The sequence below is a fragment of the Engystomops pustulosus genome, chromosome 1 (genome assembly GCF_040894005.1).
Source record: "Engystomops pustulosus chromosome 1, aEngPut4.maternal, whole genome shotgun sequence".
NCBI lineage: Eukaryota > Metazoa > Chordata > Amphibia > Anura > Leptodactylidae > Engystomops > Engystomops pustulosus.
Genome location: NC_092411.1, coordinates 150,708,173 through 150,778,345, shown reverse-complemented (window position 1 = coordinate 150,778,345; position 70,173 = coordinate 150,708,173). Strand labels below are relative to the sequence as shown.

General features: G+C 40.7%; 1 protein-coding gene across 4 annotated transcripts; it reads left to right on the top strand.

Annotated features, from left to right (window-relative positions):
- Window positions 1-12,176: 12,176 nt before the first annotated feature.
- On the top strand, window positions 12,177-55,937 carry MIER2 (MIER family member 2). Of its 4 annotated transcripts, none has more exons than XM_072110857.1 (12): window positions 12,177-12,387; window positions 13,230-13,315; window positions 13,395-13,520; window positions 13,602-13,686; window positions 14,893-14,933; window positions 23,982-24,036; window positions 36,311-36,459; window positions 36,564-36,645; window positions 45,721-45,815; window positions 45,900-46,024; window positions 46,114-46,190; window positions 54,299-55,937. In XM_072110857.1, the coding sequence occupies exons 1-12, from the start codon at window positions 12,192-12,194 to the stop codon at window positions 54,577-54,579; spliced, it is 1,398 nt and encodes a 465-aa protein (XP_071966958.1). In that variant the 5' UTR covers window positions 12,177-12,191; the 3' UTR covers window positions 54,580-55,937. The 4 variants fall into 4 exon arrangements, with proteins under 4 accessions (XP_071966958.1, XP_071966949.1, XP_071966968.1 ...); XM_072110848.1 differs by having other exon boundaries at window positions 23,982-24,045; window positions 54,299-55,935; XM_072110867.1 differs by lacking the exon at window positions 12,177-12,387 and adding an exon at window positions 12,402-12,682 and having other exon boundaries at window positions 23,982-24,045; window positions 54,299-55,934.
- Window positions 55,938-70,173: the final 14,236 nt, after the last annotated feature.

Here is a 70,173-nt window from a genome sequence, read left to right as displayed (position 1 = left end):
TTGTACGTTTAGCCCATCTCACCCACGAGCCCTGGTCCTGAATGGGACAGTAGCAAAATTGCTGACAACCTTGAGGAAACGGCAGCAGACCATACTGAAACTTGTCTCAGCATAACACCACACACTGCCTAAAGTTGTGAAATATTCCCTCACGAATCCTAATCCTAAACTTTTTTGGAAACAAAATCTTTACAAAAAAATTGATAAACATGTGCTGAACTTGGTGGTGAAAAGGTTCCTGGCAAACTACGACCTGCCAGAGCAGCTAAATAAAGTGTGTGGCATGTGTGTGCATTTTCAGCATTCAGATCCTGCTTCTGCTCACCTAATGCATTGGAGGATCTTTGGCCTTCCTAACTGCTGTCTCATATGTGATGTACTAACTCTGTGGAATTTAACCTTGCATATGCTGGAAAGGCTGTGTGAGCAGAAGCAGGCAATGGTTGACTTCCAGCTCCAGAATGCCCTGTTGAGTCGTAGTAGTGAACAACAGCACTTCACCAGCATTAGTGTCATGCTGCACTTCTTGTCAGTAACGCGATTGTCAGTGGTACCATCTGCAACTTATGTCCACTTGAAAAAGCTCTACAGGCCATGACAGATGATGTATTGGTGGCACTGGAACATGTCTTGCAGGGTGGGTTGCTGGTCCAACAGCAGCCAGGTACTCCACTGTCCAGCCAGGGGACCCTTTTGGAGGGAGAGAAAAACCTAGTGCAGCTCACGGAATGTAACCAGAGCGTGGCTGGGGGGATGTGAAGGATAGATATTGAATCTGGGCAGCTGGAGGAAGGGTCAGTTTTTTCCATTCCATCATTTAAGATGGAGAGAAACAAGTTTTTCCCATAGCCACCAGTGTTGATTACTGGGTTGCCACGGTCACGGGTTTGCAGACGCAGTCGCGTGCCTCCCTGTGCCCCTTCACGCCAGCAGCTTCCCTTATTTAGCCGCACTCCAGCTACGGACTTCTCGCTTCAGCTGCGCTGGCCCTTTAAATTAAAGGGCCAGCACACCACTAATTGACTTTGGCCACCTGACAACCTATAAATGGTCAGCCTCTTCCTGTGACTCCTGCCAGATCTGCGAAAATTGTGATTTCCCTTTGTGACCTCGATTCCTGTTTCTGACTCTGATTCTGCGCCGTCTGTCCTGACCTCCTGCCTGTCCACGACTCCGTCTTGCCTCACGATTCTGTACCACGCCTTGGCCACCACCATAGACAAAGCCTAGCCTGTGGAGCAACATGGTTGTACCACACTGCAGCAAGTCCAACCCACTGTGTGGCGGGTTCTCCGTTCCCAGGTGTTGGCTTACATCTTTGTCCGTGGTGGTTCAGTGGATCCACTATCCCTGATCTGTGACAGTAATACCTGGCCATGGATCCTGGCAAGATTCCGCTACCTGAAGTCGCTGATCTTTCCACCAATGTGGAATACATCGATGCAAGTTTTGCATAGTATGGCAAACTTTTAGTCAGGGCACAAAAGCGAGTCACCTCAAGACCCCGCAAGTTCACAGTCCAAAAAATCAATTAACACCACGGACTCAAGGCTTAGAGGAATACCCAAGGGACAATTTGTGAGGGTTAGGCGCATCTGTAGTAGCAATGAGGAGTATAGCTTACAAATTCCCTAACTGGTTAAGAAGTTCATAGATCGAGGGTACGAGAAAAATTTGGTTGAAGTAGCTATACAAGTACAAGAAACTCCAATAGATGAAATTAGGAATGCTAAAAAGAAAGATATGAAGGATCCCTTTATTTGTTGTTTCACATATGACCATCATGCAAAAATGATTAAGGATTGTATCTTAAACAATTGGGGGATTTTACAACATGACCCTAAATATGGCCATTTATTTAAGGAGAAACCAATGTTTGTCTATAAAAAGGGGAAATCTACTGCCTATAAATTGATTAAGTCTGATATGCGAGAAAAGAAGAAATTGGTACAGCAATTTTTACGTACACAGCGGAGGTCAACTAACAAAATTCCTAAGTATATAAAACACACCAGTATAAAAATTATCTGTCAAGTTATCACAAGAAACCTAGTGATGGACATATCATACCAAAGTAAAACTATGCATTAACCTTTTATATACCTTCAGCCTCGCAGAGGGTATATGTATATAAAAGATTAATGTATAGTTTTACTCATGTATGATATGCCCATCACTAGGTTTTTTGTGATAACTTAACGGATAATTTTTATACTGGTGTGAATTTGATTTTACCAATTTATTAAAAGTTAAGTTTTATATTCTTAGGCATTTTGCTATTTGATATCTGGATCCTGGATGCCATGGTCAGTGGCTACTCTTGCTCTAAGTTGGCTAGTCTTGCTACAGCGGCTTCATCATCTTCGGCAGAACCCAGACTGTGACTATCCATGCCCTCCAAATATGACGGAGACCCCAAGCTGTGCTGAGGGTTCATCACACAGAGCTCTCTGCACATCGAGCTGATGCCTACGCAGTTTGCCACAGAAAGGTCTAAGGTGACATTCATGCTAAGTCTGCTCTCCAAGAAAGCCCTTGCATGGGCCACTCCCCTCTGGGACAGGAACGACCTGGTCACGGCTAATATCTTCACATTCATCGCAGAATTCTGTCTGTATTTGAGGAATCAGCCTGGGCAGAGACCGTCCTGCTGAATTTGCGCCGAGGGGACTTGTCTGTAAATACACGGTTCAATTATGCACTTTAGCATTCGATCTCTCGTAGAATGAAGCTGCTTTGGTCGCAACTTTAAAAAAAAAGACTGTCTGGCAAAATTAAAGACGCCCTGTCTGCACGGGAACTGCTGTCTTCCTTGCGTGGTCTCAGAGATTTGTTATATTTGTTATATACCTGTGTCGTGGTCTACTTGGACGATATTCTGGTGTTCTCTACTGACCTGGAATCCCATCAGGCCCACGTATGACAAGTTATCAGGCGTATAAGGGCCAATCACCTATATGCCAAACTCGAGAAGTGCCAGTTCCACCAGAAGAGTCTTCCGTACCTCAGGTATATTATATCTGACAAGGGTCTACAGATGGATCCCACCAAGTTGTCTGCGGCTCTCCACTGGCCTCGCCCAGTAGGACTGTGAGCTATACAGAGATTCATGGGCTTTGCTAACTACTACCGCTGACCCTAAGCTCTGGCCTCCAGTGGCTGAAGAAGCATTTTCTAAATTGAAGTCTGCCTTTGCCTCAGCTTGCGTTCCAGCTTGAGGTTGACGCTTCCTCTGTAGAATCTGGAGCCATCCTCAACCAGAAAGGGCCCAATGGCCGAACACTCACATGTGGTTTCTACTCAAAGACTTTTTCTGCTGCAGAGAGGAGCTGATCCATAGGTGATCGGGAGCTTCTGGCCATAAAACTTGCCTTGGAAGAGTGGCGTTATCTGCTGGAAGGGGCTCATCATCACAAGAATCTCATATACCTCCAGACCGCCCAGCATCTCAATCCTCGACAGGTTCATTGGTCCCACTTCTCCCTCTTCAATTTTATGATACATTTCTGTTCAGCAGAGAAGAATGTTAAGGCCGATGCTCTGTCTCATGCCTCTGAGGTAATTGGGGAAGAACCGGCTCCTCATCACATTCCTCCTGAATGACTGGTTGAACCCGCTCCTGTTGACCTAGGGTAGCTTCCTCCTGCAAGACTTATGTCCGACCTGCTCTTCGGAAGAGGATACTAACTTGGAAATATTGCTCTCGGTGGCTGGGCACCCTGGGGTGCAAAGGTCTGCCGCTCTCATATCTCGTTTCTACTGGTGGTCGGATCTGGTTAAGGATGTACGAGAATTTTTGAGTTCCTGCGCCCATAACAAGTCGCCTCATCTCAAACCTGTTGATCTCCTGCCGTTGCCGATACCCAGCTGCCCGTGGACTCACGAGGCCAAGGACTTTATTACGGATCTCCCGCCTTCTTCTGGTAGTGCCGTCATCTGGGAGGTAACGGATCAGTTCTCCAAAGTGTCCCATTTTGTTCCCCTGCTAGGTCTGCCATCATCTCGTCTTGCCAGCCTGTTCTTTCTCCATATCTTCCAGCTACATGGACTTCCTCTAAACATTGTCTCAGACCACGGGGTCCAGTTTGTTACCAGGTTCTGGCATTCCCTCTGTAATCAACTGCAGGTCAAGCTGGACTTCTCCTCTGCATACCATCTTCAGTCTAACGGACAGGTGGAGAGAGTCAATCAGACTTTGGGCTGCTATCTATGGCTCTTTGTCTCTGCTCGACAGGACGATTGGTCCTCCCTCTTACTTTGGGCAGAATTTTCTTATAATTCTCTGAATCTGCCGGTGCTGCTTCCTTCTTCATTGTCTATGGACATCATCCACGCCATCCTCTCTCTCTTGCTATTCCTTCTGACGTTCCTGCAGTAGGAGAACTGGTGAAATATTTTAATTCTATCTGGGTGAGAACTTGACATTCGCTATTTGGGGTGTCCGCCGGCAACAAAAGGCAGGACGACTGGAAATATAAGCCCCCTCCAGTCTTTTCTTCAGGAGATAAAGTCTGGCTGTCCTCCAGATATGTCCGGCTGAAGATCCCCAGCTACAAACTCGGTCCTTGTTTTCTGGGCCCATTCAAAGTACTAAGGCACTCCTGTTGCTGATTCCAATAATGTTTATGAAGTCAAAGAGGTCCTGGACATGAAGTCGGTTAGAGGGATACAGAACCTTCTCGTTGACTGGATGGGGTTTGGGCCGGAGGAGAGATTATGGGAGCCCGAGGACAACATCCCAGACTGTGCCCTTCTGCAGAGGTTTCTTCAGGCTGAGAAGAGGGGGAGGCCGAAGGGGGGGGCACTCATCAGGGTGCTTCTGTGACCCATGTTCCAGTTTGCAGGTGCACCCGTGTGCCTCCCTGTGCCCCCTCACGCCAGCAGCTTCCCTTACCTAGCAGTGCTCCAGCAACGGTCTCCTCGCTTCAGCGCATCCCCGCCTCCTAGGCCATCTATAAATGGTCAGCCTCTTTCTGTGACCCTTGCCGGATCTTTGTGCCTCATGCCTTGTAGAAAGCTTGTCTTCTGTGTTTCCTGCGATTATTGTGATATCCAGTTGTGACTTCGATTTCTGTTCCTGACTCCGATTCTGTGCTGCCTGTCCTGACCTCCTGCCTGTCCATGACTCCATCTTACCTCACGATTCTGTACCATGCCTTGGCCACCACCACGGACAAAGTCGTGTCTGTGGAGCAAAATTCCTAGTAACTAACTGACAGCCTTCTTTTATGTAAAAATAGTTTCACTTACAATCCCATAAATCAACTTATGTTATATTACCTGGCATCAGAGGGGGCTTGTCCTGATTGCATAGCCCCTCCTATCTACTCCTCCCCATGACAGATACCTCCTTACTATTCAGCATTTCATGTCATATAACCTTTACATTTGCAATATGTACCGCATGTATGTATCTGATGACATGAAGTCACAGCCGCCTCCATGGACCTCTAGTCCCCCCATGCCTCCATGTAGACATGCTAATTTCATGTGATCAGATACACACATGGGGCATTTTGCAAATGTAAAAGGTATATGACTTTAGATGACATTGCCATGGTCACATGAATGTAACACATTTTACTATGAGAAAATGTTGACACAATGGGGGTCATTTACTAAGGGCCCGAATCACGTTTTTCCGTCGGGTTACCCGAATATTTCAGTTTTTTCGCTGATTTGCCATGAATTGCCCCAGTTTTTTGGCGCACGCGACCGGATTGTGGCGCATCAGCGCCGGCATGCACGCGAATGAAATCTGGGGCGTGGCCGTCAGATAGCCCGACGGATTCGGAAAAACCGCCTTATTACAAAAAAAGTGTCGCTTGACACGCACTTACCTGCACCCAGCAACGGATGGTGAACTCCGACGGATTAAAGCGCAGCAGCAACACCTGGTGGACATCGGGCGCACTACCTTAGTGAATCGCCGGAAGACCCGAATCCTCCACAGAGAACGCGCCGCTGAATCTGCCCCCCTATTTCCTCTAAATAAAAAGAGGTTTATATGTCTGTAGTTAATTATTTGCAGACGGTCCCTAAGTACAAGGAGGCAGGACAGTGATTCAAACAGACACCGAACCATTGTTCATTGGCAGCCTACGAGGAGGAGAAGAGTCAAACCCAGGAGTCAGGAGTCAAAAAGGCTAATTTGCATATCAGATAACTAGCTCTACTAAAGGTACAGTGCCTCAGTGGCAGCTAATTTGAGGTGATATGGGGAGGACTAGTGATCCTTTACCAGCAGGTAATTATGGTAACACTTGATCAAAATTACTTGCAAAGCTTCAAGCAGTATGTTCTCAGACAGAAGTAGTTGAAGAGATAAAAAGAGAATGCAAGGAACACAGAAAGGCATAAAAGTGAATGTCCTTTGGCTACATACCACACTAATGTCCATTGCATTGTGAACAATGTCTTGTTGAATCAGATGATGAATGGTACACAACTTAGGCACATTAGTATTGCAGTATATTGTTTATGTGATCAGACCTCCTATGGCTTAAATTCCATAGCAGGTCTATGAAAACAGTAAAAAAATACATTTTAAGTTAAAAAGTAATTAAAAAACAAATATAAACATGTTAGATATCACCATGTCCCAAAAAGTATGCTCTATCAAAATATAAAAATGGTTATTGTCGGAGGTCAACCCTATAGACAAAAAACAATCACACACATTTATAAGCATTTAGAAAATAAAAGTCAACCGTAACACACCTTCTGTTCGATCAACCATTGATGATAGTGGTTCCTCCTCTAAGTGTATGCTTTAAATACAAAACATGTGAAGTGCCCAATGAATATATGATTCCAACAACAAAATAGTCAATAATAATGAGTCAGTAATAGTAAATCTCTAAATGCACCAATTCGTGAAGATTACAAACAGTCAAGAGAGGATGCCATAATATACTAGATGCCACAAAGTACTCCACAAGGACAAGTACAAGAAAAAAGTAATAATCACCACATAATATGAATGACCAATGCCCGGGTGAATCTCCAGTGTGAGAAAAAAGATGTCCTACATGACTCTTAACAGACCGGCATACAGGTGGAAGGAGAGCCAAGAACAGAGGTAGAAGGCTCCCCACACGTATCGTCGTCCGAGAAGACTTCCTCTCGGTTAAGTAGCCCCAGATACACAAGGCTGACCTTAAATATAGTCCCCATCCCATCATCCAGCAAAAATTGAAACTTTATACAGGTCCGTACACCAAAGTATGAAAAAGTTATTGGTGTCAGAATAGGATTAAACAAGAAAAAAAACATACAAAAGGTTTTAATCTTTTAAAATCTATTAAAAAAGTTTTACATACTCTTATATAAAATTGGTATCCTCATGATTGTACCAAGCCAAAGAAGGTTTCATTTGGAGTGCACAGTGTAATGAGATGTGGGGTTTTTTTTGTCAATTTCAGGGCATTTGCATGGCATGGAATATAAATGGCGTATATATGTCCCCCATACACTTCAATGGCCTCGCAGTGCCGTACAGGAGCGGTACGATGCAGCACACGTGTGGCACTGTACCGTTCCATATGGCGAAATATACGAAATATGGCGTTGGGCCCTATGTTACTCTACAGAGAGGGGCGGGGATGAGCAGCGCTCATCCCCTGCTCCTCTCCCCGGCGCTGATGTATGGCCACTGTACTACGGTAAGGTAGGCATATATCGTGTGAATGTAGCCTCAGTCAGATTCTTTAGTCAGATGTCAAAGGCCATTTGTTCATTAGCATTATAAGATTTCAACTCAGGAAAAAGCAATCATTAAGCAGGTGCAAGATTCTGCCCCTGGACACAATGGGGTCATTCCTGAATGGTCTTAGGATGGAGTTGAGTGGGCAGGGGCAACCTATAGGGATATTTAAAGTATATACTTGAGTATAGGCCGACCCAAGTATAAGCCAAGGTACCTAATTTTACCACCAAAAACTAGGAAAACCTATTGAATTGAGTATAAGCCGAGGATGGGGAATGCATTGGTCACAGCCTGCAGTATATAGCCTGCCAGCCACCTGTACTATATAGCCTGCCAGTCCTATTTAGTATAGAGCCTGTCAGCCCCTTGTAGTAACTTGCCCAGAAAAAAAATTAACTGTGTACTCCTGGCTTTATCTGTCAGCCAAAACCTGGCCTGGATATGTGGGAGTAGTCACCCACCCTGCTTTTGACTACTCCAATGAAAGCCAGCTCGGATCAACTGCATTAAGCAGCTTTGCTACATTAACAAATGTCAGAAACCTAAGGTTCCCAACTAAACATTAACCGGCTCTCTTTACTGAGGCCAGGCACCTCGTGACACATATCTGCCATCAATAATGGCCCCTTGTACCTTCTCACAATATACATATATCTATATTCAAGTATTGGATATGACTCCTGCTATCAGGATATATCCAGTATCTGGGGTACAGTTGGGATATATTGTATATAAATACACATTATGGGGGGGGTGTAGTTGCATTATCTCTGTATTTTTTATTGTATTTTATGTAGTTACTTTACATGTATTTTATTAGTAAAGTCTTTTTTTTATATCTGTGAGGGTTGTAAGACTGGAGTGGGTGCCTATGGGAAATAGCACAGAATAAGTGGGCTGGGCAGAAACTAAGGGACATTCTAGGAGCTGAGGAAAAGGACCCAATTTCCTATATCAGGCAACAAGGGGTTAAGGGAGATGAGAGGCACCCAAGTGACAATTCAAATCCACTTCCATAAGCGTGGTCTACATAACATGTAAGGGAACCTGCCACACCAACATCATCCTGCATGGACCAGGGCGTGCCAAGTGCTGTTCATCGATGAAGACCGATTTATTCTGAGCAGAAATTATGGCCACCAATAATGTTGGAGACGTCAGGTCTGTAGATTCAGTAGTCGGAAACTACAACTCTTCAATTTCCATAACTCCAACATACATGGGGCATATTTAAAAGGGGTATTCCCACGAAGACAAGTTTCTTAAATTATCTCAGGATAACAAAATAACACATTCTCTAATTCACTGTTATTAACAAAAATACAGCATTTCACAGATATAAGTTCAATCTGTCTCTATCATTCCTTGTGTATACCATTTCAGTTGTCTCTGGACACGACCCTGTAACTTTTGACTTAAAGGGGTATTTCCACGAAGACAAGTTTCTTATAAGTACTCAGCATAAGAAAATAACACATTCTCTAATTCACTGTTATTAATAAAAATACAGCATTTCAAAGATATAAGTCCAACCTGTCTCTATCAGTCCTGGTGTACACAATTTCAATTGCCAGAATGTACACAGCATGAGGAGTGTAAAGGTACTGGCTACAGACAGATAAGTTCTTTATCCATGGAGGGGGGCACATCTGATAGTTTGTGTAGTGTGACATGTAGCAAGAGCTGGAAAGTGTCATTGTTGTTCTATGCATTTCACAGATGTCATCTCATCTCTCTCTTTCTATGTATCAGCTACTAGTGAATGTTCAGAAGGTAAATTAAAGTGTATATAAAACTTGTACCGTGATAATCTAATCCCACTGTCAGCTCACAGAACTAGATGTATCATGTGTCTGCTTAGAGAGTCTCCTTCCACACCTTGGAATCTTGCACTGAACATCACTGAGTGATAGGAGCTAAAACAGCAATAAAACTGAGTAAAATTGTTAAGGGTTAAAAATTATCTTTATTGTGTAAACATCACTAGGGGATTAAAATTTGAGAATTTTCTTTCATGAGCAAACCCCTTTAAAGAGGACCTGTCACCAGATTTTGATCACCCTGAGTAAAAATGCCTGCTGATAAAGGGTTACAAGTCCTCCCCATATCACCTAAAATTAGCTGCTAGTAGGGCACTTTACTTAATAACAGTAGTTTTTTTGACTCATGTCTGGTATCTGTGACTCTTCTTTCTGGCAGTGAACCACACCCCATTATTCTGACTGACAGCTCTGTGTCTCTTCAAATCCCTGCTCTGCCACCTTGTACTTAGGGACTGTCTGCTAATATTCAACTTCATTTCTATGTACAGATGGGAAATATTGTGTCAATTTTTACACGTTGCGTTGTGTTACATTCATGGCATGTGACTAGTGACATCATCGCAGCTCCTTTAGCCTTCTAAGAATAGCAAACTGTATACCATGTATGTGAAATCACAGCAGCCACCATGGAGGATGCAGAGGAGTAGAAGTCCATGGAGGCTGCTGTGACTTAGTTGTGGTCACATACATGCATGGGGGACAGTTTGTTATAATTAAGAGGCTAAAGTACCTGAAATGATGTCACTCTGGTCACATGATATGAACTATGACCAGTAAGGAGGCATAAGGCATGGGAAGGAGTAGATGGGATTGGCCGGCCAATGTAAGTGAAACTATTTTTAGCCAAAAGAAGGGTGTCAGTTAGTTAATAGGTCTCTATAGGAACCTGTTACTGGCTGTATATGTGCAAATGTGGTGACAGGTTCCCTTTAAGTAGTAAATGTACAGTAATAAGGCTTTTTTTATCACCATAATGATACAATAACCAAGTTATTTAGGTAGAACATAAAAATATTTATTGGAATAGAACCTTAAAACTATAAACTTGCAATTATGCAAAGCACTAATTGAAAAAACACAACTTTCAACAAAAATGTACTTTATAATATTTGTTATGCGAGTCTATGAATTTGTTCATCAAAACACTATCACCTCCAGCAGATCCTCCTTCAAAGATGACCTCAAGTCTGACCTAATTATTTAAAGGCTAGAGTAACCATACGGACATCTCTAACAGTTTCCAGATATAGAGGAATTGCCTTATCAACAGTCTTCGAACTTTCAATATCAGGCTTTTCTTTGTGAAAAGCTCACTAAGTCTTTCACATCAAAATTCTGCACAGTCTAGCGCAGTGGTTCTCAACCTGTGGGTCGGGACCCCAGCGGGGGTCGAACGACCAAAACCGGGGCTCGCCTAAAGCCATCGGAGACGAAATTTTACTGTGTTTTTACTGCGAGTTGCATGGTTTGGGGTCACCACAGCATGAGGAACTGTATTGCGGGGTCACAGCATTAGAAAGGTTGAGAACCACTGGTCTAGCGGTAACATGAAGTTTTGGCTTCTAACCTATCATATACCTTTCTCATTTTAGCCAACAGCATGGCTTACCTCTAGTTTTTCTACATCAAAGTGGCTCACTTTATCAATTTTCTTTTTTTAATTGACAATTGGCCAAAATCACCAATTTATAATTTATAATAATAGTTTACAGAACGACTTTTGCCACCTCCATCGTTTCCATTCTTTAAAAGGTACAATAATTTAGTGTCACGGAGGGAATAGTGCAGCCGCGATACAGATGTGTTGCACACTTTATAAAGACATGTGCAAGCAGTTTGCACTAAAAAGAAAGTGCAAAAAAATGGTGCAGAGGCTTTAATAAACATGGGCCATAAATTTGTAACATCTTTACCTCTAGCGTTTCTGTCCTGATATTTTTCGACTTCTCCCTGAATTGTTTCTCAACAAATTTTGAGAGGTTAAAAGATTAGCCACAGACTAAATGCTGTAAATTTTGGTGTAAATTAGTCCAATGTGTGGTCTTCTCATAAAAGTGGTCCTTGGTTGGGTCAGAAGGTGGTCTGCTCGTGGAGGGGCAGCTTCCAAAGCATTTTTGAAGGAGGAAACTTTTATGCATGGGGCACAATGTGCTTAGTTGAGTTTTGTGGAGCATACATTTAGGGGCACAGTGTGGTTATCGAGGAGCCATTATACTGTAAGTAACTTAGTCTGGAGAAATGACACAAGAATGTGAAGACATCTGGAGACAAATACAAGTGTGATAAGTCACCGCCAGATGCAATTCTGGACTTGAAGGAGCAAATTGTGTCCTATAACTTGTAGGATGACACTTCTGCCTGTGCCTAACTAATACCCTCTAGTGGCATCCACTGATAGGTATGCCATAACACCGATATGTATGCCATATGGTGCCCATTGATTTCACAGGTGTGCATACCATAGTAACCAATTACATTGCAGCTTCTATTTGACATTTCAGTTTAGAATATAAAAGCTGTAATTTGATTGGTAGCTGAGAGTTCGCTGTCTCGGCACCATAGTAAACCTCCTTCACTTCCATAGCTTGTGAAAAGCCGCTTCATCTCTCACAGACACCATCCCCTCCGCGCAGAAACACACACAGGGCTGACTTCCCGTTATGTGGGCAGGCTTCCTATTGCAGCTCACACATACTCCTTACATACCTACTAATTGCTGCCGAGGGGTCTCAGGCTATGCGCGTCACGTGACGCTCTACCTGGGTCACGCCCCTTCTTCCGCCCAGTTGCCAATCGTATTCGTCGCTCACATCCGGGCCACGCTGCTCCTCCTGCTCCGGTGCTCGGCGGCTGGAGGTAACCGGGACCAGGGTGTGGCACGACCGGGGCTGACTCCGCCTGGGGGGACCCCACAGGGAGGGGACAGCCATTGAATGTCGGATCTCGGCGGAAGTTTTGTCTATGTGAATGTAGTATAGTGTCGTGAGATTCGCCGGTGATTTAAATGACGTGGGAGCTGTGAATGGGGATCTATCGGCATGCCAGCTGTAACCATTCACGTGTCTGTGCCATGCATTTAATAAAACCCAATTGATGCCAAGCAGGCTGGCGCTCCTGTGCCCGCCCCCCGTGTATGAGTTGAATGAGACTGGTAAGCTTCCAGTAGCCTCTACATTGCACTAGTGAGAATGGAGAATGACCTCAGTGGGGAAGAGCACCATTTTCATGCTCACACTGGAAGACTTGGGTAAAGATATACTGCTTCTTGCATGCCAGGGCACGGTATCATTCACTGACCATTGGGGTATGCACATACTGTATATGCCGAAGCTCCATTCCCTGTAAAAGTGGTCTTGTAGGGTGGTGATCCTTCCAGGAAAAGGATACAACTTCTCAAAACTGAGAATCTGTCACTGGGGGAGGTGGTGGTCTATCAGAGAGCTCAGAGCACACCACAGAGATCTTTATATGAAGGCAGGGTCTGCAAGGGATAAGCAAAATATTGAAAGTTCAATGTGAAATTCCTAATGTTTTAGTGGCTGCAGCATTGGTAAGTTTTCTACAAGTGCAGTTCATCCCTAGACATTGAAGGCTTGGATGGGAACATTACATATGACTGATGGATGTTGTTGGAGGGCCACCATATTATACATGTTAAACTTCATGCATTTTAATTTTCTACCTGCTTTATTCTTCAGTGGTCTCATTCCAAAGAAGGTTAAGAATAGCTGAGATCCTGGCGCAGGAGGAGCAGGAACCATCGTGGGCCACTGGGGACACACTGGTAAGAGCTGGTAAGGGCAAGCGATGCTAGATTTATAGTAGTGAAAATTTACAAAACACAATCTTTCTGTTTTTTTCAGGAAGCGGAGGCTGAATTTCATGACCTATTGGCATTTTATGGCTATGACGCTTCAGATTGTTTATCAGACAGTGAAGTAGATAATACTCAGCCTGAGACCACACAGTCCATTGATTTTCTACAAACGGTAAGACTCATGGCAAGGAATAGCTTTTATTACGGTGAATCTGGCATTTGGAAGATATTAATATTTAAAAATTTATTTCAGGCACAAGTGTCCACTGAACCCACACATATGTCTCCCTCCTTGACTTCAGGAGGGTCCACTGATCTCTCCCCATGCTTTGCGGACTGTAAGTGCAATGAATAGATGCTTGTGAATAAGCCATATTTAAAAGATTTTTTAATTGATGACATTTATTCGCAATACACAAGATGGGTGACTGACATGTTTAATCAAGCAAATGGGGTGGCTACTATCAAATAACTGAATCATCATCCTAGTAATATGACACTTAGCATGATTTTAAAAGTTGATTTTTGAGGGAAGGACTCCAGAGATAACAAAATATAAGATTACCACAATCAAAGTATCTGGATAAATGTCCTTTTTTGATGGTATATTTACATAAAGGGACCCTTTCAAAAGGGTTGTTCCCATGGCCTAGAAATAACATAATAAACCTTACCTTATTTCATGTCATTAGATCCAGGGCTGCACTTATGGCAGTGCTGGATCATATAAAGGGACGTAAGATAATGACCATTTTTTCAGACTATGAAAGACGCTTGCGGTTTATAGTCTGAAGGTATGGAGGATCCAGCACTTCTGACCGCTGTTCTGGAGATCGGTGGGAAATGCTAACAAAGCATTCCACCTGATCTCTGAGACTGTGACAAATCAGATGCTTCCTCTATAACTCAAAGTCCTCATGTTGCAAGTGATAGGGCAGAGAATAAGTTGCAGGCTGGGACAGGGTAAGAAGAGGAGGTATGTCTGTGTGTAGCAGTGATGAGTCTGTTCCTGTATGTAGCAGTGATGAGTCTATTCCTGTGTCTGTGACTGTTCACAGGCATCCTTCATCACTAAAGGTCCTCATGCTGCCGGGGATGGGGGCAGAGAAGAAGTTGTGAATTGTAACAGGATAAGAGCAGGTGTGTGTGTATAGCAGCACTGAGTGTGTTTCTTTGTCTGTGTAGCAATGTGGAGTGTGCTGTAATTGTGTGTGACCAACAAAGAATTTTTAATTGGTGTAATACGTATATATTTTTCCCTTTTTTAGATGACTAAATCTAGGGTACATCTTATATTAAGGTTCGTCTAATAGTATGAAAAATATTTTTGATGGATTTTCCGATTTAATTTTTGATATTTTGAAGTGGGTGGAAAACCGATGCACTGCCAAAAGAATTTGTTTTTTATATGTTAGTTGCATTTACATTACACAAATCTTTTAAGCTGATAGAAATGAGATCATGGCCTTGTTGGTCATTTGGTTATGTTTATTCATATTTATGTATTAATATATAAAACTGGCTATACATGTATTTTTTAACAGCACCAGATGACTGGACAGTGGAGTCTGAAATGAGGGCTGAGGTAAATACTGTTTGGGTCACTTTTTCTTTTTTATATGCTGAACTATGATGAATTATCTTTCAAAGTTGTTACACAAATGTAATTTATGGAGGAGATTTATCATTAGTGTCTGAAAAGTCGATCTGTTCTAGTTTCTCATGGCAACAACTCATAGCTCATCTTTTATTTTCTAAAACAGGTTGTAAAATGATAGCTGAGCTCTGATTGGTTGCTATGAGCAACTAGGCCAGCTTTGCTCCGTGACACTTCTGGTAAATATTCGCCGTATAACTTTTCTAAAATATCTGAATGTTTTCATAAACAGTTTAGTTTGAGCTACTCTTTTTTTAAAAGATTACCGGGGCATAACATTGTAAAATTAGTAGGAAACACACATCTAGCAGGCAGATTTGAAATTCTCTTTTGAATATCAGATGTAATTTTTTTTTAATTTAAATCTGAAACAAAATATATAAATTTCGTTATTGTAGTGGCCCAAAGAATAAAGGGGATATGTCATTCATCTGGGACACACAGAAAAAAAAGTAATTAAGGAAATTGTGCAACTGATTTTTTTTTCTGTTTAATTGTACTGCAATTTCTTATTTATTGCATGGAATATTAATGATGCCCCTGTGAAGGAAATTTTGTGCCACAGATAACAAGTTTGCATTCATTCAAAAGCAGAAGTTTACATACAGTATATAAAAAGTCACATTAAAATGTTTTTCTCACTATCTGACATGAAATAAAAATAAATATTTTGTGTTTTAGGTCAGGTTGAAATATGAAAACTGATATTTGCTAAATGAGAGATTTTTTTTTCTAAAGCATTTTTATTACTTTCACGTAAGTCAAAAGTTACACACACTGCAATTACTATGCCTTTAAACAGTATGGTACAGCCCATATGATGATGCCATGTCTTTGGAACCTTCTGATTTATTGGCAACAATAAATTGACACCTGTGTCTGTATTTGAAGGCAAAACTGAAAACTATTTGTATAAAATCATGGGAAAGTCTAAAGAGATCAGCCAAAATGTCAGTTAGAGAATTGTGGGCTTACGCTAGTCTGGTTCATCCTTGGGTGGTATTTACGTTAGGGTTCATATGTACAATCATTTAAACACGAATACAAACAAGAAGGGAGTGTTCAGTCATCATAACATACAGAAACAAGACCGGTTCTGTGTCCAAAAGATGTATGTCTTTTGGTCCAAAATGTAAATCGGCCCAAGAACATAAGCAAAGGACCTTGGTTGAAGCTGGTAAGAGTGTGTCATAATCCACAGTGAAACAAGAATTGTAATAACATCGTCTGAAAGGCAACTCTGCCATGAAGAATCCATTACTCGAAAAGAAATCTTGAAAAGCCTGAATGTTTGCAAATGCAATCAGGAAAAAAGATCTTAATTTTTGGAGACATGCCCTGGGGTATGACAAAACTAAAATTAAACTCTTTGGCCATAATGAACATTGTTGCGTTTGGAGGAAAAAAGGAGAATCTTGCACACCTAAGAATAATACAAGTGTGAAGCACAGGGGTGGCAGCATCATGTTGTGGGTTTTTTTTGCTGTAGGTGGGACTGGTGCACTTCATGAAATAGATGCACCACGAGGAAAGAACATTATGTGGCAATACTTAAGCAATATCTCAAGACATAAGCCAGGAAGTTACAGCCTGAGCACAAATGGGTCTTCTAAATGGACAATGACCTGAAGCATGCTGCCAAACTGGTTACAAAGGGGCTTAAAGGAAACCTACCAGTTAGAATGGCAGGGGTAAGCAGTAAGTACCGAGCAGGGTGAGCTGGTGCCGGTGCTTAGTTTTGTCAGTGTTAATAACCGCTGTATCGCGGTTTTAACACGGTTTAAACTTTAGAGCAGAAGAGGCTTCGGCGCTGCGTGCGCACGATCGTGCGCGCGCCTACATAGGAAATGCCGGAGACGTTGCGCGCAGCGCCAAAGCCTCTTCTGCTCTAAAGTTTAAACAGTGTTAGCTGGTGCTCGGTACTTACTGCTTACCCCTGCCATTCTAACTGGTAGGTTTCCTTTAAAGTGAAACTGTAAAAGTTATAATTATTTTAACAAATTATATGCAATCCTCTTTTAAAAACAAACAGAATGATGCCTATGGTGTCCTGCTCACCCTTTTCTTTCCAAAGTTCTAGCTTTTTCTGTTCTGAAAGTTTTTGACAAAAATCTTTGTTACCAGAGGTGAAGTGGCCAGAGACTAATGCCTGTCTGTCTATGCCCTCAAGCTGAGTCCAGTTAGTTTGCCCACAGATCCATGATGCCTTGTGTTCTCTCTCAAAGTAATTTAGCATTAAATCCATTTAGTTCCCCACAAGTAAATCCACTGCACAGTGCACATACAGGATGTATATAGTTACTAGCCTAGCAGCTTCCATCACATGGCGGAGCAGGGAACGTGTAATGAGTGGAGTAAATCCAGTTAACCAGTTACATAAAGTCTATAGCCTGTGCTTTGTAATCACTAAGGGTTAATAGCTTATCTGAACAGAAATGATAGTGCCGATGACAAAGAGGGGGGGGGGGGAGCAGCATAAGGTGAAGAGAGACAGTTCTGTTGAATAACAGCCTCAGATGGGGGGGACTGATTGGGAACAGGGGAGATCTTGTACCTCAGTATTCTGTGCAGGAGACTTCTGTATCCACGATAGAGATGTGGTGTTCGTGAAAGACGGGAGCCCGCTCCCCTCAGTGAGCCAATGGCTCACTTAACCCCTCCCTTAACCGGCTCACTATGCCCCCTTTAACCTGATACAATCATGTAAAAAGTGGAATGCTGAGGGGTTACAGACTGGCCTGCGGCTCCCTATTATATATTGAAAAGGAGCCGTTAAGGAGCCAGGAGAGCCGGAATCCATAGAATTCTATTGTGGCTGTAATCTGGCTGCAGTTTTTCCGGCCAGATCACGGTCACAATTATGTCCATGTGAATAGGACTTAACTTGAACCACTTGTAACACTCCTACCTGCTCCTTCCACGCTCCTCTCCTGGTCTTTTCCAAAATCTTGCGCTGGAACAGAGCTGATACTCGCTGCCACATGGCAGGTTACAAGCACTTTGGGGAGTATGTAATAGCAAGAGAGCCCAGAGGAGCTCTGGTAACAACCCCCAAAGCACGTGTGCTTCATTTACAGAAAGATAAAACTTTATTTTATGACTAAAGTAGTGTGGCAACACTCCTATCTTCTGTATCTCAGCAGCGGTGTGAATGTTTAATAAAAATCGTGATGGTATATTTCCTTTAACCCCTTCTAGCGCTTGGACGTAACAGTACGTTCTTGCTGAAAGTTACTTCCTGCCCGGGACATGCTCTTCTGTCCAACTTCCTGCATCGGCTCACGAACTGAGATGCAACCAGAAGCAGCAGGTGTTAGCTGCCTATCACTGCTGACACTGCACACTAACACCCACAAATCAATAGCTCTTGGGATGCAAAACAGCTTTGCTTATTATCTTTGTTACCTATATGCAGTAGTTTCTTTGCTATGCCCCTCAGATTACCTCAGAGCTGCAGTGGTTGCTTCATCTGCTGACAATCTGTGAATCAATAGTTTGTTTCTCAGTCGGTTTCATGGGAGAGGAAGAGCTGCTGCTCCCTGCTCAAAGAGGAGGAGGTCATTTGACAGTGCATGTTCCGGAGCTGGATGTGTCCAAGACAGTGAATACAGAGGTCTCTGGTCCAGAATAGTGAGGTCTCCCCTGTTCCCTATCAGTCCCTCCATCCCAGTCTGTGTTTCTACAGAACTTTTACTGTCTCTCTCCTCATGCTGCTCCCTACCCTCATCTTGTCATATCAGCTCTTGGCTGATAAGATATTAACCCTTAGTGCTCACACAGCACAGGCATAGACTTCATGTACTAATGATTTCTACCACTTATTACACGGTACCTGCTCCTCCATGTGATGAAAGCTGCTAGGCTGGTCACCATATACATCCTGTATTTGTACTGTGCAGTGTTCAGTGGATTTACTTGTGAGGAACTAAATGGATTTAATTCTAAATTACTTTGAGAACACAATTCATCATGGGTTCTGTGGGCAAACTAACTGGCCTCAGCTTGAGGGCATAGATGGACAGACATTAGGCTCCAGCCGCTTCACCTCTGGTGACAAAGATTTTTGTCAAACACTTTTAGAACAGAAAATGCCATAACTTTGGAAAGAAAAGGGTGAGCAGGACAAAGTAGGCATCGTTCTGTTTGTTTTCAAAGAGGACATCGCATATAATAATTTTGGTAAAATCACTATAACTTTATAGTGTTATCGCTGCATCCATAACAATCTGTATAATAAACCAGAATCATTATTGGACCCGCATGGTGAACAACCTTAAAAAAAAAAAAAAAAAAAAAACCTGAAAAATGTTCAGAAAAAAAAGTTTTTTTAATCCCCTCAAAAAATGTTCTAAAAAGTGATTTAAAAAAATGTTACTCGATCCAAAATAAGACCACTAAAAAGAACAACTCTTGCAAATAATAAGCCTTTAACCAGATTCGTCGTCTGAAAAATAAGTTATGCCTCTGAAAAGATGCTTTTATTCAGTAAAATTGCAAAAAAAATTTAATCCACTTAAATAAGGTATTTTCGTAACTGTAGTAACCCAGAATGAAAATAGCATACTATTTTTATGGTGTGGTGAACAGCGAGAAAAAAGTCTTGATGTTTTTCATTTCCTCCACCAATAGAGTTCATAAAATTTAATCAATTGAATCTCATGTGGCAAAAAATTAAGCCTGTATATATCCACCTTAAAATGAAGAAAAAAATGATAGCCGGTACAATTTGACAATGCAAATCGGCTCTGTATGGCGCCTCCTTCCATACTATGCCCGGCCATGTGCCCATACAGCAGTTTACCACCACACATGGGGTATCAAACCTTTTAAGCCTTTTGTCATTTAATCCATTGTGAATGTTTAGTTTTCCACCCAACACCTTAAGGCTACATTCACACTGCAGTTGCCCACCGTCGCATGGCGGGCACACGGCAGTGCCGGGGAGAGGAGGAGGAGGACACGTCATGTCCTATCTTTCTACAGGGTACGGAGCGGTACGGTTTCAATGATCATGTATGTATGGACTCGCTGAGTTATTGATTTATAAGCCCTGGCCTATTCCCCACACAGGAACAACATGTACAAAGTTCATGTTGGTCTTGAATTGAACATATAGTTAAGTTCCCTTTGAATGTGTATTTCCATTGAAGACACTATTTTGTTCATGGGGATTAATGGATAATTTAAGGGGGTGGACCTTCAGCTGATCAGTGACTTCCTGCAACGGCTCTTTCTGTGTTGTGATTGATGTTTAAGTTTTCATTATTGGATAAATAGTACACTTCTAAGACAACAAACATAGTAAATACAGGAAGTAAATAAGAAAAAGAAAACTGGAAGAAGACTAGAAAAGGGCAGGCAGAGCATTGTCCTAATTGAAATAAAATTAAGGCAGCCAGTCACTACCTAATTCTTATCCAAGTATAATGATTAGTCTCATCCACCTGACCCATTTGTTTATCATGTGAGCTAGTTTCCCTAGGCATAAATTTCCCATGTTTAGCTGGTGATTGTGAATCTGGTAGGTATACACAGTCAGTGCTGTATAACTAGCCTTTAAATGCTTTGGACTGGCAGTTGAAACGGTTCAGGACTCTTGGTATATGTGGCCACAATCTCCACCAGGTCAGACCTGCTTAGGCCAGGTCTGATCTGGCTGAGATTTCTGCTATAGTCTCCACCATTTTCAAGTGGAGACCATAGTAAATGCAGCAAGCCGGGCCATGCATCCCACCATGTGCGGGGCTGACAAAGCTCCAAACTGGTGAAGAAGGGGAGATATGCATGTCATAGGAAATTTACCCTATTGGCTTTAAATTACTTAAAGGAAATCTACCACTTAAAAAAAAAAAAAAATACTCACCTCTGCTCCTCTTCATCTTGATCCCAGCGATGTCTGTCACTAATCTTGACAGGCTGGGACCGCAACCCGGGACCGGAGTCTAAGTGGCACCTGGTCTTCACCAGAGCCTGCTGCAAAATGGGATGGTCTTGCTGTGGCGGGGTGCCACCAGGTCGTTCCACGGGTGAGACTAGGCCCGCGGTGGCAGCCAGGGAAACAGGGAGTGTAGGACACAGTCCGAACCTGGGATGACAGCAGGTGTGTGGTTGAAGGATGGAGTTGGAACAGACAGCAGACTGGAAGTTCTTTGGAAATGCTGAACATCCAACCAAGAGGATGCTGGCCCTTTAAGACTAGGAGAGCCGCTAGGAGAGGACGGGGACGCACACGGCCTGGAGCGAGGATGGGGTCTATTCGGGAGCACTGGAGTGGAAAGTCCGGGCCGGGGGTGCCACGCCACGTGGAAGGGCACGGGTGTACCCGCGATCCGTACCGAGGATCGCGGGTGTGGCCATGACAGTACCCCCCCTTTAGGGCCCCTCTTCTTCTTTCGTCTCCTCCAATTCTTCAAGGTAATGGGACACCTCTGGAGGAGGACAGGGACCGACAGCTGTGGAACCTGGAATGGCTCTGGGAATCCAGAGACCAGAGAGACTTTTGGAAAAGCGGGAGCCTCTGGAGCGGCTCCTGGGAAAGCGGGAGTTAAGCAAGGCGGACGTGGAAGCCGACCGCTAAGTTGCTAGGGTTCAAGCAGACATTGAAGCATGGAAGCAACTTTGCCTAGTTGTTCTTCCCGAAAAAAGAGCTGCCGGGACTGCTGAGCAACTACTCTGGAAAAATCAGCCAGCAACTGATGAGAATCTTTGGCGGAGTCCATGGCCGGATCTTGCTGTAACGTTCTACAGACACTGGAAGGTACCTGGGAGTACCAGGGAGGAAAATCTGTGGGAAGAGTCCGGAAGGAGTAGGGGACTAGTGGACCCTCTGGACCACCACGGGAGATGGTGATAGTAATAGCCGCAATCTGGGACTGGACTCTAGGTGGCACCTGGTCTTCACTAGAGCCCGCCACAAAGCGGGATGGTCTTGTTGAGGCAGGGTGCCAGCAGGTTGTACCACTGGTGCAACTATGCCCGCGGTGGCAGCCAGGGAAACGGAGTGTAGGACACAGTCCGAACCTGGGATGACAGCAGGAGTGCGGCTTGGATGGATGAGTTGGAACTCACAGCAGGCAGGAGCTGGCACAGGACCCAGGTGGGAAGGAGCGGAGAGGTCCTTGGAGGAGAGCTGGTGACTTGGAGGCGTCTGAGAACGCTGGAGCACGGGAGCCACCAGGAGCGTCTGGGAACGCTCGAGGAACATGGGAGCCAACAGGAGTGTCTGGAAACGCTGGAGGAACACAGGGAACACGGAGGCGTCTGGAAACGCTCGAGGAACACAGGGAACACGGAGGCGTCTGGAAACGCTCGAGGAACACAGGGAACACGGAGGCGTCTGGAAACGCTGACAGGCATCAACAGGAACCGCTGTGGAAAGCGAGGTCCGGAAACCTTGGAAGTTCCTTGTAAATGCTGAAGATCCGGCCAGGAAGAAAGGGAGGTGCCGGATTATAAGGGCGAGGCCGGATTAGCCGGCGCCAATCAGCAGGATGCTGGCCCTTTAAGGCTAGGAGAGCCAACGCTCAGGTCCCCACTCGCCTGGAACGAGGATGCCGGTTGTCCGGGCTGGTTGTGCCACGCCACATGGAAAGGCACGGGTGTACCTGCAAGGATCGCGGGTGCGGCCGTGACTCTGCTAATTATGCACGCCCTTGCAACCTTTCACTACCGTGTTCGGAGAGGGAGGCAACGGCACGCGAGGGGTGTGAATTCACGCCCCTTAATTTAATGTACTCACAACTTACCTTCTTCTAAGAGATCTCTCTATACGGTATATAACTACATTGGCTTTTTTAAATCATAAAATACAATTAAATTTAATAAATAAAAATGTTTAGGACACAATATAAATAGTACTTTTTATTACCGTTACCTTTGCAATACGGTGGAAATAATATTTAGTGCATTTTTCAAATTTACAATTTAATAAACTGTCTTCAAAGGTTTTTGTCTTGATACTGAAGCTCACCTCAAGTCATTGATAGGCACATTGCGTATGTGCCAATTTGTCGCACAGAATTTCTGCACTGCATAATTCTGTAGTATAGAGTGTAGGGTATGGGATTTATGACAATCCTGTAAATACAGGAATTTACACTGGTAGCAATAAGTGACATTTATAATTGTTTCTTATTTTCGCTGATGCCAAAGCGTAAATCGATGTTTATAACACAAAAATCAATGCATATTGTGCACCAGGATTAAAGGAAGCCTACCATCGCCATCATATACCTTGTTAGGTAGATCTGATGGCAGGTTCTTGTATTTATGGGCAGCCTGATGCTTTTTACACACATAGGCAAATTTTCTTTGGAGGTTACTGGACTGTGGAGTAGTCGCGCCATGGAGCGGGAGTAGCCTCTTTGAATACACCCTAATGGCAATCGATGTAGCTGTGCAAACTAGTCTGTGAAGCTGGCGTTCTGTGCATGCGCAGCATGCAGAACTCCAGCTTTGGAGGCGATAAGTGCAGCTACATCGAGCTGCACGGTGAAGACTTCTTGTAGGAGGTATTGAAAGAGACTACTGGAGCATGAAGTAGCCATAGCTCCTGCTCCACTCCCCAGTAGCCTCCAAAGAAAATTTGTAAATATATATATCTCTATCTCTCTATCTCTATCCATAAAAACTGGAACCTGCCACCGGATCTACCTTATGAGTTATGAGTCCTCGATGGTAGACTTCACCATCCTGCAACCATTCCGCTACCGTGTGCACATACCAAAATATATTTATTTTGTTTCCTGGCAAAGTTTTTTTGCTATTGAGTATCAAAATACACAAAGTATTGATATCATTCCAAATTCTGGTATCGGTGCAACTCTTGTATAAAAGTCACTTTTAAGGGCATTGGACTTTTTGTTTATAGTATTGATTATTGTATTGTTAATTATATAATTTCACTGTAAACTGTCAGATATATAAAATTGTATTATAATTGTATATAATTGTATTTATTTTTTATATTTGTTCCAGGAGGCTATGTTTGGATCTGAACCTCAGCTACCATATCTAAGATATACCCCAACAGGTGGGAGAGGTGAGGAATGTAGTTTTTGTTTGTACATTACACATGCCTTGCACTTATGCGCTGTATATGAGGTGATACATACCAAGATGCCCACAAACCCTACTGATCTAAATGTAAAATTTCCTGTTTTTCAATTCTATAAATCGAACATTACCTGATTTCTGTGTGTCTGACTTGTAGGACATCTGGCAAATGGCAGAATTGGAAACCACCCATCCACTTTACCTGCCCCATAAGGATTGGGACTTCCAGTATGTCTTAATGCTGTCACAGAAGTCAGCGGAGCACAGTGGATAGTACCCAGCTATTAACCCTTTCACGACCTGTGACGTAATGGCACATCACGGGTCGGCCGCGGGTGCATGGAGAGGGCTCACGCGCTGAGCCCTCTCCATAGCCGGTAAGTCTTTGCTGCATATTGCAGCAAAGGCTTACCGGTAACACCCGTGATCGGTGCTAGCACCGATCGCGGGTGTTTTCACCTCGATCGCCGCCGGCAGCATTGCGTGGGCGTGGGCGCCGCCATCTTTTCGAGGATCGCCGCTCCCCGTGACGTCATCGGGGAGCGGCGATCCGTCGCCATGGTAACCTCAGGTCTCGCGAAGACCCGAGGCTACTTCGGGTTAACCCATGCATTACAATGTGCTATAAGCACATTGTAATGTATGAGTAGTAAAATCCCCATATACTGCCATACTGTAGTATGGCAGTATATGATAGGATCGTGCAGACCCCCTAGGGTTAAAGTACCCTAGGGAGTCTGAAAAGTACTAAAAATAAAAATAAAAAAAAGTTTAAAAAAAAAAAATTATAATAAAAAACCCTAAAAACTCAAATCACCCCCCTTTCCCTAGAACTGATATAAATATCAATAAACAGTAAAAATCATAAACACATTAGGTATCGCCGCGTCCGAAAATGCCCGATCTATCAAAATATGGTAACGGTTTTTCACTGCGTTTAATCCCGTAACGGAAAATCGCGCCCAAAGTCGAAAATGGCACTTTTTTTGTCATTTAAAAAAAAATAAAAAATTCTATAAAAAGTGATCACAAGGTCGAACAGTCCTAAAATTGATAACATTGTAAACGTCATCAAAATCCTCAAAAATCGACACCACCCACAGCTCAGTACACCAAAGTATAAAAAAGTTATTAGCGCCAGAAGATGGCAAAATCCCCAAAAAAATGTTTGTACAGGAGGTTTTAATTTTTTTAAATGTATGAAAACATTATAAAACCTATACAAATTTGGTATCCCCGTAATCGTACCGACCCAAAGAATAAAGTAGACATGAAATCCGTAAGATCCAAGCCCACAAGAAGGCGGCACAAATGCGTTTTTTTACCAATTTCACTGCATTTGGAATTTTTTTCCCGCTTCCTAGTACACGGCATGGAATATTCAATACCATCTCTATGAAGTGCAATTTGTTACGCAGAAAATAAGCCGTCACACAGCTCTGTACATGGAAAAATAAAAAAGTTATGGATTTTTGATCATGGGGAGTAAAAAATGAAAATGAAAAAACAAAAAAGGGCCAGGTCCTGAAAGGGTTAAAACCATTTAAAATAAATTTCTGGTGACATATTCCATTTAAACATAGATTTTATTCTAAACTTATTTACATTAATTTTATGTCACAATATGATATTGATGGCCCATTCTGAAGCTAGACTATTGAAATCCCCTTTAATCTTTTTATAGGACTACCAAAATAAGTTTTGCATGCCTTTTTCCTCCCTTATACAGATGTGCATTAACACTTCTTTAGAAAGATTTTCTTTGTCAGTTTTCACCCCCACTTATATATTATATTTTTTTTTTGCATTGTGAACCACAAAGTATTAAAATATGTATATATGTTAATACTATAGGCCAGTGGTGGCGAACCTATGGCACGGGTGCCAGAGGTGGCACTCAGAGCCCTCTGTGTGGGCACCCAGGCCATCACCAGAGAGGACTCCAGGTATCTTCCTGCAGTCCCAAACAGCCCAGGACTTGCTGTGCACATGGCTATTTTAAGGTGACAGGACTACCTGGGACTACTGGAGGAGTGGGAAGGTGTGGACAGATCTGGATTATCATTGAAGCTCCTCCTCCAGCCCTGACAATTATTACTGTTTATGGGACCCTGGAGGGAAGCTACAATGATCATCCAAATTTCCTGCTTTATTGGTGTCCTTAGGGTGCCGCTATGAATGAAAACTGTGACAGAGCAGGGCATATAAATCACTAATTAAATTTCTGTGTTGGCACTTTGTGATAAATAAGTTGCTCTTGGTTGTAGTTTGGGCACTCGGGTCTCTAAGAGGTTCGCCATCACTGCAGGCAGTGTTTTTTGTGTATCTTTTAACCCCTAGGCGCACCACGACATTATACTACGTCCCTGGGGCTACATGCTTAGCGCACCGGGACGTAGTATAACGTCCAGATTCTGGGAGTGGCTCACAAACTGCCGGACACCGCGCTGTAACATCCGCGATCGGAGCCGACTCCGATCGCGGGTGTTAACCCCTTACACGCCGCGGTCAAGCATGACCGCGGCGTGTAAGGGTGTTCCTGCTGTGGATCGGATCCCCCGTGCCGCTTACCGGGGGATCCGATCTTCTTCTGGGCAGCCCCAAAGTCTGCCTAGTGCTCCGGGGCTGCCCGATGTCCCTGCCAGTCAGTTCCCTTCTGGGTCGGACTGTAAACTTTCTGAGCATGCGCCTGCCTGCTCAGACAGTTTGCACTGCTCTACAATGAAATAGTATTGTAGAGCAGTGTATTGAACTTGAACCAGCAATGAGAGCATTGCTGGTTCAAATTCAAGTAAGTATAAGTAAAACAATGTAAAAACACATTAGAATAAATAAAAAATTAATACATAAAGATATAAGCCCCTAAAATGAAATTTTTCCATAAAAACACTTAATAAACTATTAAAAACCCAAACACACAAAAAAAGCCACATATTTGGTATTGCCGCGTCCGTAACAATCTGTATAATAAAACAGAATCGTTACTGGACCTGCACGGTAAACACGGGGGGGGGGGGGGCGCAAAAAAACGTTCCGAAAAAGAAAATTTTTAATTAATACCTTTTAAAATAATGATCTAAAAAGATCATGCAACAATCTGCATAATAAAACAGAATTGTTAGTGGACCTGCAAAATGAACCCCGTAAAAAAAATTAAAAAAAAACTCAAACGCTGCGAAAAAAAGATAATTTTCAATTAATACCCTTTAAAAAATGCTCTAAAAAGTGATTTTAAAAAGTTATGCACTCTAAAATGAGACCACTACAAAGAACAACTCTTCTCGCAAAAAAAAAAAACCCTAACCAGATTTGTAAGCTGAAAAATAAAAAAGTTATGCATATGAAAGTCAGTGATGCTAAAATTTACATTTTTGCCTAATTACTTCTTATTCAGTAAAATGGGAAATGTTTAAAAAAAACCTATATAAATAAGGTCTTTTCGTAATCGTGGAGACCCATAGAATAAAATTAATATACTATTTCTACGGTATGGTAAACGGCCAAAAAAAAAATACAAAAAAAGTTCCTAAAAAATTGATGATTTTCATTTCCTCTACCAACAAAGCGTTAATAAAATCTCACCAATTAGCTATAGATGCCCCAAAATTATGTACCATAAAAGTGCATCTCATGTGGCAAAAAAATAAGCTCCTATAGGTCCACAATAAAAAAACAAAAAAAAAATTATAGCCTGTACAATGTGACATAGCAAATCTGATCTGCATGGCGCCTCCTTCTCTTCTATGCCGGCCGTACGCCCATACAGCAGGTCACCACCACATATAGGGTATCGGTGTACTCGGTAGAAATTGGGTATCAAACGTTGTGGAGCCTTTTTTCATTTTATCCATTACAAATGTTTAATTTTCCACCCAAAATGAATATATTGTCAAAAAATATTACAATTTGTAGACCACACCTCCATTTTGTTTTAACCCCTATAAAACACCTAAAGGGTTAACAAACTTCTTAAAAATGGTTTTTCATACGTTGAGGTGTGTAGTTTCCATAATGCGGTAATTTACGAGTCTCGCTATTATTTAGGCCTCTCACGGTCAATTAAAAGTTGAGCAGGTCCATCTAAATATTAGTTTTGGTGATTTTCCCAAAAATTTGAAAAATGGCACCCAAATTCTGAGCCTCATAACATTCTAGTAAAATATGTGGAATCTTAAAAAACCATGCCAACATAAAGCAGACACTTGGGAAATGTAAGTTATGAATTTATTTGGGTGCTATGACTATCTGCATCAAAAGTAGAGAATTTAGAACTTTGAAAATAAAGCTTTTTTCCAAATTTAGTTTTTTTTCATAACTAAACACAAAAGATTTCATCCAAATTTTTAAACTAATTTGAAGTACTATGTGTCACGAGAAAACAGTCTCAAAATCCCCTGGATATCTTATAGCGTTCCAAAGCTATAACCACTTATAGTGACACAGGCCAGATATGAAAAATGGGGCCGCGTCCTTAAGGCCAAAAGAGGCTGAGTCCCGTAGGGGTTAAAGCGCAATATTCACCAAGGATGTAATTTTTAGCTGGTGACAGAATCCCATAGCCTGCTATGCTACGTTGATTATTCATTTATTTTTTTTAAATAATTTCTTTATTTTTTATATAGCGCACACAGATTATGCAGTGCTGCACAGAGCTTGGCAAATCAGTCCCTGTCCCCAATGGGGCTCACAATTTAATCAACCTACCAGTATATTTTGGAGTGTGGGAGGAAACCGGAGTACCCGGAGGAAAACTCAATTATAAAAAATACCTTTGTAAGCATTCTGTATATAAATATAAGACTCTCCACATGCTGCTGGCAGGGAGCCAGGTAATGTGAAGTAATGTTTAATAAAGTAGTGGCAGTATTTAGAATGCTGACAAAGGCATTTTTTTAACTCCACTCCGTTCCCATCATGAGAAGCACTTATCTCCCAAAGGACAGAACCGTTTAAGAATTGACAGCATACAAAGTAATATGAGAATCACACAATGGTCAACAAACTTTCTGAAATTTGTCAGGACAGCCTCTATTCTTATAAACTAGCCAGTTAAGGAAAGAATTGAATTAACGAAGTTCCTCCACATAGATAGGGTAGGTCGTCTTGGGGCCATCCATCTTAATGCCATAGTTTTTCTAGATAGAAAGAGAAATTCTCTAAGAAATATCCGCATATTATGTTGCCAAGATTTTTCATCCAAGACACTTAGCAGGAAATTTCTGGTCTGACCAGGATATGAACACCTATTACAGGGGACAACAGATCAATCACTGCCCGCCTAAAGTCCCCAACTACCGGGCAGGTCCAGGCCATGTGCCAGAAATCTGCATGAAGGGAATCTACAGCAGATACATCATGATGTAGGGATTTTATCCAATCCAATGGAAATAAAATTGAATTAGTTTGTTATTAGCAGAGGATGAATCATATAGAGGAGACTTTAATGCCTCTTTATAGGACTTCTCATTTAAAGACTTTATCAGTATTCTCCATCTGTTCTGTGTTCGAGATTCCTGCTGAGAGATTTTTGGGCAAATCGGATGGAAATAGATTGTTGAGATCAATCCCTGTGGACCTTGGGAACGTAATATACCAATGTGGGGGTAACTAGAGAAAACCTGGGAAGGGGTGCGAAATTAACCAGAAAAAGCATGTCTAATTTGTAAGTGTTTATAAAATTGTGACTGAGGAATATTGTAGTCAGACTGGAGTTGTTGAAAAGAGCCAAACATTATATTGTTCCCAATTCCACACATCTGGTAACTTAAAAAGTTCCGATAACCCAAGATTGTGCCATAATAGTGTTTCAGCTATTATATGTTTAAAACCAGCTTACAATTTAGCCTGACTCCATACGGATTTTCCAGTTTGAAGCGGAAGTAGACGCATAACATATATACAAGAATGTTCCAAGATGAGCCACAATGTAGACAGACCTAGGTAATGTGGCAAATGGTATTCTGAATTCGGTATGGGTGCATAAAGTAGCCCACTTTTAATATATTTGAACTGACCTGCTAAATAGTAGTATATTTTTAAGTATAGAAGTTCTGCCCTAGCCATAGTTTTAGGCCTCTGTAAAGAAGATAAACCTAACTTTGCTCTTGACGATCCCCATATAAAGGAAGTTATTAGGCTGTCCATCTGGTGGACGAATTGCATTGGAACAGGATCCGCTACATGCTTATTGGCATATAGACACTTGGGGAGGACTACCATTTTGAAAAGGTTTATCCGACCCATAGTGGAGAGCAGAATAGTCCGGCTATTTCAATGTTTTGGCCCTTTTTCTACTGTATTTTATCTGATTATATCTTAAACTTTAGTAAAACAAATCTAAACGGTCTCTTTGGTGACAAAGTCACAGAGCTGATCTAGGTAGAAGAACAATAGCTGTTCCATGCTGAAGGGAACGTGCTGATATTTGATGGCAGACTGCAAAACAAGGACAGAAACTGTTTAACTTGACCACCTTTTGCTAAATCGCTGGAGCAAGAGCTCAAGTATAATAGGTCAACTTCTGATGACAGGTTCCCTTTAAAGTTAGTCATGAATTGTATTTTAAGAATGCACCCAACCGAGAAAGGGACAGGAAACCTGAACATGAAAAGGAGACTCCCTCTCTAGCCTCTGTGGTTTCCTGTGACTGAAAGGAGATCTTAGTCTCTGTCAGGCAAAGAGGACAGAAGATATTTTTAGATTACCTTGCTAGGTCCCTTGAGTAGGATGAGGTGAGTGCCTGTTGCGTGTCCTGTGGCAGACTGCTTAGCCACTTGTGGGGCGTCTCCAGAAGCAATTTCAGGAGTCGCGCATGTTCTGTGACCCTTTTTTAAGTGCAAGGCAGTCATTGTGAGTCTTCCATTACCACGAAGGGCGGAACTTGCGGTGCTGCAGGACTTCTGGCCAGTACTATTGTCCGGCACAGCACATGATGATTTTGTAGGACTGTGTTGTGTCTGTTGGATTGAGCAGGATAATCTCTGGAAAAGTGGAAGCTGCTCAAAAAAGGCAGGTTGCCCTCAACCTATCAAATATTTACCTGTTTGGAGTAAACTGTGGAGAATCCACCATTTGGCTGGAGTCACTGTCTACTTTAAAGCGTAACTGTAAAATTACTTGACAAAAATTAGTTTTAGCACAGCTGGAGAGAGCCTTTGATAATTCCAAAGAAACCTGTATCAGGCTTCAGCTTCTTCCAATCCTGAGATAGATATGACGTTATCTATAAAACACTCTCAGCTTTTCCTGAAGTGAGCTGGACTTCCTGGTTTTGACATCAGCTATGGGCAATGATGTCAATAGCACTCGGCATTCACGTGAATGTGCACAAACAGCTCAGCCATTCAGGATACAGAGTCAGTGTTACTGCTTTTACAGTGAAAGACAGGGGAGACAAAGAGCACTGAATCTACTACAGTTATTTACTACATCACAAAGAAAAAAATATGCAGTATTAAGGTTGTGTTCACATGCAGCATTAACGTGTGCTTTTTCAAACACCTGAGAACAGCTGAGATGATTTGCCTGATTACATAGCTGTTAACATTGCGTTTACAAAATGCAAATGTCTACATGATGTTAACATATAGCGATAGTATAGCGTTAATGCAGTTGCATCCTACAACCTCCTACATCCTGGTCATTGGATTATCTGGGAAGACATTTGTTTCAACCTCCAACAGTATAAAGCAGAGGAGGGAACTGTTATTTTAAAAAGAGAGAGGACGGACTGACCATGCTGAAGATATATCTCTAGAGTCTAATAAAGAATGTAGGGACCTAATATTAGTTAATATAAAAGTCTGGGCCTGGTAGACTTCCTCTTATTTGTCAGGTCAGCACTGGGTGTAGCGGGCACACTCTCTGAAGGGATTGACTTTCAGGAAAGCCTTGATTATGTCCTGTCCCTGTGCCGCAAATGCACCTTCCCTCCACATGTCCTTTACTCCTCACTTTCTATGTGCCCCTTTTGAGTAGCTCCTTTTTTGTTAGCCTCCCCATTTAAAATCCACAGTTTTCCAGATCCCCTCCTTTTAAATCTCCTTTTCTGTAATGCCTCTGCACACATTTTATACCCTTTTCTGTAGCCCTCACAAATCTTGTCCCCTTTACTTTACATTACCACTTAAATGCCATTTGTAGGTACTTCCCTCTTTCTATTTAACAGTCAATGTGGGGGGAATTTTAGATTCTTTTAAAAAGATCTCTGATTTATCAATCCTGTCCTTGCCTCCTCCTTCCAGACAAGACCTCAACTACAGGACTGCCTTTAATGGTGGAACATCCAGCATCTTGTACCTAACCTAATCTCCTGAAAACTCTCCCCCTAGTTCTACCCTTGGTTATGAATTTTTAAAACATACATCCCCTAGCATCTTACTTGTTATGCCATTTTTCCTTTATCCTTGACTTTTAATACGCCCCCTTCAATAATGCCCCATTTATACAGTATATACTGGAGTATAAGCTGACCAGAATGTAAGCTGAGGAACCTAATTTTACCACAAAAAAACTGGGTGAACTTATTGACTAGAGTATAAGCCTAGGGTGCAAAATACATTGGTTGCAGCCCTCCCCTCGATAAAGAGGGCTTTAGAAATTATGCAAATGAGTATGAGGGGCATTCGGCTCAATTAACAGCTATTAAGCCTGGAACCCCTCAGGCATAATTATTTGCATAATCTTTTAATCCTTTAAAAAAAGGCATAAAAGATCAGCAGATCCAGCAGAACCTGCATGTAAGTGTGCTTGGGTTTTCAATCCTCTAAATATTATTAGAACAAGTCATCTAATCCAGTGCGCATATCATAATTTCTAATTGCAATGTAGCAGTTCTGCTAAACCTTCCTATATAGTATAGAGGACCCCATTTATCTAAACTAGAGTAAAGTTGTATTTACTCTAAATGGTAAAGTTGTATTTTGTTTCAATGACAACCAACTTGGCATTTATTTTGCCAAACCCCTTTAAAACATGAAAGCTAAGCTCTGATTGGTTGGTTTGAAACGTGTTGCGGAATTTGATGGTGCCATATAAATAAAGATTATTATTATAATGAGACAAAATATTTTCTAAATTGAATGTGACTGGATGAGTTGTACCAAATTACACTTATCCTAGGCCCCAGAAATCACACGACTTCCTCAAAATGGAGTTAAAAGAGCAGTTTTCAGAATTTCACACCTTCAATGTGTGAGTGTGACCTCAGCATTTAGAAAAAGATACATAATGCACTTTTCCACTTCAATATGTCAAGCTTAACTGAGAAAAGATGTCACCAACTGGCACTGAAAAGAACTCATGCAAAAAAAGCCCTCAAACAGCTCTGTCAACTGAAACATACTAAAGTTATTCCTCCGAAAAGATGGCAATATGAAAATTTTTATTACTAGTGTTTCCAAAGTAAAATTGTAAAAATCTATTAAAAAAATAAATTAATTGCTGTAATCGTAGTCATCCATAGAATAAATATAACATGTTATTTTTATGGTACAGTAAAAATCTGAAACCAGAATTGATGATTTTCTTTTCCTCCATGCATTCAAGACTTAAAGGGGTATTCCGGGAATACGAACGTCTGACACAAAAACCCATGATTGTATAAATAAATGAGTACAACAATACTCAATGTCGTTGGTCACAAAATGGAGCTTAAATAGTTTGATTTACAAAATTTATGGCCTCTCTAAAGTAGGTGGAGTTATCACTAAGATGGCTGCCACTAGAAACTACAAGTTCCATGATCCTTTAGTTCTCAGTAAACTCCTCCTACCTATTATGCTCTGCTCCCAGTGATGATGTAACAGACTGTGCTGCTCTGCTCTGTGCTGCTCCTCGTAGCTGCGCGCTCTCGGCCGAGTCCCCCGGCAACTGCGGCCTTCTGCGCATGCGCAGTAGCTCTGGCCCCAGAGCCGCGGCCGCGCAGCCAAAGGCCTGCATTCTGCGCATACGCAGAACGCAGGGGACTAGGACGAGGGCGCGCAGCTACGAGCCACGCTGAAGATTAAATGGTAGGCGGAGTAACGTGGCTACTGGTGCGTGGAGTAGCCGCGACTAGTAGCCTCATGTCCGGGTACTCCACGCCCCAGTAGCCACATAAATAAATTTGTATATGCCTGCAATAAAGTTTTCTAAAAGATAGCCGGGACATGAGGATTAGCCCAAAAAGGGCTATCTTCACGTCCCATTCATCCACCTACCACCCCTTCTACCTTTATCGGGGTGGTAGGTTCCCTTTAATGCACTGGTGTGGGCCCAAACAGCAGTTTGCCACCACATATGATATTGACTTACTTGTGCGAAATTGGTGAAAATCAAATCAATATTTGTGGAGCATTTTGTGACTTTAAAATGTGAAAAATACATTCTTTTAGCCAAAGAAATAAAAAATTTCAAAATTGTATAATTTATGGGGTTTTACTATTATTTAGGCCTCTCAAAGTGACTGAAAAGCCAACCTGGTCCCTCCAAAAGTATCAGGTTTCATTTTTTATGAAAATGTAAAAACACATCTCACGTAAAGCTTTATAACATTCAACAAAAATGATAGGATGCAGAAAAAATCCATGTCAAATAAAGCAGACATTCAGTAAATGTTAATTATCAAGTCATTTTGGTGGTATGACTGTCAGAAATGTATAAGATTAAAAATATCGAAAATCGAGAATTTTCCGAATATCCGGTTTTTCCATAAATTCAAAACATATTGCCCAAATTTGTCAACTAACATGAAGTGCGGTGTGTCAAGACAAAACAACCATAATACCAACCAGAGGCCATACACCACAAGTCCAGTACCACACTGTCTGAACAAGGGTGTTCGGACAGTGTGGTACTGGACTTGTGGAGGTTGGTATTATGGTTGTGTCATAGCTGGCTCAAAATAATTTGGGGGGATTTAAAGTATTGGACTAGTATCTCTTTTAATGGGGTGTTTTTAAATATTTTTTACAGGTCATTGTGTATGACTGCTGTGATAAATTAAGATTGTGTACCATATGAAGTATTGGTTACTCTACTTATTTAGTGCTATTGAGGGTTTTTTCTTGTTAAATGTCAGTAACAATAGTTTAAAAATTTACCTGACTCCAAGTCACGTAGGTGACTTTATCTATCCCCTGAGTAAAGGTGTCATACAGTAAACCCCTCTCAGAGCTCCCTCATTCTTCCTCCCTTCTGACTAGTACATTTGACCTATTCAAACAAATCCTGCACTTGCTAGGTCTTCTTCCGACATGCACAGTAAGCAGTGAAGAGGATTTGTGTCTTGAGTTGTGACTTCTTCGGCAGTGAGCAAGGTAACCCACTCACTGCATAGTTACAGACAGGAGGTTAAAATACATAGTTTAGAGGTTGATTCTGCTCAAAGTCCTCAGCCATGGCTTACCATCTTTTGAGATATTATTTTGCATGGGGGACTAAACCAAATATGGGCCATCTGATGAATTGATAAGAGGAAATGTATCATGGCATGGCACTGCTTAAAAGGGCAAGGCCTAGAGCAGTGATGGCGAACCTATGGCACTGGTGCCAGAGATGGCACTTGGAGGCCTCCCTGTGGGCACACGGACTGTCTCCCAGGCACAGAGTTTGCCAGACATAGCACCTTCCTGCAGTCTCAGGCAGTCCAAGTAGGGACCCATCTTGTGCTGCTTGGTCCTGTCTGAAGAGTTAGGAGGTGTGGACAGGGTCGGATTGGAGCTCAAAGATTCTGGTAGCAATAACTTTGTTACTGCTTAGATTGCCATGTAGGCACTTTGGGAAAAGCTAGAGTTTTTGGGGTCTCATTTGGGGCACTCAATCTCTAAAAGGTTCTCCATCACTGGCCTAGAGTAAGGCAAGTCTGGTACTGCCCTTGTAAGCTTTAGTCAATTGGGTGCTCCAAAACTACACCCTATGGCTTAAAAGGAACACTTTAACCTAAATCCCTGATTCCCGGTATATATATTGTTAAACCACTTATCCAGCAGCCAGGTACTTTTCATGAGACGGGTAAGACTATTCTTTACTACTATATTGCAAGATGCTGCTAATTGTTCTACCGTGGTGTCATCAGATCCGTTATGGTTAGATTAATTGTTGCTACAGGACATTGGTGTTTTAATACGCTTTTTTTTTTTTGCTGCGTTATCTGAAAAAATGTTTCAAATACATATTGCCACCCGAACATTACATTCAGTTTTGTCCCATAGTGTTCCTTTGCAAAATGTGGATTGGTAGCAACCTAATTGTATCTCCCTGATGTTTTTCAGATTCCCAGGAAAAAGACCAGCTGCTTTGGGATCCTAATGTACTTCCAGAAAGAGAAGTGGAAAATTACCTCAATCAAGCAGTGGAGTATCAACACCAGACTGGGGGAAGATCTTGTCAAGATGAAGGAAACATCAGGGATAATGAACAGGTGATTGAATTGGTTCATTTGCTGTATGCTGCATTTATTGTATGTGTTGTACTATGGATTCCTTCATAATTGCATTCCACTTCCCTTTTCTCCACCTTTATTAGGCTCTATACGAGTTGGTGAAATGTAGATTCAACACAGATGAGGCTCTACGAAGGCTGTCTTTTAATGTCAAGGTTGTACAAGGTGAGGGATGGGACATTTGTTTAACCTGTTGCCGCCGATCTTACATTTTTGCATTTTCAGTTTTCACTTCCCATATTCAAAAATCCATTTTTTTTTCACCTACAGAGCTGTATGAGGGCTTGCTTTCTGCAAAACAAATTGTATTTCTTAGTGACAATATTTAATATTCTTGGGAAGCTGGAAAAAGCAATCCAAATGACACCTCTCCTTTATTCTGTTGGTTGGTACCATCACAAAAGCAAGTGTGCCATAGGATCATAAAAATTCTTTTGTATTTTAATTATTTTTAATAGATTTTCAAAAAAATGTTAACTTTTGTACAAAAATAGTTCAGAGTTTTGCCATATTCTGAGGCCAATAACTTTTTCATACTATTTCCATTACACGGTTCACTTTCGGGAATAATCATTTTTATATTTTGATAGGCATCTCCTTGTCTCAAGATGCACACTTTAACATGTTTTCATTTGTTTCTTTTTATAACAGTTCTATTCCAGCCTTTATCAAGTAAATTCATACATTAATCATAAAATAATATTTTCTTTATTATGTAAATGAGGCTGGGCACATGGAGAGTGGCAGTGATGTCACCCCTGTTACCTCTCCCCTCTTATCTCCCTACTCATGTCTGTGTGTAATGTATAGTAAAGCAGTTCTAATGACTGTGCTTTATCTGCTGACATGCTGCATCCTCCTAATATACAGGTGAGACACAGACATCAGCTACACATGAATCTGACATGTTCTGCAGGGGGCACCAGCACCAGGAAGCACATGGAGGAGCCATTACACATTATACAGGCCGTCAGTCAAGCACTGGGGGGGTGTGGCTGTACCATGTTGGAACTAGTGAAAAACCAAAAGAACAGTTATTTAATAAAAAAATAAATGAATAAAAATATCCATAAGCCCCATAAACATAAGAGCCATATAACAAAAAAAGTCTAAATCCTAACACAAACCCCACATATAAAGTATCACCGCATCCGTAACAACTCGTAGATTTAAAAAAGATCATTATTTAACCAGCTTGATGAAAACTGTAGGAAAAAACGTTAAAAAGCCACCAAAAATTATGATTTTTACTTGTTTACAAAAACAAAAAATGCAGTAAAAAGGGATAAAAAAAAACATATGTACTCCAGAATGATACTTCTGCAAAGTACAACATGTCCTGCAAAAACAAGCCATCAATCCGCTCCGTAGCCAAAAAAGTAAAAATATTATGCCACTTGGAAGACAGCGATGCAAAAATGATAGATTTTCCCCCCCATTAGGGTTTTATTTGGCAAATTAAGTAAAATGTAAGGAAAAATACCTACGTATGGTATCCCCAAAATTGTATTGACCCATAGAATAAAGATAACATGATTATTAGGCTATACGGTGAACAGCAAAAAAGAAATGTAAAAAATCCAGTACAGAATTGATGCTTTTCTACTCCTGCCCTCAAAAAAAAAAAAGTTCTGAAATTTTCAACAATGGGGGATACCAGCCCCAAAATGGTAACACTGGAAAAAGCATCTCATCCCGCAAAAAAAAAAAAACCCATCACATGGCCCCAATAACGGAAAAGCTAAAATTTTATAGCTTACCAAAGGGGCCATGAGACAATTAAAATGCTGGCAGCTGCAGGTCCCTCCTTCCCTTCTGCGCTTTGCTGTGCCCACATAAAACAAGTAACGGCCACATGAGGGGGCATAACAAATTTTAAGATGGGTTTTCTCATTTTTATCTTTTGGAAATGTGTAAATTTTAGGGCTAAATAAACATAACAGACAAAATTTGACCATTCTAAATTTCACCACCATTACTATGAAGATCTTAAGGTGGTAACAATCTTCCTAAAAGCTGTTTCTGATAGTTTGAGAGGTGCTGATTTGAAAATGGATTGCTTATGTAGGGGGTTTTTGATGTTATATATTTAAAATTTAATTAAAAAAACGCAATTATCCCCAAAGTGGTCAATTCTGAAAATACAGAAAACAGATATTCCATTTCTAAGCCGCGTGGCATCAAAATAGTTACCCAGACATTTCAAAAATTATGAAAATGTAAAGTAGACATTTGGGAAATGTTATTCAGCAACTAATTTAGGTGGTAAATCTATCTACCTGTAAACATGATGATTTCGAATTTTGAAAAAGGCAAATTTTTCAAAAAATTATTTAAAAAAAAAACCCCCACAAAACTTGGCAGCCAAAATTCACCACTAAAATGAAGTACAACATGTGGGGAAAAAATCTCAGAATCGCTTTGATTAATAAGTGTTCAAAAGTTAACCATTATTTGGTTAACCATATAAAGCAAAGCATGTCGGAATACAAAAAATGGTTCTGAGCCTTAATGGCTACGTCTTGAAGGGGTTAGCAGAGCAAATCTTTGTTTACTATTTATGGCTTTTTTTAACCCTGAATGTGCGTTTACGTATTTCAGTTGAAACTGGGTCTAAACGGAATCGTAATCAGTTTTGATGTAGTTTTGGGTGAAGTTTCTTTAACAGGTGAATTTGATTTTGAAAGTTAAACCTGTTAAATAATTGAGATTTAACTGTTCGTTTAACCCCTTACCGACATGTGACGTAATACTACGTCACATTCCAGGTGCGGGTGCATGGAAAGGGCTCACGGGCTGAGCCCTCTCCATAGCCGGTAAGTCTTTGCTGCATATTGCCGTTTTCCCACCGATCGGTGTCGGCGGCTTCAAAAAGATGGTGGCGCATGGGCCATCTTGCCGGGGATCGGCGCTCCCCGTGATGTCATCGGGGAGCGGTGATCCATCACCATGAAAGCCTTGGTTCTTCCAAAGACCCGAGGCTGCTTTGTGCCAACCCATTCATTACAATGTGCTATCAGCACATTGTAATGAATGAGGAGGGAAATCCCTCCTCAGTATATGATAGGATCATACAGACAACCTAGGGTTAAAGTATCCTAGAGAGTCTGAAAAATAGTAAAAATCAAAAAATACAAAAACATAAACATTCAAATCACCCCCCTTTCCCTAGAACTGATATAAATATATAAATAAACAGTAAAAATCATAAACACATTGGGTATCGCTGCGCCCGAAAATGCCTGGTCTATCAAAATATAATAATGGTTTTTCACTGCATTTAACCACCTAATGGAAAATGGCGCCCCAAAGTCGAAAATGGCACTTTTTTGCCATTTTAAAAAAATATAAAAAATTCTATCAAAAGTGATCAAAAGGTCGCACAATCCTAAAAATTATAACATTGAAAACGTCCTCAAAAGTCACAAAAAAGACACCTCCAAAAGCTCTGTATACCAAAGTATGAAAAAGTTATCAGCCCAAGAAGTCAACGTATTTACGTATTTCAGTTGAAACTGGGTCTAAACGGAATCGTAATCAGTTTTGATGTAGTTTTGGGTGAAGTTTCTTTAACAGGTGAATTTGATTTTGAAAGTTAAACCTGTTAAATAATTGAGATTTAACTGTTCGTTTAACCCCTTACCGACATGTGACGTAATACTACGTCACATTCCAGGTGCGGGTGCATGGAAAGGGCTCACGGGCTGAGCCCTCTCCATAGCCGGTAAGTCTTTGCTGCATATTGCCGTTTTCCCACCGATCGGTGTCGGCGGCTTCAAAAAGATGGTGGCGCATGGGCCATCTTGCCGGGGATCGGCGCTCCCCGTGATGTCATCGGGGAGCGGTGATCCATCACCATGAAAGCCTTGGTTCTTCCAAAGACCCGAGGCTGCTTTGTGCCAACCCATTCATTACAATGTGCTATCAGCACATTGTAATGAATGAGGAGGGAAATCCCTCCTCAGTATATGATAGGATCATACAGACAACCTAGGGTTAAAGTATCCTAGAGAGTCTGAAAAATAGTAAAAATCAAAAAATACAAAAACATAAACATTCAAATCACCCCCCTTTCCCTAGAACTGATATAAATATATAAATAAACAGTAAAAATCATAAACACATTGGGTATCGCTACGCCCGAAAATGCCTGGTCTATCAAAATATAATAATGGTTTTTCACTGCATTTAACCACCTAATGGAAAATGGCGCCCCAAAGTCGAAAATGGCACTTTTTTGCCATTTTAAAAAAATATAAAAAATTCTATCAAAAGTGATCAAAAGGTCGCACAATCCTAAAAATTATAACATTGAAAACGTCCTCAAAAGTCACAAAAAAGACACCTCCAAAAGCTCTGTATACCAAAGTATGAAAAAGTTATCAGCCCAAGAAGTCAACGTATTTACGTATTTCAGTTGAAACTGGGTCTAAACGGAATCGTAATCAGTTTTGATGTAGTTTTGGGTGAAGTTTCTTTAACAGGTGAATTTGATTTTGAAAGTTAAACCTGTTAAATAATTGAGATTTAACTGTTCGTTTAACCCCTTACCGACATGTGACGTAATACTACGTCACATTCCAGGTGCGGGTGCATGGAAAGGGCTCACGGGCTGAGCCCTCTCCATAGCCGGTAAGTCTTTGCTGCATATTGCCGTTTTCCCACCGATCGGTGTCGGCGGCTTCAAAAAGATGGTGGCGCATGGGCCATCTTGCCGGGGATCGGCGCTCCCCGTGATGTCATCGGGGAGCGGTGATCCATCACCATGAAAGCCTTGGTTCTTCCAAAGACCCGAGGCTGCTTTGTGCCAACCCATTCATTACAATGTGCTATCAGCACATTGTAATGAATGAGGAGGGAAATCCCTCCTCAGTATATGATAGGATCATACAGACAACCTAGGGTTAAAGTATCCTAGAGAGTCTGAAAAATAGTAAAAATCAAAAAATACAAAAACATAAACATTCAAATCACCCCCCTTTCCCTAGAACTGATATAAATATATAAATAAACAGTAAAAATCATAAACACATTGGGTATCGCTGCGCCCGAAAATGCCTGGTCTATCAAAATATAATAATGGTTTTTCACTGCATTTAACCACCTAATGGAAAATGGCGCCCCAAAGTCGAAAATGGCACTTTTTTGCCATTTTAAAAAAATATAAAAAATTCTATCAAAAGTGATCAAAAGGTCGCACAATCCTAAAAATTATAACATTGAAAACGTCCTCAAAAGTCACAAAAAAGACACCTCCAAAAGCTCTGTATACCAAAGTATGAAAAAGTTATCAGCCCAAGAAGTCAACGTATTTACGTATTTCAGTTGAAACTGGGTCTAAACGGAATCGTAATCAGTTTTGATGTAGTTTTGGGTGAAGTTTCTTTAACAGGTGAATTTGATTTTGAAAGTTAAACCTGTTAAATAATTGAGATTTAACTGTTCGTTTAACCCCTTACCGACATGTGACGTAATACTACGTCACATTCCAGGTGCGGGTGCATGGAAAGGGCTCACGGGCTGAGCCCTCTCCATAGCCGGTAAGTCTTTGCTGCATATTGCCGTTTTCCCACCGATCGGTGTCGGCGGCTTCAAAAAGATGGTGGCGCATGGGCCATCTTGCCGGGGATCGGCGCTCCCCGTGATGTCATCGGGGAGCGGTGATCCATCACCATGAAAGCCTTGGTTCTTCCAAAGACCCGAGGCTGCTTTGTGCCAACCCATTCATTACAATGTGCTATCAGCACATTGTAATGAATGAGGAGGGAAATCCCTCCTCAGTATATGATAGGATCATACAGACAACCTAGGGTTAAAGTATCCTAGAGAGTCTGAAAAATAGTAAAAATCAAAAAATACAAAAACATAAACATTCAAATCACCCCCCTTTCCCTAGAACTGATATAAATATATAAATAAACAGTAAAAATCATAAACACATTGGGTATCGCTGCGCCCGAAAATGCCTGGTCTATCAAAATATAATAATGGTTTTTCACTGCATTTAACCACCTAATGGAAAATGGCGCCCCAAAGTCGAAAATGGCACTTTTTTGCCATTTTAAAAAAATATAAAAAATTCTATCAAAAGTGATCAAAAGGTCGCACAATCCTAAAAATTATAACATTGAAAACGTCCTCAAAAGTCACAAAAAAGACACCTCCAAAAGCTCTGTATACCAAAGTATGAAAAAGTTATCAGCCCAAGAAGTCAAACCCCCCCCCCCCCAAAAAAAATTTTTGTACAAGAGGTTTTAACCCCTTTGCGCACCCTGATGTGATACTACGTCATCGGATGCGGGTCGTTCTGACTATGTAATATGCTGCAATACATTAGTATTGCAGTATATTACAATGAACAAGTAATCAAATGATCACTTGTTCATGTCCCACCCTGGGACAAAATAAAACAGTAAAAAAAAGTTAAAAAAAAACAAAGTGCAATTTAAAAAAATGATTAAAAATGAATAAAAGTCCCTTGAAGTCCCATCCCATGCAATAATACAATAAAACATAAAAAAGTGAAAATCACCATAAAAACACAACATATTGGACATCACAACGTCGTACAACCCGTACAATAAAATAAAATCGTCACTGAACCCGTACGGTGAACGACGTAAAAAAAATAAAAAACACAAAAAAACTTGCAAAAATTATGAAATTTTCACATCTGACGTCATAAAAAGCGCATTAAGTAATCAAAAAGTAAAATTTACCCCGACATGATACCAAGAATAAGTACAGCTTGTCCCGCAAAAAATAAGCTATAAACCAGCTCTGTAAACAAAAAAATATAAATGTTCTGCCCATTGTTACATGGCGATACAAAAACAAGCAAATTTCTCACAAAATTAGTTCTATATTCTGAAAAACAAGTTAACCATAAAAAAGCCATATAAATGGGATATCGCCTTAATCGTGATGACCCGTAGAATAAAGATAACACATTATTTTTATGGTATGGTGAACGTCCGGCGAAAAAATGCTAACAACCATAAACAAGAATTAATGATTTTTTTAACCACCACCAAGAAAGAGTTAATAAAATCTGATTATTGGCTATTGAGCCCCCCGTAAATGATGTCCCTGAAAAGTGGATTTCATCCACAAAAAAAAATAATCTCCCATATGTCCAAATTACAAAAAAATAAACATTTTCTAGCCTGTAAAATGTGACATTGCAGATCTGCTCTGAATGGCGCAGATTCCCTTCTATGCCCGGCCGTGCGCCCGTACAGCTGTCACCACCACATATGGGGCATCCTTATACTCGGGAGAAATTGGGTATCAAACTTTTTGGAGTTTTTTATCATTTAATACTTTGTAACGGTTTAATTTTTGGCCAAAATTAATACATTGTCTAAAAAATTACAGCTTGTAAATTACACCTTCATATTGTTTTAACCGATGTGAAGCATCTAAAGGGTTAACACACTTCTTAAAGTTGATTTTTTTTTTTACACATTGAGGGGTGTAGTTTCTAAAATGGCATGATACATGCTGTTTAGGCCTCTCAAAGTCAGTTAAAGCTGAGAAGGAGCCTCTAAATAAGGGTTTTGGCGATTTTCATAAAAATGAGAAAAATTGCACCCAAAATTCTGAACCTCCTAACAACCTAGAAAAGAGAGAGGATGCATAAAACCCTATGCCGATATAAAGCAGACATTCGGGAAATGTTCGTTATAAAGTTACTTGGGTGCTATGACTATCTGCCTGAAAAGCAGAAAATTTTGAACTTTGAAAATGAAAAAATTTCAGAAATTTTTGCCAAATTTAAATTTTTTTCATAACTAAACACAAAAGATATCATCAAAATTTTTCTATTACTTTGAAGTACAATGTGTAACGGTAAAACAATCTCAAAATCCCCTGGATATGTTAAAGCGTCGCGAAGAAATGGCATAGACACGAAGGGGTTAATTTTTGTAAATGTATGAAAACCTTATAAAACCTATACAAATTTGGTATCCCAGTAACCGTATCGACCCAAAGAATAAAGTAGACATGTCATTTGGGGCGTACAGTGAAATCCAAGCCACAAGAATACGGCGCGGAAGTACACGGCATTAAATATTAAATACCACCATTTTGAAGTGTAATTTGTTACGCAGAAAATAAGCCATAACACAGCTCTGTACATGGAAAAATAAAAAAGTTTTAGATTTTTGAAGGTGGGGAGTGAAAACACAAAAATGAAAAAGGGCTGCGGCCGGAAGGGGTTAATGTTTTCCACCTGTTAAATTATGAAACTGCACCTAAAACCACCTCGAAACTGATTACGATGCAACTTTAATATCAATGTATGAACGCACGCTGATATTTCAGTGAAATCCATATTACTCACAGGTAGCAAAACATAAGGTCACGAAAAGTGTGGTTACACGTGCCGCTGGCGTTGCATTTACAAACAAGCAACCAGTGTTTTGCATGTATACGAAACACATTTTTGGTCAAAGCACAGCCCCCAGAAAAGGTCTATGGCACCTGATTAGGGTGCGGTGAGCACACGGTCTCACTACCCCAGTGATGGCTAACCTATGGCACTGGTGCCAGAGGTGGCACTCAGAGCCCTTTCTGTGGGCACTCAGGCCATCACCAGAGAGGACTCCAGGTATCTTCCTGCAGTCCCAGATAGCCAGGACTGTTTTAAAGGAGCTATTTTAAAAGGAGCTATTTTAAAGTGACAGCTCTACCTGAGACTACTGTAGGGGTGGGAAGGTGTGCACAGATTGGATTATCATTGTAGCTTCTGCTCCGGCCCTGACAATTCTTCTTGTTTATGGGATCCTGGAGGGAAGCTACAATGATCATCCAAATTTCTCCTACTTTCCGCTTTATTGGTGTCCTCAGTTGCTGGTATCAATGAAAACTGTGCCAGAGAAGGGAGTATAAATCACAAATTAAATTTCTGTGTTGGCACCTTGCGATAAATAAGTGGGTCTTGGTGGTAGTTTGGGCACTCGGTCTCTAAAAGGTTCGCCACCACTGCACTACCCCGTCATCTGGCCCATTGACTTTCTATGGAGAGAGTGAGGTGAGCAGCTTTCACACCCCTCCTACATCCTATGTACAGTCTTGTGCACGGGGCCTTACAGGAGAGATGTGAGAACGTCTAGAAATTGACAAGTCGCATAAATGTACACACCAGGGGTAATGAATAATAGTATTTTACAGCCATAAACAAATGATGTTTATTTACACAAAAATGACCAAACTTTATATTTATGTTCCGATAAGGTAATCTGTGCGCATGGAGTGAGGATGAATGCAGAAGTTTTGAGCAAGGGTTTCGGGTCTATGGTAAAAACTTTCATCTCATCCAGGCAAACAAGGTACAATAAATGTTTTGTGTATGTATTTTTATGTATGAAATAAAAAATCAGATCATGAGAATGTCCTGTTTTTCTTTCTGCAAGGTGCGTACTCGGTCAGTGGGAGAGTGCGTACAGTACTATTACACCTGGAAGAAGTCAGAGCGCTATGAGCATTACACTCAGAGCCGTCTGGGAAGGAGGAAGCCGCTGATGAACACTACAACAGTGTGAGTTATTAAGGCACCAGTTTTCATTGTATGCAGACAGCTGAAAAATACTGCAGATCATTATGTATTTATTTTCTCCCTTTCTATAGAGAGTATGAATGTGAGGTGTCAAATTTGGATTGCTCATTTGGATTGCGGGGTTCTGCATTAAGGAAAGACGCTATTGGTAAGACTATTTCCATGATATTCCTATTGTCCTTAACCCCTGCCTAGTGACTGCCTATACATGCCTATATGTGACTGTCTAATCAAAGTATAGCACTTCAGTGTGAAAAAAGAAAAAAAAAAAATCCCCCAAAAAAATAAAAAATCCTAGTTTCCCCATACTAAATGAATGTTAAAAAGAAAAAAAATAAACAAGTTAAAAATTTTGCCTGTAATACCCTAGTTAAATTAACTGTTGGGTAAAACAAAATAATGCCAGTTTTCAGTTTTTTTATGCATCCACTCCCAGTCAAAATTAAAAAGAAATCAAAATGCCATGTATATCATAAAATGGAACCAATAAAAACAAATTGTTCTGTGAAAAATAGAAGCTCTTGCAAAGCTACCTCATCTAGAAAATAAAAATGGTTATTGATCCTGGAAGGGGACGACACAAACAAATTCAGTAATAATATTATATAATAATCATATTTATACATTTATCGCTGTAATTGAATGAACCCGGAGAATAAGGATGTTATTTATGAGCACTGCAAAATTTATAATATAAAAAGCCAACAGCAGCAGTTCTGTTTCTCATAGCAAAAATGCTACCATTAAAGTCTACACTAAATAAAAACCGATTAGAAATTATCACAATTTGGCTTTATTAGTAGAATAAAAAAAGTTAGCCAGACCAAAAGCACCACATTGAAAGCCTTATATGTGGACCTTTACGCCATACTAATAAGACAGAATCAAACATGTATAAATCTGCAGCATGTTTGGGAAATTGTTTGTTGTCTTTTTCTATCTCCAATCCAATAAATCTTCCTCTATAGCAGATGCTTTGATAGGATGGAACTTCTTCCTATGTATTTTTTTTATTTGCCTTTTATCTGTGTCTTTGTCTACCTTTACTTCCTCTTCATCCACAAAGCTGCACAGGTTCGAGGGTCTTCTGATGGCCGCACAGATAGCAACTATCACATGGTGTATCTCTTCCTCAAGAGTGATTAGGGAGCAGCCACTATTCCCATCTAAATGGTAGATACTGTCCAGTTAATTTTGTGGAAACAATTTATGGCCTCTTCAAGATAAGTGAGAAGATGAGAAATCATAGACTGCTGCACTGGTGGGCTGCCCTGAGGAGGATAGCAAAGGAATGGCTGCTTTTTGGTAATGACAATGTAATGGGCAAAGTTGTCATAAAAAACTATTTATTTGTGAAAATTATCAATGTTAACGGCAGGATGCTTTAATGTTTACAACCACTTAACATTAAAGTTGCAAAATGGTGATAACAATACAGTCCATGCCACAAACCGCTCATAAAGAATGCAGCCTAATTTATAGCTATGTATACATATATTGTCCAATTGTTATACCCTTATTTCTCCTTGTAGTCTTCCCTTTGGCATCTCTGCATTCCTCTTTTATACCATATACACTTGAGTATAAGCCGAGTTTTTTAGCACAACTTTTGTGCTAAAAATTCAACACTCGGCTTATACTCGGGTATACAAAAATAATAAAGTTACTACTCACCATTCCGACGGCCCGGACAGCTCCTCTTCATCTTCATGCCGCAGGTCCGCGGGAGCTCCGTGGCCGCGCCTCTTCTGTCTTCATGCCGGCTCGGGGCCACGACAGCTCCGTGCGCACAGCCCTCAACCCTGTGATGTCAGCCGCTGTTGACGTCACAGAGTGCGCCGGGCGGGCCGTGCGCACGGAGCTGTCGCGGCCCCGGAGCTGCCGCGGAGCTGCGTCATGAAGATGAAGATGGAGAGGAGCTGTCCGGGCCGTCGGAATGGTGAGTAGTAAGTTTATTATTTTTTTTACCGGCAACAGGGGGCTGGCAGGCATTTAAAAAAAGGGGCTGGCAGGCATTTAAAAAAAAAAGGGGCTGGCAGGCATTTAAAAAAAAAGGGGCTGGCAGGCTATATAGAGAAAGGGGCTGGCAGGCTATATAGAGAAAGGGGCTGGCAGGCTATATAGAGAAAGGGGCTGGCAGGCTATATAGAGAAAGGGGCTGGCATGCTATATAGAGAAAGGGGCTGGCAGGCATTAAAAACAAAGGGGCTGGCAGGCATTAAAAACAAAGGGGCTGGCAGGCTATATACTGGGAGGCTGTGACCAATGCATTTCCCACCCTCGGCTTATACTCAATTCAATAGGTTTTTCCAGTTTTTGGTGGTAAAACTAGGTACCTCGGCTTATACTCGGGTCTGCTTATACTCGAGTATATACGGTATTTGCAATGTACCATATGAATGTTTGATGCAGCAACCTGCTAGACAAATTGTTTCCTCTATGACGAAATAGTCATAATTATCAGTGTACCTAGATTTTTAACTTTATATAACCCAATATAAATGTATATACACATTAGGAATGGTACTTTATTATCTGTTCTCTCTGCTCTGGTGGGTTGAGACTCAATGAAAGTATAGAAGAATCCACTTCATAAATCTTGTTTACAAAAAATAGCCAGAGTAGAGCATTTTAGAGAACCTGGAACCTGTGCATCTTGTAAAAACTTTTTGATCATGGCTTGAGGGGTTTGAAGAAAATAGGGAGCAAGTCTGAGGAAAAGAACCACAGGATGACTAGAGGCATGAGTAAGAACATCAAATAGGGCATGGGATTCCCTATATACAGTGCAGACCAAAAGTTTGGACACCCCTTCTCATTAAAAGTTTTCTGTATTTTCATGACTATAAGAATTGTAGATTCACGATGAAGGCATCAAAACCATAAATTTACACATGTGGAAATTATACTTAACAAAAAAGTGAGAAACAAATGAAAATAGTTCTGATCTTCTAAAAAACTATTTTTATTTCTTTCAACATAGATTATACAAGTTCATAATATAATACAACACAGGTCATACAACATATAACATACAAAATGGACATAAAAATGTCCTGAATCCCTCATATAAAGGCATATTAGGGATATTACAATCTGATACAATACAATATGATATAATACAATCAGTAGTTATTAGGAAGATTAAAGAAGCACAAACCTACAGTCTGTAGGTCTGTATGAACCTACAGACATTACCCAGATCCCCATCTCTAATCTATCTAATATGTCTTATATTCAAGGTTCTTCAAAGTAGCCACCTTTTGCTTTGATTATTGCTTTGCACACTATTCGCCTTTTCTTGATGAGCTACAAGAGGTAGTCACCATTAAAGGTTTTCACATAACAGCTGTGCCCTGTCAGGTTTAATAAGTGGGATTTCTTGCCTTATAAATGGGGTTGGGACCATCAGTTGTGTTGTGCAGAAGTCAGGTTTATACACCTACTGAATAGACTGTATTCTGGATAGACAAAAGCTGCTAAGTAAAGAAAAACAAGCGTCCATCATTACTTTAAGAAAATTGGGAAAAACTTTGAAAGTGTCCCCATCAAGCGCTACAAAGAAACTGGCTCACGTGAGGACCACCCCAGGAAAGGAAGACCAAGGATAAGTTCATCCGAGTCACCAGCCTCAGAAATCTCAGGTTAACAGCAACTCAGATTAGAGACCAGGTCACTGCCACACAGAGTTCTAGCAGCAGACACAACTCCACAACAACTGTTAAGAGGAGACTGTGTGCAGCAGAGTTCATGGTAAAATAGCTGCTAGGAAACCACTGCTAAGGAGAGACAACAAGAAGAAGAGGTTTGTTTGGACTAAAGAACACAAGGAATGGACCTTAGATTAGTGGAAATCTGTGCTTTGGTCTGATGACTCCAAATTTAAGATCTTTGGATCCAACCACCGCGTCTTTGTGCGCCGCAGAAAAGGTGAATGAATGGACTCTAAATGCCTGGTTCCCACCGTGAAGCATGGAGGAGGTGGTGTGGGGGTGCTTGACTAGTGACACAGTTGGGGATTTATTCAAAATTGAAGGTATAGTGAACCAGCATGGTTACCACAGCATCTTACAGTGGCATGTTATTTCATCCGGTTTGCGTTTAGTCGAACCATCATTTATTTTCCAAGGCTGTGTAAGGGCTATTTGACCAAGAAGGAGAGTGATGGGGTGCTACGCCAGATGACCTGACCTCCACAGTCACCAGACCTGAACCCAATCAAGATGGTTTGGGGTGAGCTGGACTGCAGAGTGAAGGCAAAAGGGCCAACAAGTGCTAAGCATCTCTGAGAACTCCTTCAAGACTGTTGGAAGACTATTTCAGGTGACAACCTTTTGAAGCTCATCAAGAGAACGCCAAGAGTGTGCAAAGCAGTAATCAAAGCAAAAGGTGGCTACTTTGAAGAACTTGAAGAAAATAAGACACATTTTCAGTTGTTTCACACATTTTGTTAAAGGGAACCTGTCACCAGGAGACCCATTTTTAGCACTCCCCCAGTCCCCACAGAGCATAGTACATGCACTGGCAAAGTGTTTTTGTATAAAAAATAGGTTTTACAGAAAAAAAGATATGTTATATTGTACCTTTCATTAGCATCTGCTGTGTGACTAGGCAGTTGCCAATAGGGAGGGGCTGGAAAGGAGCAGTCTTCCCCCCCCACCCTTGGGAAACATGTGACCTTTTCAAATATATGAATAACTCCCAACACTCGAGATTGGCCATAGAGGAGCAGGGGGCGTCGCTAAGCCAAGTGACATGCAGCGTTTGAGCATGCGTTCTCTGCCATGCAGGATCTCTTTTTCCCAGAATGGGATGCTTTTGCACATCTGAGAAGCCATTCTTTTTATGATGTGGTATCCTTGTTTCACACAGGCATCAAACACCATTTCCCAAATTATGTAGAACAGAAAAACAGACTTATCTGATAACCTCTTAGGGAATAGATAAACTGTTTCTCTTTCCAGATAATCCTGTTTCCAAGGTTTATTTTCCCCTGTTGAATTTTGCACACCCTAGTGATCCTTTAAATGAATTAATTGACTTTCCTCTCCAATTTTAATATTTGTCTGGGTATTCAGACGTGATCTGGCTTTTCCTTTTTCTGGGACTTTTATGCAGGAACTCCTTTTATTACTTTCTTGATCTCACTTCATAACATTTCCAACATCTCTGCAAGGCAGAGTTTTTACATGTTGTTGCCTGAACTGCTCCAAACTCCTTTGGAGTCTTATCTATTTAGCTAAGAGCTTAGGCGATGGATACTGCTTCTAAGAAAGCTATTCAGCTTTTAACACAAAGTTGTTGATTTATATGGCTAATTATTATTATTTATATTGCTAATTACATGGTTTCGTACAGACACACATGCGTACCACAGTGTTTATCCCAATTTCTGCACTAATACACTGGTGGCTAGAAACATAACATTAACAGTTTCTGGGTACATGGGGACAGGGTCCTAGAATAGAGGTATGGGGGGGGGTGGATTTTTTCGCTGGTAGAGAAACGTACATGTCTGGGGCTGGTGCAACAACTGATGTAATCCAGCATTGTTGGCTTGGGTGCTGGTCTCATCGCGGGTACTACTTCGGCAGGGGGGTCAGCGTCCTGCTGGGAATACTTGTGGGTTGGTGGTTGCGACAGTCTCCTCAGGTCTTACCATATGGGATGGTAAGATCTTCATTGAGGACGAGCACGCTTTGCGGGGAGGCCTGTTATTTATACCAGTCTGCTACCTCTAGTGTTGCAGACTAAGAGCTGTTGGAGAGTCCTCAGGAGCAGTGGCACAGGTGCTTGCCGTGCAGCGGCGGTATAGGGGTGGCCTAGGCGGGTGTAAGCCGTATTGAGTTCTGCGGCCAGGTAGGATGGCTGGGGCACCTTACAGGCCCCTTGTAGCTTAAACAGTGGACAGTGGAGGCAGCCAAGCGCCCCCCAGAGGCAGAAGCAGCATCCAGCAGTGAATAATTTAGATTCAATTATTTCAGAGACATCTTAATTTTATCTGGGTTTTAACATTCTTATTACAAACTCTCCACAAATTTCCCCCATGTTTAAATCTGCCCACCTTGAACTATTCAAAACTGCTTTTGGTAAGCTGTGTTAACCCTTTAGGCAACTCATATAAATTAAAACAAAATAGAGGTCGTATTGTGAGTTGTTGTTTTTTTTTAACAATTAAACATTTTATTTGGCCCTAAAATTTACATAATGCTGGACGACAATGGGTGTGTGTGTGCCGGAGGTGTGAGCAGGCAGGAAGAGTTTTTTGTTTGTTTAATGCAAGGTTGTTGATAGGTAGTTGTTGAAGGTATTTCCACATACTGATCCAAAGAATAAAGGTGAGGTATCATTTCCACCACACATTGAAAGCTGTAAATATAAAGGCCATCAGAATATGGTGAAACTGTGGATTTTTTTTAATAGTTTTTTTGAGGGGAGATAACAAGCCCACATATAGCTTTATATACAGAAATAAAAAGGAGCTGAGTGAAAAACAAATGCAAAAAAATTAGTCTTATCCTTAGCTTGGTTAAGAAAATATTACACAAAATATTTAATTAATCTGTTTAGTACAGATTTCTATTGTAATGTGAAACAAAAAGTCTCCTTAACCCCTTCCCAACAATTTTTTTTTTTATTTTCTATTTTCCTACCAAGCTTCTGGATTTGTTAAGCACATACTTTGTAATTCTTCAGTTTCTCCGTAAAATATACTTTATCATTCCAGAAGGGGTGTGTGTTCAAAAATTAGGGTCACTTTTCGGGCTCTTCTTTGTTTTAGATCACTCCAAATGCATCATGACACATATATAGGATTTTGGTAAAATTTGGCTTTTAAAGGCCCAATGTCCCTCTTTCCCTTCTATACCCTACTGCGTACCCATACAACATTTTATATGCACATGTGAGGCAATTCTATGCTCAGGAGAAATAGTTCGACGCGTTTGGGGGTTGTTTCATGTTTTATGCTTTGTGACTTACAAAAATTAGGGCTAAAAAGGGAACTCCTCCCTCCACAGGCAGATGACTGGCCGACTTGGCTTCGTTGCAGTGAAACAGTGTGCTCACCATCACCGAGAGCGGTCATCCTAATATTGTAATTCAACTTTAATTAAAGAAAAATACTTCAATCTTCATTTATCTAGAGACTTTTCTATCTCCTCCCATCACCGGGTTCGTTATTGCAAATAGACTTCTGTGGACTGTCAGGCTTGTTTACAGATCAAGTTACAGCTAATGGAAATCTCTAGTGAGAAGAGAGTTAAAGACAAGGTTGCTGCAGTCTAGCAAGTAATTTGTCTCACTCTGCACCAGCATCCCATATACATATATACTATGAATACTAGGAGCCCTATTAAGACTCTGCATGCCTATAAAGTTGGCCTGCAAGCACAATTTTCATAAAGAGAACTAACTCTTTCCTTGGCAAGTCAGTTCCATATACTTTACTGATAAGCAAACTGTTCATATGAGAAAGCACAGTCTACAATTGTGTCTTCCTATTCTTTTTGTAAAGGCTTCCACATCATTTTGCTTCCCTACCTGGAGGCATACTTTTCTGTTTTACACCTTTATTTGCATATTCCTTACCTATAATCCGCAGCAGGGCATGCATATGCCTAAAAAGATAGCCCACAAAGGCAATTTCTATAAGGAAAATGAAAACCTTCCTGACCTACAGAGTTGAGAGTTATCTTTGTTGCTAAGCACAGAAATTGCTACCACAGCATCCTATTGCAACTCATGTTTTCTCTTCAGCAGCCTCACCCTACCCTTTACATAGCTCTACATTATAATATGTCTGAAAGCAGGGAATTGGGAAAACATGAAAAATAATCCTACTTCTATTTTAGACTAAGTATTTTTTATATATTTTTAATTAGATGTATGTGTGCTGCTTCTCTTTGTGTGATGTACTAGGTTCATGGCATGCATGCTACTCCTTATTTGAATACTGCTGTGTGCTAGCTGGGTCTGGATCCAGTACTTGAATTAACATCAATTTGCGCAGCAAAAGGGTCGCGTGCAACACAATAGTGGCGCAGACACTTTTTAAATACCTGTGCAAGCAGTTTTAGCCTAGAAGAATGTGCGCAGTCTGAAAAAAGTGTGGGCCAAAGCCCTTAGTAAATGAGCCTCTATGTTTTCTTTGTGTGTACACTTATGGCTATCCAAAGAAAATATATTTCTCACTACATAATGTACTTTTTTATTAATAATGTTATGATGATTTTGCTTTTTTATTCATGAATACAGCTGGGTCGAAGCAGAATACTTCAAAGAATATTGCCTGTTCTTGCGATAAAGATCAATTTACTTGCAGACTCCATTCCCACTCTTCTACCAACCAGGATGACAGCCAAGACCCGCATCCTATCAGCAGTGGAAATGTCAGTCTTGATCACTGCCCTCCAGAAATGCCTGTATTGCCGGATATCAGGAAACAAGACCATGCTTTGGAAAAGTTTAATATGGCTGACTTGTCTCTTCCTGGCTTTATGTCAAGACCATCACTATTTTGTACCAATTCCCCCTGAGTCCCCGATAAATGAAGACAAGGCTGTTTCAGACCACTTGATGCATCACCAATTGAGTTCCTTTCGTCTGATTTGTATAATCTCAGGAAGATATACCTAACAGTACCAGACATTTTGGAGGTTTTGTTATTGAGTTGCTAAAATATGCAGGAACTAGACATGTATGAACTTTTTTTTCAGTAGACCTTTAAAATTTAGCCAGTACTGATTATATGTAACAGGTCTCTTGCACAATAAGTCCATAAATAGTACGAGGCTTTTTTATATTAATGCATTCCACTGTAGATCATTTTTCAAACTGCTTCTCGATCGGTATTCACTTTTTAAAATAGACATTTTGGACGAGATAAACATGTTGCCTATGTGGAACAGATTCATCCCTTGGTTTTTCAAGGCCTAGAATCGCATGTTTAGTATCGAGTATTGGACCTGGTTTGGTGGTTCTTTTTTTTTTTTTTGGCAGACTTGAGTTGATGGGCTACTATACTTTCACTGTCTGTGCTCAGACCCTGCTGTTATGTAAAGTGATGCCCAGTTAAACTTGAAGCAATTGGTCACATTAAGTAGACTGGGCATGCTATTTCTTGGCTTATTTGTAGTATTAGAAGTGGTGCATTCAATTTCAGCCTCTGTACATTTCGGAAAAACCTCTGGCTCATGTACCTCAATTTAATGAATAGTCTTTCCGTGTCATTTGCATTTCAATGTATGGTTTATTTTTTTTATATACAAGGTAAAATATTGTACATATTTACAAACCCAATTTGCTGAACTGTAAGATATATAGGCATATATTTTGCCTACTTCATTCAAGCCGCATCCATTTAGTTTGTTCAAAATGTCCATTATTCTTCTATTAGACTATTTATTTTCTAGGCACACATCATATTTTTGCACAAATTTCGTCAATATTGGCAAAATAATTTTCACTTTTATTTCTAAATATTTGTTAATTTTTTCCATCTTTACTTGCTCCATATGTGAATAAACATTGGTAAATGCAACAACAAAGCCTTGGGTAATCCTTTTCTGAGACAATCAGCCCACCAACAAATACTTTTACATTGAAATCAACCCATTTACATTTTTCTGCTAGATGTATCATGTTAATCATGTTAATGTATCATTTTATTTTTAACGTTTTCATTCTTGGCTTTTTTGAACAGCAATAAGTGTAGTACGGAAAACAAATAACTATAATTTTTCGGAAGGTTGAAACAGTCTCCGAACAGTAGGACATGCACTGGCCTTTGCTTTGAATGTGTTCAGAACATCACTAGTCTCACATTGCACTGGTGTGATTTTGGTCCACTCTTCCACAATGACTGTAGGGTTCTTGCCCATAACTTTGTCACCAAGGATTCTTTATGAGAAATCCAGCACAGTCACAGAGAATGCATTAAAATCCAGTAGCTTTTATTTCTTCATATTAAAAATGCTTGACAACACATAGAGCAACTTGATTGGGGACCATGATTAAGTCGATTTAGACGAAACGCGTAGGTCTGACTTGTCCGTATGTTGCTCTATGTGGTGTCAAGCGTTTTTAATATGAAGAACTAAAAGCTACTGGATTTTAATGCATTCTCCGTGACTGTGCTGGATTTCCTTTGGATGTTTGCCGTTTCATTGCGTGGAGGGTCCGCACGCTGAACACATCCGTGCATTGGGAGGATTGCATATTTACTGCAAAGGTGAGCTGGCCACACCGTTTGTTTTTGCAAGGATTTTCTATAGGTTTTCTATTAAGTTTCTACTACGCTGGCCATTTAATCCTTTTTTGTTTCAAGGAACCACTTTACCCGTTTTTTTGTCTTTCATGAAAATTGGTGGCTGCCAAAACCATGACACTTCCTCCACCACCTTTCACTGACTTCTTTACACACTTTATGTTCAGCCTTTTCCCCAGTTTCTATACTAACATTATGCTTCTCATCAGATCCAAATAAATTAAACTTGCTTTCATCACTAAAATAAACTGTGGACTACTTCTCTTTTCACACAACATGCTCCTAGCCAAGGTGAGTCTTGATTTTGATTCTTTCTGCTAATGAGAGGTTTGGTCACTGCAGAGTCGACTTTCAGTCAAAATGCTCTTAAATGGTGTGAGACTGTTTGACAAGACAGATCCTTAGGCCTGTTCCACATCACACGCGCAACACATCCTGCTTGCATCTCCCGGCCCGAATGCTGTGAACCGGGACTGAACTGACATGCTGAGTTCAGTCCTGGTTCACAGCGTTCGGGCCGTGCGATCCGGGCAACATGCGTTGTGAGTGTGATGCAAGTTCATTGCATCGAACTCGCAAGTGTGGAACGGGCCTTACCCTGTTCAGTCTTGAAACGATTACCCACGGGGATTCTCTGCATTATCCTGCCATCTCTTGCATTTGTCTTTCAAGGGCGAGCAGCCTTCTTTGGTGGAATTGATGGAATTTGGGATGATGTAAAAATGCTATATTGTAGAAATCGGGACTTTGTACAACAAACTTACTATGGCTGGGGTCACCCCTTTGGCCTTCATCTGGACAACCTGCTGCCGTAGAATTTGTGACTTTGGAAGTTTATATGGAAGTTTATGAAACTGTTCTCTGATTTTGATCCGTGTTCTTTTTCAATTATCTCATTAACAGTACGTTTTTATTCTGTGCTTTAAAATATTTACAATGTATGAAATAAGCTAAAAATACTGCCATTTTACTCATGTTAACACATATTCACATAGGACTACACAATGACCTTGACATTTAGGAAATATTTTTGTTCTTTAATTTTAATCTTCAGTATTGCATGGCTTTTGCTTTAGCATTATGTAAATTCTTGTTGATAATGTGTATTGTGGTCTATATACACACAGCTCCCTGTAGCTGCATGCTGAAGATGTCCTGGTAAGAGGATCAAAGAGGTTACTGGGGCATGGAGTAGCCACACTGTGTAGCCTCAGCTACTGGGTTGTCTTTCAAAAAATATTAAGTTTTAGGGTGGCATCTACTTTTTAATGTCTTTCGTTGCCAGAATTTGCTGGTTTTAACTGTCTTAAAAGTTTGAATTTTAAAAGCAGATTTTTGGTTGAGTTTTTGTAATTTTATGATGATTTAGTCATGTGAATTTATGACTTTGGAATATGTATGAATTCTACACATGTTCATCTATTACATTTAGGACATGAGAAACAAAATATTTTTTGTTTGGAAAACATTTTTGCCACAGTAAATCTTTATGCATTTTGTATAAAATTTTACACTTTAAATCAAAATTGCTTAAAGGTAACTAATGTCTATAAACTCCTTGATGCTGTTTTGAAAATGAGAAAAGTGTTTGCTTTCAGAAAATATTTGGTTTTATGGGGTTTAGCATAATTCTTTATTCTGTAATTTCGATTTGTGGTAAAAATGCTCTGGTTAATGACAGAATTTCTAGAAATGTCTGGCATGGAAAGGGTTAAGGCAGTATTGTCACATGTTTGATACAGGCCTCATTTGATATTCAATGTGCCAGCCCATCAATTTTGTTAAGGGAATGGTTACTGTGGTACCTCAAATCAAATGACCTGTACTTTCTCCAGACCTGAATCCCATTTAAGGCTACATTCACACACATGTATGGAGGACGTATATACGGCCGATATACGTCCCCCATATACTTCTATGGGCTCACGGCCCTGTACGGGAGCGGTACATAGCCCGGGAAAAGATAGGACATGTCCTTTCTTTTCCCGTATTACGGCACTGTGCGCCATAACTTCCTATGGAGAGGGGCGGGGTGAGCGGCGCTCGCCTCCTCCTCCTCCCCCCGCGCTGCCGTATGCCCGCCGTGCTACGGTGTGGCGGGCTCACGGCAGTGTGCATGTAGCCTAAGATCTATGGGATCAGTTTTGTCGGCATGTAGAGGCTTATAACTCCGTACCCAAGAACGTCAATGAAGTAGAAGAGTGAGACGTTGTGCCTTAAAAGACAATTAGTCGACTTGTGAACATCATGAGCCTCTTGTCAAGCTGTAACTGATGCTCAAGGCCACATGACAAGTTACTGAGCGATGAACATTTGTGTGTGGTTATAGCTACCACTGTTGTTGGCTTTTGTTTCAGTTAATTGTTTGAGATGAGGAAATCGCCATAATGTCATGTTTTCCATACATTTCAAGAGAATGACAAATATTCCTAACTTTTTGTGAGAAGTGTATATAGATAAATACACGTACACACATATACTTACACTGGAGAACAAAATTGGAAAACAGCACATAGCTTCTGAAATATCAAGGTCATTGTGTAGTCCTATGTGAATATATCCTAACGTGGGTACAATAGAATTTTAAGCCAAGCCCCTACATACCAAAAAAAAAGTACATTAAAGCAAGTGCATAAGCGCTGAGGAAGTAGCGGAGACGGCGACACTAGCTGTCTGTAAAGCTAGATCACAGAGGGGCTAGGGTAGCCCCTTGGGCCTATTAACCACATAATTTAAAAAATGTATTTTAGAAGGATGGAGGCCATGTATAACTTATATAAGATGATTAACATAGTCACTGTGCCTGCCTGACATTACACAATAGTACACTTCAACTGCGGCAGAACCTGAGCTGCTATTCACTCCTCAGCTTGTCTCTCTGTATACCTTCTTGTGTAGAATCTTTGTATACCCTCTTGTGCTTTGCCTCTGTATACCGTCCTGTGCTGGATCTATGTAAATCCTTCTGCGCTGAGCCACTGTATAGCTTTTTGTGCTGAGTGTCTGTATAACTTCTTGATCTCTGTATACTCTCATGAGCCGGATCTCTGTATAATGACCTGATCACATATGCACCCTCAGAGAAAAACAGGAAGATTCACTGGATGAGGCTCTATTATTACACAGATCCAGTTCTGTTGCAAGATATGAACAGTGCAGCAGTACTGTGATCAGCCAGGTCTCGCTCTTCTGCTATCAGGCTCATCTATATTGAGGTCTTGAGGATACACATATAGTTGAGCATAGCGATAAGCACTAAGGGTAGTGGAGGCTGTAATGTGCTCCTTGGCTTTCTCTTCACATTGGTGCCCAGCGTGGCTGCATGCCTTGCCTGGTGTCTAAAATGGCTCTGCTGTATATTGGTGTCCTCTGGATATATAGGACATATAGTTTAACGTAGCGATATGCAGAGAAGAGAGTTGAGGCTGTGATGTGCTCATCAGCGCCCCCTTCACACTAGGTGCATTCATGCCCATTTTGGCATTAAAGGGGTTGTCAGAGTTCTTTAAAAAAAGCTAAAAGTGGCCGGGACAGGGCTGCTTAAAAAAAATAAAGATGTACTTACCTCCCGGTGCCCTCCCGTATCCAGCGCTTTGTAAACAAACATGGCCGCCGGAGCAGCGCTGGACTCAGTTCCGGCCGGACCCGACAACCTTCCGGCCCCCATACACAATGCTGTGTATAGGGACGGATAGGCGTGCCCGGCCACGGCCGGCCGAAAGCTGAATCCAGCGCTGCTCCGGCGGCCATGTTTGTTTACATGGCGCCCGGACCGGAGCGACAGCAGCGCTGGATACGAGAAGGCACCGGGAGGTAAGTACAGCTTTATTTTTTTAAGCAGCCCTGTCCCGGCCACTTTTAGCTTTTTTTAAAGAACTCGGACAACCCCTTTAAATGGCAGTCTGGGTTGTTGATGATCCTATGTTGGACATCCCACTAAACTAAAACCTACAGTAGATAAGATGGCCTTATAAGGCAAATTATATATCTGGATCCTGCTTGCAGACCCTGAGTGACTTTCCAAGATGAAAAGAAAGTGTTCTTTCACATGGCAGTTTGGAGCCAACAGGAAAGATAATAGCACAAAGGTGCAAAGAGAAGTTATTCAGACTAAAATCGGAAACACTGGAAAATATTTGATGGGCCAAAGTCACTGCAAGCAAACATTTTAACATAAAAACGGACAGGGCAGCAGACACTGAGCCAAAGAATTACAATCATTAGCAAGTCTGGGAAAAGGGAAATTATATAGGAAACTGAGGATAAAAACAGCTGATCACTGATCAGGACCAGCAGGAATGGTGACTGTATTATATAAATTTTCATTACAAATGTCTTTGTAAATGTATAAATGAGCATTGAATACACATTACCCAAGATATTCTTCTGTTCTTCCATGGTGTCTTCAGGGGTACACATTATCCACAATGATCCTTAATGTTATACAAATGTGAGAAGATCACTCGGCAATCTTTCACAACTCTTAATATCTGCAGCATCATAAGATACTTGTAAGAAGAATTATCTATTCTGTGCAGAAACCAGGTGCCAGTTGCTCCTGTATTTCCCCATGGCAGGAAAGTGTTTAATTGCTCTGTTCTCATATCCTTAATGTGTATATAAAGGTCCATGTGTGTTGGTGGTACCGGTCTCTTTCAGATCTATAGTGCACTTGACACCTCAACTAAACTAAAAGATGGAGAGATTAGACAGTATATGGTCTCCATGAGATCATTATTGTACTACTTGTAGCTTTCAGTGGGTTGTGCCTTCAGCTTCTGTATCTTTACTTTGTATAACGCATGAGACAGGAATTTTGTTTGGTCATCTTCTTCCTTTTTTCCTATTAGTTTCATATGTACTCCCATTCTCATTACCTTTTGTTACTGCTCACCTAAGTATTCTCCTTATGTGTATACTTTGGATGCTTTATCTACTGCTTTTCCCCGCCTGTTTTTGAGTGGTTATGATATTTCATAATTAAAAAACAAATATAATTAAGAATTTTTGAATAAATACCACAAACTAGACAAAAAGAGGGAAATCCATGCCAATAATGAACTTGTAAAATAGAGAAACTTTATTAATAACAAATTAATTCTTCAAAATGTACTAAAAAATTCCAGGAGAGACAATGAATGAACAATCCAGGTAAGGGTACACAGCTGTATATAGAGTAGTGCAAAGGAAGCGCTGCTCCTAATGGCAGTAATGTGTACTGCACCACATAACAAAAACTCCTGCCCAAACACAGAAGTTAAGCAGATAAATACTACAAATAAACATGCAGTTATTTGAAAAAATATCAGACCCAAACAAGGATGAAAATCTGTGAAAGGGAGATCCCGTGGACCACAGTACCTGGTGTTCAGCCCCCGACGCACGTTTCAACCCGTTGGTCGTTCTCAAGGGGTAACGCTCACTAACACAAGCCAGGCATATAAACTCCTCCCCACCAATGGTGCTGGAGCAATAAGTGTCTATGCAGTAAAACACCTGTGTAACAGGCGCGTGTTTGGACACTTGGAGTCACGTCAGCAGCGGGGCCGGGCCCATGACGTCACAGGAGGCGGGGCTAAAGTCCGTCCCATGTGACCGAACAGACACGGCCCCCCGGGCGGAACAGCAGCGACGTACCAGACATGCGCACTAAGGTGCATTAGTGCAAGATCGCAGCACATGAAAGAGGAAGACAAAGAAGACAAGGAATGTATGCATTTGAACAGTGTATAACAAAATACGATACAATATAAACATATTGGTTATGCCTCAGTATAAAGTACAGAGTACAAAAAGGGTTACATAAATAACCATAGGATGTCCCAACATGGACGATCATAAAAATGAAAAAAGATGTTGAGAAAGAAAATTGGGAGAAGGTGAAAAATTAAGTGAATAACACCTAATGAAAGGGCTGGTGCAACCATATACAATATGAAGAATAGCATTAATTTAAAAACACTGAAAAATTGATGGGATAGTGTAAAAAGGACAAGACCAGTGTGAAGCAATATATAAATACATAAAATAAATCCATAAAATACTGTAAACATTCTATAAACACTTCTAAGTCATGAATGATAATGCAAAGTGGTGAAGTGGAAAACTGGCAAGCATGCAAACAAAAAGTGCAAGTGACGCATGTGCAAAGTGCTAATTATAAAACATCCATCAAACATTTTTTCGAAGGAATCCAAGTGAAAATACAGATTAGTCCAAGATGAGGGCCTATATATGGCTACAAAAGGGTCAAACAAAAAGCACACCATAAAACAGTCATAGAATATGAACAGTCAAATATCAGAGTGAATCAGAATATGTACAAAATGCATCAAATACCCAGACTGTAAACAAAAAGGGGGGAACGAAGGATATGCCTGGCAGGATAAAGCAATAAGAACCATGTAAGTTGAAATATTATAAAAAGAGCAAGAAAAAATGCTGAACAATGTGAACAGGCTCCATGGACAGTGACACAATATCACTGAACATACACCAATAATGGAAAAATATATAGGTGTAGGTAAAGAGGTGTTAGCCAAGAGAAGAACACCAGGGCATATAGGTTACAGAAATGCAGAGAAGCCAAAGTTCTCATTCAATCCCAGAGGTTGCACTGTGTTCAAAGTCCAAATCCATTTGGACTCAATCTGAAGTAGTCTTTTCTTCAGTGCACCTCCTCTCATGTTGAAATCGACATGGTCAATACCCCGGACACGAAGCAGATTAGAAATTCAGTTGTTCGTGGTGCACAGATTAGAAATTGGATGCGTGATGTTTTCTAAAGTGACGGGGGATGGGCTTCAATTTTTCAAATTGAGAACAATCTATAAGTGACGCGTTCGTGATGTCATTGACATGTTCTCTTACATGGTTTTGTCCCAAGGGGTTTACAGATACAGGTTTTCCCTTCTTTTAGCATCGTTGCTGATAATGTACGCACACAGTGGGAAGCCATATGTGATACAAATGGCCTTTTACATACAGATGTATTTAGGAAGGAAACATCCGTTAATGCATATCTTCATTGTTCCTCAGCTCATCCTCGACGTGTGGTAAATGCCATTCCAACTGGACAATTTCTCAGGATAAGGAGGATCTGCTCCACCGATGCACAATTTGAAAATCAAGCACCGGAGCTACAACAACGTTTTCTCGATCGGGGTTACAGTAGACACTCTATCAAAAATATATAAAAAAATATATCTCTATACAGATCGTTCTTCTCTCCTTTATCCAAGATAAAAAGATTCTACTGTACAACCACCACGTTTTGTAACTCCGTTCCATAACCAATGGGATGAGATGACCGCCATCCTGAAGAAATATTGGCCAATCTTGACATCGGACCCAATCTTTAAACAAATTCTTACTGAATATCCAGCCACTGCCCCGTCACTGTGTCACTGTCCATGGAGCCTGTTCACATTGTTCAGCATTTTTTCTTGCTCTTTTTATAATATTTTAACTTACATGGTTCTTATTGATTTATCCTGCCAGGCATATCCTTCGTTCCCCCCTTTTTGTTTACAGTCTGGGTATTTTGTACATATTCTGATTCGCTCTGATATTTGACTGTTCATATTCTATGAATGTTTGTGGTGTGCTTTTTGTTTGACCCTTTTGTAGCCCTATATAGGCCCTCATCTTGGACTAATCCGTATGTTCACTTGGATTCCTCGAAAAAATGTTTGTGCAGCCCGGATCCTCATAAGTATAATTAGCACTTTGCACATGCGTCACTTTTTTCACTTTGCACATGCGTCACTTGCACTTTTTGTTTGCATGCTTGCCAGTTTTCCACTTCACCACTTTGCATTATCATTCATGACTTAGAAGTGTTTACAGAATGTTTACAGTATTTTATGTATTTATTTTATGTATTTATATATTGCTTCACACTGGTCTTGTCCTTTTTACATTATGCCATCAATTTTTCAGTGTTTTTAAATTTATGCTATTCTTCATATTGTATATGGTTGCACCAGCCCTTTCATTAGGTGTTATTCACTTAATTTTTCAACTTCTCCCAATTTTCTTTCTCAACACCTTTTTTCATTTTTATGATCGTCCATGTTGGGTCATCCTATGGTTATTTATGTAACCCTGTTTGTACTCTGTACTTTATACTGAGGCATAACCAATACGTTTATATTGTATCGTGTTTTGCTATACACTCTTCAAATGCATACATTTCTTGTCTTCTTTGTCTTCCTCTTTCATGTGCTGCGATCTTGCACTAATGCACCTCAGTGCGCATGTCTGGTATACCGCTGCTGCTCCGTCCGTGGCGGGGGGGCGTGTCCGTTCGGTCACATGGGATGGACTTTAGCCCCACCTCCTGTGAAGTCACGGGCCCAGCACCGATGCTGACGTGACTCCATGTGTCCAAACACGCGCCTGTTACACAGGTGTTTTACTGCATAGACACTTATTGCTCCAACACCATTGGTGGGGAGGAGTTTATATGCCTGGCTTGTGTTAGTGAGCGTTACCCCTTGAGAAAGAAAACGCATGTCGGGGGCTGAACACCAGGTACTGTGGTCCACGGGATCTCCCTTTCACAGGTATTCATCCTTGTTTGGGTCTGATATTTTTTCAAATAACTGCATGTTTATTTGTAGTATTTATCTGCTTAACTTCTGTGTCTGGGCATGAGTTTTTGTTATGTGGTTCAGTACACATTACTGCCATTAAGAGCAGCGCTTCCTTTGCACTACTGTATATACAGCTGTGTACCCTTACCTGGATTGTTCATGCATTGTCTCTCCTGGAATTTTTTAGTACATTTTAAAGAATTAATTTGTTATCAATAAAGTTTCTCTATTTTACAAGTTCATTTTTGGCCTGGATTTCCCTCTTTTCGTCTAGTTTTTGGTATTTATTCAATAATTGTGAGGGCCACCTCTGACCACTCTGGCATAGTGGAGTTACCTTTATGATTAGGTCTTAAGTGACCTCTGTTATTGTTAGTACTGTTAATCGTTGTTGTGTTGTTCTGTTATTTTGAGTTAATTAAGAATTTTGCCTATTCTAAAACTATACGGTATCATCATCAAATCACCAATACTCTCTGCATGGCTAATGGTTCTGCTAGTACCCTGAGCCTAGATCTATATTCAGAACATTTCTGGAGATACAGAGAACTAAGTTCACATTTATTATCTCTCATTCTGTTCTATTTTATTTAAGAGCATGGTAGTAATCTTCCATCCAATACTGAGAAAGCATTAAAGAGAAGCTGTCATGCAAATTAAACCACCCAAAATTCCTTTCCTTGGCTGAAATGTTAAAATAAATCAGTCTGTAAACTTATATGCAACTCACCTCAAGTGTGTCCAGTAATACTACTTGAGTCAAATGAACCTAACCAAATGAAAGACAAAGCATATTACATCTAATAATTGCAAAGTGAAATGTCACTAAGATACCCTAACTATTAATAAGGGGATATTCGCGCTCCAAATAGGAAGATAACCAACTATGAACAAACTGGAAGAAACCATCTATATCCTTTTCACATAAAATAAATACTCTTCATTGACATACGGTATATTAAAATCCCAATTCATAAAATTGGATGGCCGGCCACAAAAATATCTGCTCACAGAGACATCACATCAAACATAGTAACTACATGAGCCACCTGGTATATATCCGCACAATGTAACTGCCAAAATGCCAAAGAGCAAGAAACATCAGATCAATTAATAATATGATGGAAAAAGTATATAATTCATGTGGTAAAATATGTACACAGCTCTGGACTGTATAAGCGTCTAAAACCATGGACACTGCAAGTGTAATATAAATGAAGAGCTATGATTCACATACCGACAGCAATTTGTATCCCCGGCAGTCTTCCTCAACACATGTTTAGGCGTGCCGAGCCTTTCTCAAGGGGTCCTAAGGCACGCCGAAACACGTGTTTGGGAAGATGCCCGGAGACACAAATTGCTGTTGGTATGTTGGTATAGCTCTTCATTTATATTACACTTGCAGTGTTTATGGGGGAGCCCTGCATATATTCATCAGTTACATGCATTACATTGCCTCCTTGTTCCTGATTGACAGCATATTACACTGTGCTGTATGGAGAGCTCTGTTACATCATTGGGCACTTAAAGTCATGAGATAGGATGACCTTGCCAAAGGTCCTGTTACAAAAAATATAATAATAAAAAAAAGTATGTCACAGCAGTTAAAGGTGCTCTAGTTATTCCAGTTATTCTATTTGGTGGTTTTCTCATTGCTTCTAGAGGACCTGTCACCTCTAGAAAACTGTGCTATGAGGGGGCGGGATTAGGGGCATTAACTGCCGTGTGAAGCTCGGCAGTCACCGTTGGCCTATGGAGTAGGAGGACGGCCCAGGGGAGAGGCAGTACCCACCGGTGTTTTCAATTGCAAAGCGCTGCAGTGTTTGTTAGCGTTATTGGAGCTTTCCGATAACCCTAGCAGTGTAACACTGCGGCATATGCCATAGCACTAGGAGCTGCTTACTTTAGTAAGGTCCTCTTTAACGCAAACACTTCCTCTCACTGTGGTTTAAGGTGCTGTGGGTGTTCAGACCCAGTTATTCAAAGTTGAAGTTCCTGGAATGCGGAATTGAAACATTTTAAATTGGAGGGAAAAGCAAAAAAGTCGAGCACATCAGGGTTAAAATACCAGCCTTTATTGTAGACATGTTAAAACCTGCTGTTTCACACTAGTGCACATGGATAGCGTTTTGACCTATGTATTTCAACAGATATGTCTTTCTTAAGGTGCTTTCGAACGAGCACTTTATTTAAAATTGTAGTTACAGGAATGTGGAATTGAAAATTTTTCATTTGAAGTTCCAGGACTATGGAATTTAAAAATTTCAAGTCGAAGTTTCAGGAATGTGGAACTTTTTTAGACACTGGCAAAACTAAGTTGCGTGGGTTCCATGCTTTGTTCATCTTAATAAATGTTAGAATCCACATTGGCTGCAGAGATGCGGATCCTCTGCTGGAGCTAGAATTCCACAATTGTCTGCTGCTGCTGACGCACCTTTTCAAGAGTATATAAAGTGGAATTCCACCTAGGCCAAAGTTCCTTTGCAGTGCGAGAGAAGAGCAGCAGCAGGGTGTGAACGCAGAAAATGTGAACACACAGCACACACTTAATGCAACTGCTTCAACAGGTCTGTATAGTTGGCGAGGAACCTTTGCACCAACAAACTGAGCACATCCAACAATAGTAATATCAGTCAAGTACAGGCCAGAATTCTTTTAATGTCTTGGCTTGTTTATTGTTCGTGCATCTTCATAAAATCAATCAACTCAGCAATGGTATAAAGCCTACGCGTTTTGGACACTACTAGGTGTTCTTAGTCATGGCTCAAATCATTCCTGTGGATAGGAATCTGATATAGCCTTCCAAGTAACATCACATCTGGTCCAACAGGTGACGTATGGATCGCAAAAATTTTAATATTTAGGGGCTAATTCAGACTTTCACCGCAAGATCTTTTAAAATCATATTTAAAAACAACATGTGTTAAACCATATATATGTATATGAAACTTCTAGAAATATTAACTAGTTTTTGGTTGGTATGACTTTGTGCAGATAAGTAAGTGACATGTGTCACTTTACGCAGGATCATCTTAATCTGAAAATTTCTACGCATGTGTAGTTTCCGTAAACCTTTACAGTCTACACGCATTTGTGATCTACGCAATATTTCACAATATGGGCGCATGTAACATTTCCACCACACTTTCTGTTCTACGTGCATATGCACTAAGTATAGCTGTATCCATGCCTGTTATTCTCATAACATATGTAAGTTAATATGTGGGGACAATAAAAAATTTACATAATGTAAAATTTATTAAATCATACTTCAATGTGGTTCGATGGTAAAAAAGAAAAAAATATTTATATTGTATAACCCTCTAATTTCATAAGGAAAAAATTGGGTATTCCCTTACCATTGCATAGTACATAGAACATGTTTACAATTAATAGATGAATATTACTCAAAATTATGAAATTGTAGCTTCTTGTTCGCTTGTTTGTTTTTGGGGCACTTTAACCCCTTATCACCAACACTAGTTTTCAGCTCAATGACCAGACTCGATTTTTTGAATCTGACATGTATCACGATAATTTAGCATATCCAGGTGATTTTGAGAATGTTTTCTCATGACACATTGTACTTCATGTTAGTTGTAAAATTTAAGTGATAAGTTTTGCGTTTCGTTCTGAAAAAAAATAAAAATTTGGCAAAAGTGTGTAAAATTTCTTCATTTTCGAAGTTTGAAATGTTCCGCTTTCCAGAGAGGAAATAAAACTACCCAAAAAGATTAATAATTAACATTTTTGGAATGTCTGCTTTATTTTGAGATATTTTACGTGTCGCAGAACTTTGGGTGCAATTTTTCTCATTTGAAAGGCCTAAATAATAGTAAAACCCAATAAATTACCCCACTATAGAAACTTCACCCCTTAATGTATGTAAAACAACCTCTATTAAGTCTATTAACCCTTTAAGTGTTTCACATGAGTTTAAACAATATGAACCTGCGATTTAGAAACTTTCGAATTTTTTGGGAAAATACATTAATTTAGGCCAAAACTGACAGTTTCATAAGGAATTAAATGATGAAACGCTCTGCAAAGTTTGATGCCAAATATCTCCCGAGTGTACTGATACCCCATGTGTGGTGGTAAACTTCTGTACTACTGTACTTTTTAGCACTTTTTTTCCCCCCGTGCTGATCATAATGTAAAACTAATATTATATCTTTATTCTCTGCTTCACTACGATTATGGTGATACCTCATTTATATAGTCTTTCTTTTCTTTGCTCAATTTTACTGAGCAAAATCAATATTTTAGAAAATCGCATTGTTTTTACTATCGACAACTTTTCAGGGCCATAACTTCTGTATTTTTCTGTTGTCAGGTCTGGGTGAGGGCTTATTTTTTGAGAAAAGAGTTGTTCTTTTCAGTCGTATCATATTAAAGGGCATAACTTTTTTTGATCACTTTTTAGAACATTTTTGTGATGGTGTTTGATGAAATATTGTATATTACGGAAGTTTTTCGTGTTTTTTTTTTTTTACGTCGTTCACCGAGTGGGTTCAATATTGATTTAGATTTATTGTACAGTTTAATACGGATGCAGTGATACCAAATCTGTGCGTTTTTTGGTGCTTTTGTGTTTTATATACTTTATTAGCATTTTATGTGCAACTGGGGAGATTATGGGACTTTTATTTTCTTTAATTATTATTAAATGATTTTTACTTTTTTTTTTAAACATTTTTTACACATTCCAAATTTGGGCTTGAACAAGCGTTCATCTGATCGCTTGTTCAAACCCTTACACTGCAATACACGCAGTTACTTACAGCCGAGTCCTGCCAGGAAGGCAGAACCCGGCGAGAAGAGCAGCCGGAAGCCTCGGGGCACTCGTCGGACCCCAGGGCAGCGGCAGGAGGGATCAGATCCCCCGGTAAGCACACCGGGGGGTCCGATCAATGGGGGACACGCTTGCACACCGTGGTCATGCTTGACCGCGGCGTGTAAGGGGTAAAACACCCGGGATCGGCCTGACACCGGCACCAGCGAGACCCGGTGTCCCGAAATCTTCTTCTGACATGCCGCTGCAGAAAGGCGTCATGTCAGAAGAAGTACCCTTAATGACCGCCGTAGAATCCCGATAGGGCGGTCATTAAAGGGTTAATAAAACATAAATATTTGTTTATATTCAAACCATTCTGAATTCACCTCCTCTTTTATCTGGATATACTTGTTTAATCACAAAGCTTTCAAATTTACCCACATTACCATTACCACGTTGATGAGTTTAGACCAAGTGGTAAAGTTTCGCC

Bases quoted from the DNA above. Each gene is read 5' to 3' on its own strand.
- MIER2 (XM_072110848.1), top strand. From the start codon at position 12,192: ATGTGGGCAGGCTTCCTATTGCAGCTCACACATACTCCTTACATACCT. The intron at 13,521-13,601 runs GTAAGACTCATG...AATTTATTTCAG, and splicing joins CCATTGATTTTCTACAAACG to GCACAAGTGTCCACTGAACC. The intron at 13,687-14,892 runs GTAAGTGCAATG...ATTTTTTAACAG, and splicing joins CTCCCCATGCTTTGCGGACT to CACCAGATGACTGGACAGTG.